At 34.8% G+C, this 72,089-nt stretch overlaps 4 protein-coding genes across 6 annotated transcripts; 2 read left to right on the forward strand and 2 right to left on the reverse strand.

The window, feature by feature from the left end:
• Nucleotides 1-5,268: 5,268 nt before the first annotated feature.
• Nucleotides 5,269-10,286, reverse strand: LOC144559971 (CCR4-associated factor 4 homolog). Its single transcript, XM_078309136.1, has 8 exons — nt 10,192-10,286; nt 9,853-10,051; nt 9,667-9,761; nt 9,253-9,358; nt 7,798-8,009; nt 6,984-7,026; nt 5,945-6,189; nt 5,269-5,659 (listed from the first exon to the last, which is right to left on the reverse strand). The coding sequence occupies exons 1-8, from the start codon at nt 10,284-10,286 to the stop codon at nt 5,293-5,295; spliced, it is 1,362 nt and encodes a 453-aa protein (XP_078165262.1). The 3' UTR covers nt 5,269-5,292.
• A 15,116-nt stretch (nt 10,287-25,402) lies between these two features.
• On the forward strand, nt 25,403-33,186 carry LOC144559567 (glutamine--tRNA ligase-like). 2 transcript variants are annotated; one of them, XM_078308628.1, is made up of 23 exons: nt 25,403-25,657; nt 26,059-26,106; nt 26,654-26,725; nt 26,824-26,923; nt 27,037-27,132; nt 27,235-27,296; nt 27,380-27,478; nt 27,566-27,658; nt 28,073-28,225; nt 28,314-28,369; nt 28,570-28,660; nt 28,760-28,846; nt 29,227-29,424; nt 29,531-29,629; nt 29,946-30,077; nt 30,655-30,791; nt 31,334-31,433; nt 31,517-31,612; nt 31,692-31,792; nt 31,889-31,994; nt 32,093-32,182; nt 32,701-32,830; nt 32,983-33,186. In XM_078308628.1, the coding sequence occupies exons 1-23, from the start codon at nt 25,508-25,510 to the stop codon at nt 33,090-33,092; spliced, it is 2,406 nt and encodes an 801-aa protein (XP_078164754.1). In that variant the 5' UTR covers nt 25,403-25,507; the 3' UTR covers nt 33,093-33,186. The 2 variants fall into 2 exon arrangements, with proteins under 2 accessions (XP_078164754.1, XP_078164755.1); XM_078308629.1 differs by having other exon boundaries at nt 25,540-25,657; nt 26,048-26,106.
• Nucleotides 33,187-37,522: 4,336 nt separating this feature from the next.
• Nucleotides 37,523-44,512, forward strand: LOC144559087 (uncharacterized). Of its 2 annotated transcripts, none has more exons than XM_078308023.1 (14): nt 37,523-37,727; nt 37,936-38,422; nt 38,665-38,742; nt 39,125-39,282; nt 39,446-39,509; nt 39,589-39,656; nt 40,032-40,266; nt 40,811-40,957; nt 41,843-41,946; nt 42,116-42,169; nt 42,284-42,367; nt 42,651-42,814; nt 43,830-44,003; nt 44,193-44,512. In XM_078308023.1, the coding sequence occupies exons 2-13, from the start codon at nt 38,101-38,103 to the stop codon at nt 43,969-43,971; spliced, it is 1,620 nt and encodes a 539-aa protein (XP_078164149.1). In that variant the 5' UTR covers nt 37,523-37,727; nt 37,936-38,100; the 3' UTR covers nt 43,972-44,003; nt 44,193-44,512. The 2 variants fall into 2 exon arrangements, with proteins under 2 accessions (XP_078164149.1, XP_078164150.1); XM_078308024.1 differs by having other exon boundaries at nt 37,534-37,790.
• A 726-nt stretch (nt 44,513-45,238) lies between these two features.
• On the reverse strand, nt 45,239-50,346 carry LOC144558990 (GRIP/coiled-coil protein, putative (DUF1664)). Its single transcript, XM_078307876.1, has 13 exons — nt 50,130-50,346; nt 49,963-50,024; nt 49,785-49,865; nt 48,714-48,795; nt 48,457-48,524; nt 47,770-47,871; nt 47,599-47,688; nt 47,429-47,503; nt 47,297-47,329; nt 47,085-47,162; nt 46,767-46,826; nt 45,839-45,909; nt 45,239-45,677 (listed from the first exon to the last, which is right to left on the reverse strand). Exons 1-13 carry the CDS (start codon nt 50,182-50,184, stop codon nt 45,650-45,652), a joined length of 885 nt encoding a protein of 294 aa, XP_078164002.1. The 5' UTR covers nt 50,185-50,346; the 3' UTR covers nt 45,239-45,649.
• Between the last annotated feature and the right edge of the window lie 21,743 nt (nt 50,347-72,089).

Raw genomic sequence — 72,089 nt, forward strand, 5'->3', positions numbered from 1 at the left:
ATTCATTTGATAATTTGATTTATTATAAAAGTTCATGTACATACTGAAAACATTTGGTTAGATTCTTGGAGATGACTAACTGGAGACACCAATTAAGTCCCATCTATTTATTAGATGCCGACAAAGATATATATGTGCATGCTAGATATATAGCAAAGTTTAAGAAGACACATAGATACATCAAATGGTAATGGATATATATCACATGTCTTAATTTATTGTTTTAATAGCTAGCTCTTCCGCCAATATGTAGGCTCAGATATCAAACCAATTGTGTGCGTACTTGTCTCTACGCACACAATTGGTTGTGGATAAGATTAAGTAAGCATGATGTATATATATATATATAGAGTAGGATTAGGTAAGCATGATGTATTTCTTTGGAAAGCAAGGTTTATTTAGGATCGTTTAATTATATAATTATGCTTTAAATATTATTTGGGGTTCATATATACTCTTACGTTTACGGTACATTGATGCATGTGTTGATACGGTCAAAAAGGATAGTTAAATTAAGCTTGAAGATTAATGACATGTTTATTTCTAAATAATTAAATAATATGTTTAACAATTAGGTGACAAGTGCAACGTCTAATATTCATCATTTCAAACATATATGCTATATATGTGTTAGATCTATATATGGAAAGGGATACATACAAATGAGATATTTTTAAAAGTGATAAAAAAAATTGACAGAATGAGAAGCGGGAAAAGGTGCATTCGTTGTGAGTGCTATTGGTAAACTAGAATGAATATCATGATACGCTAAAACGAAATTAGTGCATCTTCAAATAAATTAAATTAAGGGTAATTTCATGTATATCCCTCAAAAACATTGAAATTACGCATTTCTCCCTCTAAATTCATAATATCATATATATCCTTTTAAATTTTACAAACTCACAAATTTACCCACTTTGATGCCTTTTTAATTAAAACTCATTTTTGAGTTATAAAATACTCATTTCACTCTTTATTAAAAAAAATATATATGTAATATGCTTAAGAGAAATGTTCAGTCTTCTAATTAACTGATTGTGAGGATAAATAATTCGGTTTTTTACTTATGAGGCACATACAAATGTATGCCTACATGTCACTGTATATGTATCACAAGTTAAGAAACAAACTATTTACCCTCGTAAACCGACCAATTAAAAATTAAATATTTTGCTCATACATACTACATATTTTAATATTTTAATAAAGAATAAAAATGATATTTTATAAATTTAAAATGAGTTTTAAAAGAAAAAAAAAACAATAAATTGGATAAATTTGTGAGTTACTTAAAAATAGAAGGGTAAATATAAATTTAGGGGGGGTTGTGTAATTTTGAGATTTTTGAGAAATATACATAAAATTTTCTCAGAGATGACAATTAGCATACATCATATTTACAAAAGCAAAAATTGTAGCTTCATAGTGCGTATATTTAATTATTTTCCAAATAAGTCAAGCACTTTGGAATTGAATCAAAAAAGCAGATATCATGGTCCGGAGGCATGTGGAAACAATGGATCAATTCTCCATTTTTTTTTGTTGAAAAATCGGTTATGAAGTACAAAATTTATAGTAAAATATTAAAGATATTTCAAAATTGACCTCCATATTTTATAAAAATTTTATATGAATGACCCCCTATAATTTTTGGATCAATTGATTGAGGACTTCTAGCATTTTAAAACTTTTTTTTAATCAAAATAATTGCTTACATATAATATTATGTTTCTCTCTCGGTCTCTTCTAAATCCCACAGAGAATATCAAAGACAGCTCACATGTGACATTCAAACTTTTTTTTGAATATGTAGTTAACATTTTGACCCCCATTAATGGTATACTACCAGTGTTGAAATTGGAAGATTATAGCAAATGAAATATTTTGTTTTGTATGTTAAACCAACAAATATTGTTAATCCAGGAAAAACAGAGTTTCATCAGTATCTCTATAAATTAAATATCGAGATATAATAAAGCCTACAAAATATCAATTATTACATCTATGGTCTTCTTAATCATCTTCTTAATCGATCCTTCCAATCGTGGAAGGTTTATGAAGAAGAGGAGAAAGCGTAATGGAAATTTTAGGTTTTTTCAAGGATATATATCCATAAAATTCTGTAAAAAGAAAGAAAAGGTTATCTTATCTATTGTACTTTCGGTAGGCAACTCTCTTTCTACAAAGTCCTCCATTCATCTTTGAAGTAGTACTTTATTTTTTTCCATGCATGCAGTTGACAATTTCTTACCTCTTAAAGAATTAATTAATGTTCCACTAGCTTGAGATTATACCTAAACCATTATAAAAACATGCCACCCTTTATTGTGGATAGATATTGTAGAGTTGGAACATATATTAAGTGGATGATATTAGAGCAATATGGAATTGGTGACATGAAAAATATTAGAGCAGTTAAAAGTGCAATTGTCACATCAGCATTTACAAAAATTACTTTGTAACTGTAAACTTTACAAATTGTGTATTATTTACTTGAGTGATTCAAAGTAATGACAATAATACACTATATATAGTGTATATATCTAGAGAGAGAATAGAACTAGGTGTTATTAAGTTCACCAAATTTCTCGGTGAACTCAAGTCTAAAATCTATCATATCGGCTTCAAATTACAAATTTGAACCGTTGAGACCCATCTATCTTACGAGTGATACGTCTACATGTGAAAATTTTAAACATTCGAATTAATTTAGTATAAAGTCAAGTGGTCAAAATTAGAAGCTTAATAAATTAATTTTGATGCATTCATTTTTGGAAGCTGATAACAGTACCCGCGCTACAGTACCCGCAGAGGGGACCACTGAAAATTAAATGTGAAAAATAACTTTTTGTGGAGATCACAAAAATTCCACAATTCTATTTTTTTTTCCTAAAGTATTAATATATATGCATGGAATTATTTATACCTATGTACGGAAGTATTTATAGCTATGAGGTGAACAATTATTTATTGTGCGGGTACTGTAGCGCGAAGATAATAGTACCCGCAGCACTGTACCCGCACTGTACCCTCGGGGGACCATCAAAAATTAAATACAAAAAGATAACTTCCTACAAGAACTGCAAAATCTCCACAATTTTAATTTTTTTTTCATATTATTAATGGAAGCTGATATGAGTACCCGCGCTACAGTACCCGCACCTAAACTGCCATAATTGCTTATGGAAACCGCAACCGTTCCAGATCTATAACTTTTTTTTTATTTTTTAATATTAATAGTCAAATCTCGAAATATATATTTCAAAGAACACAAGTATTTATATCTATATAGTAAACAATGTTATATTTTTTACATAACTGCTTGTGGGGACCTAAACTGTCATAATGTTGTAATTGGATCCCTCCTCTTTTTACATATGACACTGAAAGTATTAATATCTAAGTATTGAAAGTATTTATATCTATGCACTGAAATATTTATTTTTATGAGGTCAACTATTTTTGTTAGAGAAATGTTGACGCGAAATTAGTGTCGAGGCTTTGAAAGGGTGTTGCTAAAATTTTAGGATAATAATTAGTTGAGACTATATAATATCTTTTTAGAATAATAATTAGTTGACACAATATAATTAGTGAGGACCATAATACATTATTCCTCTAAATGCAGTTAGTGTAGCGCAGGTACAGAAATGATTATTCATTATTAATACCTACACAATTTTTTTTCTTTTAAATGAGATCCATGATGATGTACTTTCAGACTCGTCGTTGCGCAAGTATTTATACCTCGCCGTACAAGTATTTGTTGGCTTTTGGGAGCCCTCGACTTATCTATTTGACTAGATTTGCAAAACATACATAATTGCATTTTACAGTTTTCATTCTTGAGTATTTGTGCAGGTTCATGACAAGTGAAGAATTAGTAATTACACATCAAGGATGAATTAATAAATTGCAATACAACATCATGGATGTAGTCATGAAGCACAAGACACTGGATAGCAAAAGCATTAACTCGAGATTAAGGATAATGTATATATAAGATTGGCAAAATAAGTTTAAAATTGACCTAAGTGAGGCCTACCGTTGTCACGGTCCAGTGACCATGATAACGGAATAAATAAATCCTGTACAAATCTCGTAACGCATAAAATAGGATTTAACGTCACCACATCGTTAATGCTTCCAGAGGATTACCGTGATGGGGACCGTTGTCACGGTCATCTACCGTGATCAACAGTGACCACCGCTACACTCCAAACCACTCCGATTGACCTACCATTGTGACGGTCCCCTGTACCGTTACAATGGTCAGCACCACTTACTTTCTTTTTATCAGCTCTCTATAAATAGAAGCTATACCAAGGTTTGGAGTATCACTCTAGCTGCCTCCAACTTCAATATTTCGTATTTACAGATCTAGAGAAATACATTGTTGCTTCTACACTCCAACTTCAATATACACAATCTATCTCAAGCTTATTCAATCAATCAACCAACTCCTAAAGTGATCCTGCATGATCGAATCATTTACTACTTTGAGCTTTGTGCTTACCTTGCAATCCTTGAAGTCCTTGCGACTTGGATTGTGTTGTTAGGGCAGTGTAACTTCCCAAAAAAATTGTAAAAGCTCACCAGTTCCACCTTGTACTCCTTTCTCATTGGGTAAAGAAAGGCGCGTCATCTAAAAGGTCACAAGCCCCGAAGACGTAGACATTAGTGCCGAACTCCATAAACAACTCTCGTGTCAAGTGTCTCTAAACTCTATTATTTACTTTGCTTACTTTACAATTAGTTTAGGACAAAGTTATTCTAATTTCTGTCAAAAATAACTTATAGATATGTTTGAATATTATTACTTAGACCAAAAATATAAAAAGACTTATTCACCCCCTCCCTCTAGGTGCCTTTGGGACCAACAGTATTTATACCTATACTTGCAAATATTTTTTACATATGACACTGAAAGTATTAATATCTAAGTATTGAAAACATTTATATTTATATACTGAAGTATTTAAACGTATGAGATTAACTATTTTTGTTAGAGGGAAGCTGACGCGGAGATGATTGAGAAACTCGAAAAGAGATAATCATAACAAGTCACGCATCAAAGTATTAATATATTATCTTCTAAGTATATATAACTACGAATGTATACATATCTAAATATTTTTTTAAATATGACACCAAAAATATTAATATATAAGTAATAAAAATATTTATATCTATGCATTGAAGTATTTATTTCTATGAAGTTAATTATTTTTGTTAGATAAAGGTTGACGCGAGAACAAGTACGGAGATTGTAAAATGAAAACTATATAATTAGTGGCTCCAAAACTTTGGACCAATTTCACCGTCCTCAAGAGAAACCGGCTTTGTACAGTTTGAAAAGTCTCTAAAGCACAATACACCCATCTCAGAGCAGTAGGCTGCGGTGACAATTCTACAACCATCTACTGACATGGCTGAAACACCATTGACTAATACATCTTCACCAGGCATAGAGCAATCAAGTGAATTGACGAGATTGCCACTGCTAGCATCCCAGATGTTAACATGGTGGTTAGATGAGCCAGCAGTGACCACTTTATATGGATCCATGTGTAACAATGTTACTTGCCCATCCGAATCCAAATTGGCCACTGGGGTGGACTCTTGGGACGATTTACGGATATCCCATAGCAAAGCCCTGAACCATCAACAGTTAAATTAGTGACCAATAATTTCAATGTGTCTTTGTGGAACAAAATGATATGCATTTTAACCCAAAATCATTGCAAACTGCTTAACATAGGAAAACTTGGTGCTTTTATAAGCCTCAATTGGCTCAGAGCTTAGTTGTAGCTGTTTAAAACAGACTTGAGCACCATAGGGCAACACCACTCAAAACAAACAAACAAAACATTAACTAAATAGAGTAATAAAAAATTAATATCAGGATACAAGTGCTTCCATCAGAGGTCAATGATCTAACCTGTCATGCATACCAGTACACATCATCCATTTTGCTGGAAGAATCTCAAAGGAGAACACTTCGGTACCATTAATTGGCAAGGTAAAAGCCTTTTGCATAGTACGCAAGTCCAGAGCAGTCACAGAGGATCTGGTCGCAACATAACAGATTGTATTATGGCATTTTACTGCGACAGGTGTCCCAGAAAGAGAAGCCATCCCCACACATGGTGATGAGCCAGAGGCTGTTGCATCCCAAGCTCTTAGCTAAACAAAGAGAAAGCAAATTATCACGAATAAAACTTGGTGAAATTCTCGCTTAAAATCCTACACTTCAGATATCAGATGCATCCACAAAAAACAAATAAAGATCTTACACAACAGTATCATGCCACTCTGCTAAAATTCCAAAAACGGATGGATCGGGTACAAAATTATATATATATATATATATATATATATATATATATATATATATTTGTACAATGATAAGTCTGATACTTTAATTTAAGCAATATTTTGGAATTTTGGGTAGCCCAGTAATGATCATATAAGAGTCACCAGCAAATTGGTTCGGCACATGTTTACTGGTAGGTTGGCCTTTACATTGGTTAATACAGTCTAAATTATCAAATTGCCTTAATTTCACTATAGATTCTGACAATAGGTCTGGGTTACACTTAATACAGCAGCACAATCTCTATGCTAAGTTCCACAATAAAAATTAGCAAAAGAGGGGAGGGGATGGAAGGGGTCACAAAATTCATTCACCTTCCATGTCATAAAAATATGGAGCAACTTTTAAAATGTCTCTTTCCCTCCCCTCATCTCCCCTTTACGTCACCCCCTTCTAGAGCATGACCTTAGGCTAATTTTGTGCCCAAAAAAAAAATACAATCCCAGTTAATACTTCATGATCTTAAATTATCGGGAGTAGCCATGAAACCGTCGTGACATTGATGCATCACAAGCACTTCAATTATGAAAAACTACAAACAACTATTAAGCCAAGCATATGCAAAATGATTCCTTTATAAAAGGAAAAAGGGAATTGCTTTTACCTTGGAGTCTTTAGAGATGCTTATTAGGAGTGATGGTTTGTGCCTGAAATACCATAAAAGAACTGTTAGATTCAGCACAGTAATCCAATAAGAAACAAGCTGAGTCAACCCACACCTTCCCTCCCTCTTGGGCATGCAAGCAATGAAGCAAGGATAGCAATCTTGACCCGCGAATAATGGTACTGGTCACGACTAAAGACAGGAGCTCCTATCTCACAATCTACCCACAACCCAGACTCAAATCAGCCTAAGCAAGTTTAAACAACTTAACCCACAGTCACGCAGAAAACTCAACCTCATTCTAACTTTGGCTTAATCATTCACATTCCGCATGCTCCAATCTATAGTATTATAGAATAATCTTGAAAAAAAGATGCAATTTTAGACAACCACGTCACTCTTTAATAGAAACCGGCGGAAAAAAACTCCTTGTTGGCTAAGATTGGATGCAAGCAGTCTCGTTCACCAACACAAACAATTAAAAAAAAAATGCATTATGCGAAGAACCAAAAGGACACCTCCCTTTCTTATTCTCCGGACTCAAAACCCTCGTTTTACTCAATTTGGCAATTGATATATTCAGCAGAATACAAGCAATAAAAAAAATAAAAAAATAAAAGACAGGAGAAAAAATAATGGAAATTAAACTGTAAATCAACCCCATAAGAGCACATCATGTATCAGTATCATGAACAGATAGCCAACAGATAGTAGAGTACAAACTCTTTAAGTTGACAGAAAGAATTTTAAGTAGCACCAAAAGATCAATATGAGGAATAACACTTTATTGCAAAAGATTAGCAGAACAACCTACCAAGAAACTGCCAGAAATGACAAAGGCTTCTCATGTCCATGATAAGTTGCTATCGCGTGATTCTTATGACTGCAGCCAACCGACCACACCTTAACCATACAATCTTCCCCTCCACTTGCAAGCAATTTTGTGTCACCAAACCCACCAACCAATTTATCAACAAGTGCAGTTACAGGGCCAGTGTGGCCTTTGAAGCAACATTGTGACTTGCCCTGTATCAAGCACGGTTCATTAGTAAGGACACGATAAGCGCATCAAATATGATCTTAGCAAACTCATTTTGAGACAGATTCATGGACATTTTAAGAAATTTGCAAATGTGTAGAAGAAGATAGATACCAAATGGTAATAATTTTAACTCTATTTCTTGTATGAAAAGTTCCCTTTAGTACAGAAGAGCTTAACATCAAGCAAAAGAATTTTGTTTTATGTAACAAGGGTATCTGCTGGTCAGAAAGCAACTCTCAAGTCAAGATAAGAAACTTTTCAACTTCTATTAAACTACTTTTTCTGACAAATATGCTATATGGTCAATATCTACAAAAAAATGTATTGGATAAATTATGATAAGGACCAAGTACAATACTGCCAATTGTAAAAATCAGAAAATGTTTGGTTATTGTATGCAGAATCAAAAGAAAATGTTTGGTACCCCATTTTATTGCAAGATAAACTAAATAAGATATACCAGAAGAAAAGTACCAAACCCTAAGCAAAAATTGGAACTCAGTGAAACATGAATAAAAAAGATACAGAAGTTCTTTTTTTTTTTTTTTTGAGTTTATACATCGAAGATCATATTCTTATTCTTCAGCAAAATACCTTATCTTTCCAACAAACAAACAAACAAAAGTGATCTTTAGTTAAAAAGTTAACCTCAGACAATCTACCAAATACTTAATGCTCAATCTGGTCTTTCATTAAGTTAATGGAGCCTATATGATATACTCATCTGGTTCATGTTTAATAGTGTGCAATTGCTCTACCATTGGGCATCGTACCTAGTAATGTAATAGAGGCAAATACCATGTGCTACAATTTCAATATGATGTAATACGTAACATGAACCAAACTTATTGTGCTACAATTTCTACACTTACTGCCCCATGTATGCTAAAGTACAAAGCATATTGGATATAACAACAACCAAACTTATTTTTCAACTGTAGCAACCAACATCAAATTTGCCAGAGTCGAAAAATAAAATTATATACGTGTTCTTTTATCATTTGTGCAACTTGCAAATCATTTTGTCAATGAGCAATGTTATAAAACAAAACTATTATTTTTTTTTTCAAATCGCTTGACAGATAATAAATATATATTTGAATTGTATGAATTGATACCCCGCTAATCTAAATTATGGAGTCGGTCATCACTGAAGTCAGATAATTTGGCCTTAAAGTAAGAAATTAGTACAAATAAGGTTTTTTGCAAAATTTAGAACAATATTACCTTCCACCAGAGCCGAATGGTTCTATCTGCACTTGAAGTGACCAAAATATTATCTGTGTTACTTGTCTCACCTCGAGACAACCATGTATCAGCTATTGGAATCAACCTGTGAGAGATTGAAAATTGTAACTATCACTATGAAAAAAAACATTACAGCGAAATAATATAAAATATAAACAATTGCAGTGAGGATGAATGAATGATATATGTTATAAACAACAACATCGCATTTAAATTTCAAAATTCTACTTCCAATTGAAATCTGAAACATCTAAAAAGCATTTCCCAATCAAACTTCAAGAGAAGTTCATAATAAAATGTCTTTTTAAAGTAGATATTTTGAGGTTTCTGGTTCTCAAAACAGAAGAAAAGATGCTAAATGGTTTTTTTTCTGGTAAAGGACACAGAACACACCGTATGTTTGTGATCCTTGATCCATGAGATTTCAATGTCTTATAACCATGCACCGATCCAAAGGTATTCAATCTGTACAGTTCTGCATCTGATCCCTGAACATAATCACTATTAATTAGCAGCGCATGAACAAATTTTACAATACACAGGCTGGTGAACAAGCAGATACTGAAATCTATGACTAACCTTAGAAGCCCAAAGGTTGGACTTGTCAAGAATTAGATGATTGACAGTCTGGGCTGGGAATGCGCTTAGATATCCCAATGAGGGATCAGAAAATTTCATCTGATGTATTGCAGTTAGGCGATTGAGGTATTGTCCTCTGATATCTGAGGTCCCACCAGTCAGTGGAAGATTGGGCCACCTATCTCTGAAATTAGTTGTTTGTCAGTATTAGATAACCCTGATACCCCTTGAGAAGTTGGCCTCTTTATGCCGATGGAACTTCACTTGACTATAAGAAATGGTTTGACCGCAACTACATATCCGGGGCTAAAATCTATGCTTCTCACCTTCCATCTCTACATCGATTGCTCTTTCTCTTCATCAACAACATCCTTATGCCCAAAGCCACAATCAAAACCAATCTTGAGTGGGGACCCATGTACTTTCTTCGTCATCTCATTCAAATGGATGAAAAGAGGATTAATATACCCTACTTCTTTCTTCGTCACATTAATGGTGCATTTACAACCTCGGTCCACTCTCTGCCTTATGCCCACCTCATTCACAAAATCATCCGTCTCAACGGTATCCAACTACCTGAAGATGCAGAAGTATCCTTCCCGACAAATTTGGTTGACCACCTGACAAGAATCGGGTGGGTCTATGGTCATTCAGAATCGGGTCTGAGGCGCTATGAACCCGATGCAAGAGCCATCAACCAATGGATAAACCATCAAGAGACACTACCCAATCAATACTGGGATCCGGAAGAACAAGTTGCACCGGCTCAACCTCCACCTCAACCACAATTTGTGCCACAAGCTGGTGCGTTTGTCCCTCCAGAAGGTCAAGAAGCACAAATGATGTGGCTTTGTCAACAAATGCACAACCAACGTCTTGAGATTCAACAGAATCATCAAGCCATGAATAGGAGGTTCGACAAGCTTGAAAAGGGGCAAATGAAGATAAGACAACAACTGCGAGCACATGCTCGAGCTCTCAATACGCTTGATGAAGCACAATCAAGCCTCTCCAATCGCTTTATCAAGCAATATGGTCCCTCTGGAAGCCCGGCACGAGCACGTGAGCGTCTGGTTGAGGAATAAGACCTGGATGATGAAGAAGAAGACATCCCAGTTGAAAGTCAAGAAGAAATGGCCGAAGAACCAAACGACCCCATGAATGACGAATATATCGTATTTTTTTAAAAAAAAAAAAAAAAAAACTAAAAACTTGATAACTTAAATTGTGTGTTATTTGCATGAATTGTTTGTTGATTGCATGTTTAATTTGAATTGTTTGAATTGCTTTGATTTAGGTTATGTTAGTTGAATTGTTGTTTTGTTATGTTAGTTCAATTGTTGTTTTGAAATGTTTTGAATTGTTAAATTGGTGAATTTCAACTAGTTTAAATTGATTGAATTGCATGATTTGATTGAATTGTGGTATTTGAAATTTGGTGTAGATATGTATGAGATATTGATATCTTAAAAATGGTGTATGAATTGCTAACTTGTAAGGGGCTACTTTGCAAAATTGCAAAAATTGGATATCTTGGCGCCTTGACAAGTTTGATTGAATTACTTGGATTGCATGAGTTGAAATGTTGTATATGCATGAGCTATGCACATGGATATATACAACTTGATATGGTGAATTGAAATTGAATTGTTTTGCATGTAAAAGTTATGCCCTCAACTTTATTTTTGTTTGTAAATTATTGTTGCTATATTACTAAATTGAGGGGGAGTGCATAATTTGAGGGGGAGCACTTTAAATTAGTGCTAATTTTCCACCCTTTCGTCGATTTCCAAAAGGGGGAGAAATTGGTACAAATGGATTGAAATGCAAAATCAAAACTGGATTAACTAATTTCTGAAAATTTTCGATTTATGCACTTACTCACATTGTATGTTTTTGCAAATCACCAAAAGGGGGAGATTGTTGTTCGTACAATAATCTTTTACGTCTATTTGACTAATTTGCAAAAACATACAATTATTGAATTTTACGATTTCTTCTATTTTAAGAACATATAGGTCCAAGAAGAGAAAGAACTGCGATGAAATATGCTTGGACTGAAGAAATCACGAAGACTTTTATCAAGAATATAAAATGTAAATTCAAAAGATTGATAAAGTATGTGTGAGGTTGATCAAAGTGGGATAAAACGTTATGAACGTTTACAAAACGTTGGTAACGTTTTATAATGATCAGAAGCTTCAAAAATATCAAAAGAAAACCAAGTTATAACGTTAGAACGTTTTATAAAACGTTGTAACGTTTTACAAACGTTATAACGGTTATGAAACGTTGTAACGTTTAACAGGCTCAGAACAACTGAAGAACAGGTGTTCAGTATAAACTAGAAACGTTGGAACGTTTAGAAAACGTTATAACGTTTATAAAACGTTGTAACGTTTTATAAAACGTTGAGCAACGTTTTACTAAGCTGTCAGAGAATTAAAACCCTAAATCGCATTTGAATAAAACGTTGGTAACGTTTTATATCAAACAGCTCATTTTTGAGCTGCCACTATAAATAGATTGAGGGGATCACTTTCAAAAGCACCTTAGCCGACCCTAATTATTTCAAAAGTGATTTTCTGAGAGCTTAGAATCCACCATTGTTGTGAGAGCCTATAACTTCAAAATCCCTCAAGCAACCTCAACCTACTTCACCAATCTAGCTATAGATTAGGTTAGAGTAAGCTATTGAGTGTTTCTCTTGTGTTCCTAGATAATCGAGACCTTGTTCTCACCTCTTTGAGTTGGCCGTTTGACTTCCCGCTTGGTGTGTAAGGGCTCAACGGTTCACAAGTTGTAATCCTTTCGTATTGGGTAATAGGAAGGCGCACCTCACAAGGTTGCGAAGCCCCGGAGACGTAGGCCTTTGTTTTGCCGAACTTCGTTATCACCCCGCGTGTCAAATTTCTCTAAACTCATCTCTTTACTTTCAATTGCAATTTAATTTCAGTTTTTGAGCAATTAGAGGTGCCCCTTAGTGTAACAAAGTGGTATCAGAGCAAGTTACTCGAATTAAGACACACTTAATTGGAGATTAGATCAACTTGACAAATGGCACCTTATAGATCCGTGAAAGAACCCCTAATTTTTGGTACTACTACCAAAAATTTCATGCATTGGAAGAAAATCATGATCAATTACTTGAATATCCTTGAGGTATGGTATGTGGTTGAACAAGGGTATACACCAACATACACAAGTGTAGCTACCGAGGGTTCAACCGATGCCAAAATTGAGACCATCGTTTCCAAACAAACCAAGAAAGACAATGATCTAGCAACCAATGCCATATTCAATTTGGTTAGTGAATCGGTAGCCTCACTCTTTGGTAGTGCATCAAGTGCGAAAGAAATGTGGGATGCTCTTGTAAACCGGTATGAAGGGAATACCCAAATCAAACGAACCAAAATAACCGGTTTAGAAGCAAAATTTGAAACCTTTAAGGTTGAAGATGGTGAAAGCATTGAGGATATGTATAATAGACTTATGCATATCCAAAATGAGTTTACCGAATTGGGAGAACCACTTTCTAACAATAAACTTGTAGGAAAGCTATTGAGGGTGATGCTCATGAGGGATAAATGGTCCGGGTTGGTGAGTGCTCTAGAGGCAATCCAAGGCACGCACGACACATTCACATCGGATGACCTCTATGCTCATTTTAGGAGTTTTGAAGAAAAACTTCGACAATCCGGTGATTTGAAGCAAAGCTCAAAGTCCAAAACCGTAGCTTTTCCAGCACAAAACCGAAACTTTCCAAGCTCCTCAAACACCCGTCTCTCAAATGATCAATTTATCAACAAAATTGATCATGAAACATCCAAGGATGCTCTTCTCTTATCCAAGATGTTTCAAGGAATGCTTGATTTTGAAAGAAAATACAACAAGGAACGAGAAGAGAAGAACAAAAGGGTAATGTGTTTCGCATGTCATAGAGAAGGGCATTCCATTCAAACATGTTTCAAGCTATTTCCACAATTGAAGAACACGGATGGCGAAACACAACAAGATAGAAAACCAAGACAAAAGTATGACGGGTATAAGAAGAAGAAGGCCAAAGCTTTGCAAGCCTTATTCTCGGATAGTGAGACGGAACAATCCGACACGGAATCGGATAATGAAGAGGAGATCAACCTTGCATTGATGGCAAGTGTAGATGAAGATTCCTCAAAGATTGACATAGACTCAATTATAGCTAGCAAGAACATCACCGATGAAACAACCATCAACTTTCTCATGGAGCTTGTTAAATCAAGGAATGCCAAGAAGGGAGATGAAGGAGTCAACACCTCAACAAACTTTGCTAGTGAGGTACATTCAACTCTTAGTCTTGATGGTTATGAGACCGAACTTGAATTTGTAAATGAAGGTGGTGAAGAATATAGTGGTGAAATTGATATTGAAAATTGTATCATCACAAATGAGACCAATAATGACTTGAATATGAATCGGTTAGATACCAATGATGCAAGCACTTTCAATAGTGAAATTCTAATGCACTATGATAATGAATCTAGGTTGAAATCACTCCTTGATGAGTCAAATAGAACCTTGGTTGAGAAGGAAGGTATTATCCAAAAATTAATTGCAAAAAATGACATGCTAGAACTTGAAAATAAAAAATTAAAAGTATCTCACTTAGGTGAAATAGGCATTTTAAAAGTTAAAGTTCAAACTTTGGAAACCGAAATTCGGGCATTGAGATCTCCTAGTGAATTATCAAAAGTCACTAGTCTAGATCCCTACTATGTGAGCAAATTGATAAATGATCAATCCTATTATAAAAATGATAGAGTTGGTCTTGGATTTGAGAAGGGTAAATCCTCACTTAAATCTAATCACATGCTAAGCCCTAAAGAAAAAGGGGAACATTCTCAAACTTCAAGTATTCCAAATGAAAAACTAAAGTTTAATTGTGAACAATATTCAAATTATCAATTCTTTACCAAAAATGGTTTGACTCCCTTGAACAAGGAGTCATCCAAATTGAAGTCCTCTCATGCCTCAAATGCTAATCAAGATAAAAAGTCACCTAATTATGCATTTAGATATAAGTATAATAAAAGAAATTTCAAGAACAAAAATACTTTTCAAAATAGTGATAAGAACATGTTTAATCCAAAGGGGTCAAACAAAACTTATTTCAAAGGACCCGATGGATGGTTTTATGAACTTAAAAATAAAAATGCTTTACAAAATCAAACTCAAAGAAATGGTGTAGCTAGAGATGTTCCCCAACATCACAATAGATTTAATTCTAACAAAATCAAAAGTGTTGCATTCAAAGTTGCAAATAGGTCACATGATAGTAATAAGAGTAGTGTATGTGAAGTGAAGTACCAATCCATTCTCAAACAAGGTTCTACTACACTTAAGCAATCGACTACAATATGCAACTATTGTTGTAAATTTGGCCACACTTCCTTAGAATGTGAATTTAGGAATGTAAACAACAAACATAATGTTGTTTGGGTTCCTAAATCTATTCTATCTTAGGTTCACACTTAATCTCCCCTAAAAGTTTTAAAATTGCCAAATACAAAGGGGGAGATTAAAAGCAAGGTATATGTTAGTTACTAACTCAATAATAACTAATATATACTTTGTAGGTGTGTTTGATTTCATCTCAAAAGGAAAGTGCTTGGATCATTGATAGTGGATGCTCACACCATATGACCGGTGACAAATCAAACTTTAAATTCTTAGAACCATATGATGGAGGTACGGTTACCTTTGGAAACAATCAAAGGAAGAGCTCTATTATTGGTATAGGCTCAATTGGTAACCAACACTTGACCATATCCAATGTATATCTAGTTGATGGATTAGACTATAACTTACTTAGTGTAAGTAAGTTATGTGATTCGGGATACTATGCCAAATTTGATGCTAATGCTTGTCACTTAGTTAGATCTTCGGATGATGCTCTAATCTATTCGGGTAAACGAAAGAAAAATGTGTATTACTTGTATTTTACTCATTTTGATTCCGGTGAAACTTGTCTAAGTGCCGTATCTAGTGGATCATGGTTATGGCATCGTAGGTTAGGTCATGTTTCAATAGATACCATTAAGAAATTGATCAAACTAGACCTTGTGCGTGGTTTACCAACACATAAATTAGAACTTGAAGGATTATGTGATGCATGTGTTCAAGGTAAACAAACCAAGAGTAGTTTTAAATCCAAAGACATGGTTTCAACCGATCAACCTTTGCAATTGTTACATATGGATTTATTCGGACCAATTAGTGTACCAAGTTTGGCCAAAAAGAAATATGCATATGTAATTGTAGATGACTATAGTCGCTTTACTTGGGTTTTATTCCTACAACACAAGGATGATGCAATTAGCAACTTCATTGAATTTTGCAAACGTGTTGAAAATGAAAAGGGGTCAAAAATCATTAGGATTAGAAGCGACCATGGGGGGGAATTTGAAAATGCAAAATTTGATCAACTTTGCTCTAAAAGGGGATACAAACATGAGTATTCGGCTCCTCGCACACCTCAACAAAATGGGGTAGTTGAGAGGAAGAACCGAACCTTAGTTGAGCTTGCCCGAACCATGCTAAATGAATACTCCTTACCCAAACACTTGTGGGCCGAAGCGGTAAATACGGCATGCTACGTGGTAAATCGCGTAAGCATAAGGACCATATTGAATAAAACACCTTATGAGCTATGGAAAGGGTACAAGCCTAAGATATCTCATTTTAGAGTATTTGGTTCAAAATGCTTTGTTCTTGATGAATCTCCCAAAGTAACTAAATTTGATTCTAAATCTATTGAGGGAATGTTTGTAGGATATTCAAATTCAAGTAAAGCCTATAGAATTTACATTCCATCTCAAAGAATTGTAATTGAATCCGTGCATGTTAAATTTGATGAAAATGCTAATCAAAAGGTCGAGAAAGGTATTGAGATTGTAGGTGTTGAAGTGCCAATTCTTGATCAAGATGAAATTGAGACAAGAACCGATACAATTGAGGATCAACCCGAGCAAACTCAACCCGAAATGGATGCAACCAACATTATCGAAACGGATCAAATAAATGAAGAAGCAACCAATAATGAGATGGATCCAATAGTTGAAGGAATGCAAACCGAAGAGATGCAACCTTCACGAATTGAGTATCAAATTCCTCAAGACCTAAGGGAAGTATCTTCTCATCCTCTTTCTAATGTAATTGGTGATCCTAGGGAAAGAGTTAAAACAAGATCCGAATTAAATCAAATGATTGGTCATTGTGCATTTGTATATCATATAGAACCTAAAAATTTTAAAGATGCAAATATAGACCCAAATTGGATTTGTGCCATGCAAGATGAACTTGCTCAATTTGAAAGGAACAAAGTTTGGGAACTTGTACCTAAGCCAAATGATAGAATGATTATTGGAACCAAATGGGTCTTTAGAAATAAAAAGGATGAAGATGGAAATGTAATTCGCAACAAAGCTAGGTTGGTAGCTCAAGGGTACAAACAACAAGAGGGTATTGACTTTGAAGAAACCTTTGCACCTGTAGCTCGTCTTGAATCCATTAGAATGCTTTTAGCATATGCCTCAAACAAAAATTTCAAACTATTTCAAATGGATGTTAAAAGTGCATTTTTGAATGGATTCATAGATGAGGAGGTGTATGTTAATCAACCTCAAGGCTTTGTTGATCCAACATTTCCTAATCATGTATATAGACTCACCAAAGCTCTCTATGGACTCAAACAAGCCCCTAGGGCATGGTATGGTAGATTAAGTTCCTTTCTAATTGACAATGAATTTATTAGAGGCAATAATGATACAACTCTTTTCACTAAGAAAAGAGATGGATCACTTTTGGTGGTGCAAATCTATGTAGATGACATAATTTTTGGTTCACCTAATGCGGCACTTGCCGAGGAATTTTCTTCTCTTATGAGTAGTGAATTTGAGATGAGCATGATGGGTGAATTGAACTTCTTCTTGGGGCTTCAAATCAAGCAACTCATGGATGGCACATTTGTGAGCCAAACCAAGTATGCGAAGGAATTGATCAAGAAATTTGGGATGACCGAAAGCAATACAAGCAAAACTCCAATGGCTACGAATGCAAATCTTGACTCGGATCCAAATGACACATCGGTGGACATCACTCAATACCGAGCTATGATAGGTAGCCTACTCTATTTAACTGCTAGTAGACCCGATATAATGTTTGCGGTATGTCTATGTGCTAGGTATCAAGCAAATCCCAAAGAATTGCACTTGAAAGCCGTTAAAAGAATTCTTAAATATGTCAAGGGTAGTTTAAATTTGGGATTATGGTATGGCAAACAATCGGATTTAGACTTGATAGGATATGCCGATGCCGATTTTGCCGGAGACCGTATGGATAGAAAAAGCACAAGTGGTACATGCCAATTTCTTGGTGGTTCACTTGTATCTTGGTCAAGTCGCAAACAAACCTCGGTTGCCCTTTCCACAACGGAAGCCGAGTATGTAGCGGCCGGTAGTTGTTGCACACAAATTCTTTGGATGATTCAATCCCTAAATGATTATGAAATTCGCTTCCGCAACGTACCAATTATGTGTGACAATACTAGTGCCATTATGATATCCAAAAATCCGGTCCTTCATTCTAGAACCAAGCACATAGAGATAAGGCATCATTTTATTAGGGATCATATAGAAAAAGGTGAAATTGAACTCATACATATCGACACCAAAGAACAAATTGCCGATATATTCACAAAACCCCTAAATACACAACAACACAATGAATTGAGATTTAAATTAGGCATGCTTGAACTTAGAGAATAGTCATATTCATAACTTATTTCAAAATTATTATTTGCAATCAAAATAGGTCATTTAAGGAGTGTTTTAAAGAAACAAAACGTTATAACGTTTCTGAAAACGTTCCTAACGTTTTGTGAAACTTCAAAAAGTCCGAAAGCATTATAAAAACGTTACATAACGTTTTATAAACGTTATAAACGTTTTCACTTCCAATACTTAGCCAAAATATTGACAAATTACAATATAAACGTTGTAAACGTTTTGAAAACGTTGGTAACGTTTAATTAGACTTCAAAAAGTCCGAAAGCTTCACAAAAACGTTGGACAAACGTTACACAAACGTTCCAACGCTTTCAAAACGTCACAACGTTTATACAAACGTTGCAACGTTTGTCTGACAAGGGACCAAAAGTGCAAAAATTACAAGTGAAAACGTTGTAACGTTTTCCAAACGTTGGTAACGTTTTATGAGACTTCAAAAAGTCCGAAAGCTTCACAAAAACGTTGGACAAACGTTACACAAACGTTATAACGTTTTAGGTAAAAACAATGTATTTTAAACAAACGTTGGTAACGTTTTATAAACGTTGGTAACGTTTTATAGCGAAAAATGGTTTTAAAGCCTCCAAACCCGTCCCTTCCTCTCTATTCTTTCTTTCTTCCTTCAAACCTCTCCTTCTTCCTCTACTCCGACTCTCTCTCTCTCTCTCTACCCATTCTAGCCATCTACTTCACCAAATCAAGAAATTCTTCTTGATTTCTCTTCTCCTCTCTTCTCACTACTCAATTCTCTTCTCCAAATCTCCTTTCCCTCTCTCAATCTTTCTCTCTCCAAAACCCTAGCCAAAACCCTAGGAGCAAATCCGGCAATCCGACCGTTGGATTGACGATCCGGCTTCACCACTGCACTTCTAGGGCTCTCCTCTTCTCGGTTTAGCACTTCACCTCTCAATCGGTAAACTTTCTCTTTAACCCTAATCTAATGGCTCCAAAGAAAGATGCAGTGCCTAAGGGTAGTAAGAAAAGACGTGTGGACTCGGAGGTTGGTCAAGGAAGTGGGAGGAATTTGGAACCAAATTGGAACATTCACCGGTCAAATAGATACCTATTCCGGGATATTGTGGCCTATGAGAATTATGTGGGTTCTTTTATGAATAGGAAAATAACCGATTGCTACTGGTTTAACAAAGCCGCGGTTACCTTCTCCCAACCCGAGGATGACAAGATAATTGCTTATGTGAATCATTGGGGATGGGAACCTATTGTCACTTGTTATGAACCCTACAATGACCTTCTTACCCGCACGTTCTATGCAAACATCCAAACTAGTGATGAACCCTTCAGGATCATCTCTTGGGTAGGCGGGAAAGAAATTGTCCTATCTCTGGATACTGTGGCACAATGACTTGGGGTTGAGAATGACGGGGAGGAAACCTACCCCTTGAGAAGTTGGCCTCTTTATGCCGATGGAACTTCACTTGACTATAAGAAATGGTTTGACCGCAACTACATATCTGGGGCTAAAATCTATGCTTCTCACCTTCCATCTCTACATCGATTGCTCTTTCTCTTCATCAACAACATCCTTATGCCCAAAGCCACAATCAAAACCAATCTTGAGTGGGGACCCATGTACTTTCTTCGTCATCTCATTCAAATGGATGAAAAGAGGATTAATATACCCTACTTCTTTCTTCGTCACATTAATGGTGCATTTACAACCTCGGTCCACTCTCTGCCTTATGCCCACCTCATTCACAAAATCATCCGTCTCAACGGTATCCAACTACCTGAAGATGCAGAAGTATCCTTCCCGACAAATTTGGTTGACCACCTGACAAGAATCGGGTGGGTCTATGGTCATTCAGAATCGGGTCTGAGGCGCTATGAACCCGATGCAAGAGCCATCAACCAATGGATAAACCATCAAGAGACACTACCCAATCAATACTGGGATCCGGAAGAACAAGTTGCACCGGCTCAACCTCCACCTCAACCACAATTTGTGCCACAAGCTGGTGCGTTTGTCCCTCCAGAAGGTCAAGAAGCACAAATGATGTGGCTTTGTCAACAAATGCACAACCAACGTCTTGAGATTCAACAGAATCATCAAGCCATGAATAGGAGGTTCGACAAGCTTGAAAAGGGGCAAATGAAGATAAGGCAACAACTGCGAGCACATGCTCGAGCTCTCAATACGCTTGATGAAGCACAATCAAGCCTCTCCAATCGCTTTATCAAGCAATATGGTCCCTCTGGAAGCCCGGCACGAGCACGTGAGCGTCTGGTTGAGGAATAAGACCTGGATGATGAAGAAGAAGACATCCCAGTTGAAAGTCAAGAAGAAATGGCCGAAGAACCAAACGACCCCATGAATGACGAATATATCGTATTTTTTTAAAAAAAAAAAAAAAAAAAACTAAAAACTTGATAACTTAAATTGTGTGTTATTTGCATGAATTGTTTGTTGATTGCATGTTTAATTTGAATTGTTTGAATTGCTTTGATTTAGGTTATGTTAGTTGAATTGTTGTTTTGTTATGTTAGTTCAATTGTTGTTTTGAAATGTTTTGAATTGTTAAATTGGTGAATTTCAACTAGTTTAAATTGATTGAATTGCATGATTTGATTGAATTGTGGTATTTGAAATTTGGTGTAGATATGTATGAGATATTGATATCTTAAAAATGGTGTATGAATTGCTAACTTGTAAGGGGCTACTTTGCAAAATTGCAAAAATTGGATATCTTGGCGCCTTGACAAGTTTGATTGAATTACTTGGATTGCATGAGTTGAAATGTTGTATATGCATGAGCTATGCACATGGATATATACAACTTGATATGGTGAATTGAAATTGAATTGTTTTGCATGTAAAAGTTATGCCCTCAACTTTATTTTTGTTTGTAAATTATTGTTGCTATATTACTAAATTGAGGGGGAGTGCATAATTTGAGGGGGAGCACTTTAAATTAGTGCTAATTTTCCACCCTTTCGTCGATTTCCAAAAGGGGGAGAAATTGGTACAAATGGATTGAAATGCAAAATCAAAACTGGATTAACTAATTTCTGAAAATTTTCGATTTATGCACTTACTCACATTGTATGTTTTTGCAAATCGCCAAAAGGGGGAGATTGTTGTTCGTACAATAATCTTTTACGTCTATTTGACTAATTTGCAAAAACATACAATTATTGAATTTTACGATTTCTTCTATTTTAAGAACATATAGGTCCAAGAAGAGAAAGAACTGCGATGAAATATGCTTGGACTGAAGAAATCACGAAGACTTTTATCAAGAATATAAAATGTAAATTCAAAAGATTGATAAAGTATGTGTGAGGTTGATCAAAGTGGGATAAAACGTTATGAACGTTTACAAAACGTTGGTAACGTTTTATAATGATCAGAAGCTTCAAAAATATCAAAAGAAAACCAAGTTATAACGTTAGAACGTTTTATAAAACGTTGTAACGTTTTACAAACGTTATAACGGTTATGAAACGTTGTAACGTTTAACAGGCTCAGAACAACTGAAGAACAGGTGTTCAGTATAAACTAGAAACGTTGGAACGTTTAGAAAACGTTATAACGTTTATAAAACGTTGTAACGTTTTATAAAACGTTGAGCAACGTTTTACTAAGCTGTCAGAGAATTAAAACCCTAAATCGCATTTGAATAAAACGTTGGTAACGTTTTATATCAAACAGCTCATTTTTGAGCTGCCACTATAAATAGATTGAGGGGATCACTTTCAAAAGCACCTTAGCCGACCCTAATTATTTCAAAAGTGATTTTCTGAGAGCTTAGAATCCACCATTGTTGTGAGAGCCTATAACTTCAAAATCCCTCAAGCAACCTCAACCTACTTCACCAATCTAGCTATAGATTAGGTTAGAGTAAGCTATTGAGTGTTTCTCTTGTGTTCCTAGATAATCGAGACCTTGTTCTCACCTCTTTGAGTTGGCCGTTTGACTTCCCGCTTGGTGTGTAAGGGCTCAACGGTTCACAAGTTGTAATCCTTTCGTATTGGGTAATAGGAAGGCGCACCTCACAAGGTTGCGAAGCCCCGGAGACGTAGGCCTTTGTTTTGCCGAACTCCGTTATCACCCCGCGTGTCAAATTTCTCTAAACTCATCTCTTTACTTTCAATTGCAATTTAATTTCAGTTTTTGAGCAATTAGAGGTGCCCCTTAGTGTAACAAAGCTCACCAGAGTGTTTGGTGAGCTTAACTCCAAAACTTATTAAATCGGTTTCAAATGACGAATTCAAACCATTAGAACCTGCCTATCTTGCGAGTGATGCGTCTACATGTGAAAATTTTAAACAGTTGAATTAATTTAGTATAAAGTCAATCGGTCAAAATTACAAGGTTAATAAATTAATTTTAGTGCATTTATTTTTTGAACGCTTTTTTACCGCTTGACTTTATACTAAATTAATTCGAACGTTTAAAACTAGGGTGTTCTTAAGCTCACCGAAGTGTTTGGTGAGCTTAACTTCAAAATCGATCAAATCGGTTTCAAATGATGAATTCGAACCGTTGAAATCCGCCTATCTTACGAGTGATGCATCTACATGTGAAAATTTTAAACGTTCGAATTAATTTAGTATAAAGTCAAGCGGTAAAAAAGCGTTCAAAAAATAAATGCACTAAAATTAATTTATTAACCTTGTAATTTTGACCGATTGACTTTATACTAAATTAATTCAACTGTTTAAAATTTTCACATGTAGACGCATCACTCGTAAGATAGGCAGGTTCTAATGGTTTGAATTCGTCATTTGAAACCGATTTAATAAGTTTTGGAGTTAAGCTCACCAAACACTCTGGTGAACTTAAGCACAACTAAACTAGTTCTATTCATAACATAATATATATATATAAGTATATTAATAATAATATAATATAAAAAACAAAAAATATAATATAATATAATATAAAAAACAAAAAAATAATATAATAATATAATATAATAATATAATATAATATAATATAATAATATAATATTTAAAATTTCAAATCCTGGACGGGGTTCAATAACCCGTCCGGATTTCTTTTCTTTTCTTTTTTTCTTTGATCTGGGACGGGTTGAAGCATACCATCCGGATTTTTTTTTTTTTTTTTTTTTCTCCGCTGAGTTTAACGCTAACTATTAATTAACCGGACGGGATAATTAGACCCGTCCGGTGAGACGGGTTTACACAACCCGTTCTACTCAGTTTTCGACAAAATTCAAAAGTTATGTTGTATTTCAATATTTTATTTATTTATTTTCTATTAATAAAAAAATCGGAGCTAGCAAGACCGTCAAATCTCGTGCGCTATTCTCAAGTCTCAACTCTCAAGCTGACGTCATGACAAAGATTCTCGAATAAAAGAGAATCTACTTCTTTACTCCAGTCTCCAGGTCGTGCGGAGTGCGGTCGTGCCTTGGCTGCTTGGCGCTCAAGTTCCTGACTCGGTCATATTCGGTCCAGTCCGCTCATCATCATCAAACTTTTCAAGTCAGGGATGATTTATTCCGATCAAGATATATTAAAAGGTGATTAATTATACTATCAGACTGAGAAGTGTGATCAAATTAAAAGGAAAAAAAATATGGCGTCAACATCCGTTGGACTTTGAGCACGTACTCAATTGGTTGGACGTGGCTTACATTTAATGAATGGATTATCACAGTGAAAAGTTCTGAATTTTTGTTTTGTTTTATGAGAAACTTGAAAGTTTAACCTACCAATTTTTATTTAATATTTTTAAAGAATCATTCATTTTGATTTTGAATCCACAACTATTCCACACAGAAAATGTTATTTAAATGATGTATGTCTGATCCAAAGGCGGAGCTAATATGGATCAGAAATAGGCAACTGCCTACCTCTGAATTTTGAAAATTACTTATACATTCATATAAAATTAGATCATTATCTAACCCTACTGCGATTCTCTTTTAGTTGTGGCTTGATTCGATCTTTTTTGTGTCAATTTTGAATTTAACAAAACTAAGTTTTGTTGATTTGAATAGAAAGTGAACCGAGACTCTTTGGAGATAAAAGATAATTATATACTTATTTCTAAATAGACTTAGTGTATTGATTCGTTACGTATAAAAATAGAAAAAATTATTAGTTCACAGAGAATCAAGAGCATCTTGAAATTATTTGAGCCTTGACATTCAATTTCAAAGTTTCAGACTATTGTGTCTTTCTATTTATTTTTAAACTATTACAAAAATTATATTAATCACAAACTTTAGTGAAAAACAAAATTAACCTGATTTTTTTTTATCAAACTGTTTAGAAAAGAGTACATTGACCATTTTAATTTTTTATTTAAAATTAAAAATAATAACTAGTTTTTAATAATTCATTTCTACGCCTCTGGTCTGGTCGTCCCGAATTCGTATCCTCTGAGATATCTCAAACTTTGCTTGACTTTACGGAATATTTTAACCGTTTAAATAAGTTCTGCACAAATCTCGAAGCACAAATAATACAGGCTCCTGCGCTTTCACCGAATAGGCACCGGACACGTCGGTCACGCAAAAGTTGAGATATCTCAGAGGAAACGCACTCGGTCGTCCCTTCCCTTTATTCGAGTACAAACTAAAAGGACCAGGTTCAATCAGCTTTTTATTGGAGTAAAAAACTTGAGCCCCACTCATAGTCGAATTCATGGGGTCCACATGACGTTCGTCCGGTCGTCCCTCCCTCCAAGTTTCAATTTAATATAAATAAATCCCGTTGGATCAAAACTTTTACCAAAAAGGAAGGAAATACTCTCTTTAGTCTTTTACCAAAACCAATTCTAAAACCCCTCCCAAATCCCAAGCACATTTACAACTCTCTTCCTAAAGCGATCGACTGAGATGTCTGAAATGATGGTGGTGGAAGACGGACATTCTCCGGCTGCTGCGAAGCTGGAGCTGTTCCTATCAATCGGACTTGATAAAAGAACAGCGGAGAACGCACTGGTAAACCACAAAGTTACTTCTAACCTCGTCGCTGTTATCAAAGAGGTATATTTAGTGCCTCTTATCAATTTCAGTTCAATTGCATTTCAATTGTATTTATGCATCAGCAATTTCAATACCATTGTGCTTCCTTTCAGTGCTCCAAATATGTTCTGATTGGATGTTGCTGAATTTGGCAATTAGGAACACAGTTTTAGTATGGGTAGAAGTCAGTTTTGTTCCAGCTAAGCATGCAATTACAATGAAATTGATTTGTGTTTCTAAGCTTTACACACTTTTCTCTCTAAATATTTGAAACTAGGAATACATCTCTCTAATTGCTCCTTTTTTCCTCACTCTAAAGGAATTGGAAGACAAGAATGATAAATCTTTCATAGTCATTTTTAATTGTCTTTTTGTATGTCTCTATTGAACCATTGCAACTTACAATTCTAGTTTTTTATCAGGCTGGTGTAAATAGAGCCAACAGAGCAATTGGTAACCTTCTTTATATGGTAAGCTTTGCTTCCCTGCTACTAAATTCTTCCTAGAATAAGGATTATGATATACTGCATATGTATTCACTGGTATGCCTCCCATACTGGTTTGACTAATTGGTTTGGTGCTTCAATACGTAAATTAGGGTAAGACCGAGGCTGTTGTACTACGCATAGACCAAACAGTCGTCTGAACCATTCAACATGATCTCCAGATGAAAATATACTCATGGGTCAACTTGTACAATTTTTTTGCTAATTTTTTAGATAGGTAGAAAATCACTTGATCCAAAAATTCAAGATCATTCAAAAGTAGTGATTTTCTACCTATCTAAAAAAATAGAAAAAAAATTAGTCTGCAAATACATGTTCATATGGAGATCATGTTGAACGGTTCAAATCAACTTTTGAATTTTGAAAATGAAGATATTAATCCATAGTACGGACCAATCCGCGCTATGCATAGTACCATAGCGTCACTCTTCGGGTAAAGCTGTTGTTAATCTTACATTTAGTTATTGATGATTTAAATTTGTTCTTCAATTCTCCATCATGTACGAGCCAGGTTGCTACCAAGTACCCAGCAAATGCCCTCTCGCACCGACCTGTTCTAATCAAATATATTATCTCATCAAAGGTACAACTTTCTATTGGAAGCAAAGAATTTGTTTCATATTTGGTAAGTGGAGCTTTCATCTAATTCTGTAGTTTGTTATTATTTCCTTGATTATTCAGATTAAGAATTCTGCTCAGTTAGATGCTGCCCTGTCTTTCCTTTCCTCAGTTGGTCCTGAATCTTTTGACTTCAAAAAATTTGAAGAGGCCTGTGGAGTAGGTATGTAGGAGAAACAATCTTATCTTGTATCAAAGTTTTACTAGAGCTAATAAACAAGTACAGTAAGAGACAGTAGATATTATTAGTTATTATCTGATCTTTTCTTTATAAAGGAGTGGAAGTTTCAACTGAAGAAATAGAATCAACAGTTGATGCTGTGCTTGAAGAGAATACAAAATTCATATTGGAGCTTCGTTATCACATAAATGGTCCTTTTCTAAGAACGTTATATATTGTTTTCATAATAAATTCTCATAATATTCTTGAAAATGCATGCAAATAGAAATAATAATATTCTCTTCCTCTTTCAGTTGGTAAATTATGTGGACAGGTCAGAAAGCGTCACCTTTGGGCTGATGCAAAAATCATAAAGGTTTGGAGCTTTTCGTGTCACAATATACTAGAACACCAAACACTGAGTCAAATATTCCTAATAAATCTTTGTTCTCTTTTTAGGAACTCATTGAAAATAAGTTGTCCGAGATCCTAGGTGAAAAGACTGAAGCAGACAAAGAACCTGTGAAAAAGATGAAAGGAAAGCCTGTGAGAGTTGAGGTAATTTGTATGCTGGCAGGACTAGCATGTTTATTCAATAAAGAAAATTTGAAAGCAAGATAAATCGTATTTTCTGCATTAATTTAGGATAAATCTGAAGTCATTGTTGCCTCTTCTGTGCTGTATGAGGAAGAAGCAAATCCATTTTCCATATTCCCTGATCCCAGTGAAAACATTAAGGTAACTTAAAAAAATATATATTTAAGCAACTTACAACAGTTAAGGTAATTTTTGTTCAATCATTTCACTATCTTGGTTGGGAAAAGTGCAAGAGAAACAACAGAAATAAATCAAGTAACGATATTAAAATTATTGAAATAAATGCTCCTGGATAAAAATAACCTATCTGTTTCAAATGGTACCAAGTACTATCAGGTGTAATAAAAGTACTGATTGTGACCTGTGTGGTACTGATATTTCACAAAAGAAACTATATTATGCTTCTTAAATTCTCATATGAATATAAGTTAATGTTGTATTTCAGTTTCAAGACTTTGTTATGCGATAGAAAAAAGAATGAACTTATCTGTAGCATTGTTCTGACACATCAGATTCTGATGTCTCTATTCCTATGCTTCTCTTTGTTTCCATCAGGTTCACACGGAAATATTTTTCAGTGATGGAAACATATGGAGAGCTTACAACACCAAGGAGATGCTAGACAAGCATCTCAAAGCGACTGGAGGAAAGGTTTTCACTAGGTTTCCTCCTGAGCCTAATGGTTATCTTCATATTGGTCATGCTAAGGTCATTATCTGATTTATAATAGTAAGGTTTTCATTTGTACAGTGTTCTTATAATCACATTTAGTTATTCTTTGTCATTATAATGGCAGGCCATGTTTATAGATTTTGGTCTAGCCAAGGAGAGAGATGGCTACTGTTATCTAAGGTATTCTCTACAAAAAAAGTTATTAATATTTCTAGGCTTTGGAGTTAGTGTGTTAATGATTTTATTCTTGTTTGGACGTCTTGTAAGGATAAGAAAGTGATGCCTGTACTTCTTTCACAAAACCATCAATTTAAACCTTAGTCCAATAAAAGCCTTAGCTGACTACAGTGATCTACCAATATTAACAAACTTTCTTTTAGGTTTGATGATACCAATCCTGCAGCCGAGAAGAGAGAATACATAGAGCACATCAAGGAAGTTATAGAGTGGATCGGTTGGAAACCTTTCAAGGTTCAAATCAAGCACTACATGTCCACATAACTCTCAAATTAGGGTTCATCCCTGTTGGATCAAGTACATTATATTGTCTAATTATCCTTTCTTTCATAGGTTACATATACTAGCGACTACTTTGACATTCTGCATGAGCTAGCAATTGAGCTGATAAAAAAGGGTCTAGCTTATGTTGACCACCAGGTTTGTAATTTTGAAAGTTTTGATTTAGTATATTATTGCTACAAATAATTATTAGCTAATAGCAGCACACTATATTGTAAGATTCCCGACTTAGTACTTTAGCTCAAAATGTGCTTGTTCAATATAAATATACCTACAATACTGTTGCTTTCCAGCCAGCAGCTATGTAAATGGGCACCTCTTGAAATTGCACTTGTAGATATGAAACAAACAAAAAAAACAAAAAAAAAGGCTTAAATAAAATCAAATTACCAAATGACTAGGAATTAGGAACATACAGTTGTAGGAAACAGAACTGAATGAGCACCTTGAAAGCTACTATGGTTAAACTTTGTTGGAATGGGATTCAATAAACCCTTCTCTTGAATTTTTTTAATCAGACTCCAGACGAGATAAAGGAGTACAGAGAAAAATTGATGAATAGCCCGTGGAGAGACAGGCCCATAGAAGAGTCACTAAAAATATTTGATGAAATGAAGAGGGGCATGATTGAAGAAGGGAAAGCCACTCTCAGGCTGAAACAGGACATGCAGAGCAATAATAAAAACATGTGTGACTTGATAGCATATCGTATAAAAGTAAGTAAATATATATAATGAGTTGCTTTCTTCTTGTACAATTTTATCAGCTGTACAGAGAAATTTTAACATTCCTCTTCAATTTATTATACTTCTTATTTTTCAGTTCAGTACCCACCCAAAAGCTGGTGACAAGTGGTGCATATACCCAAGCTATGACTATTCACACTGCATTGTGGATTCTCTTGAGAATATTACACATTCGGTTGGTACTTTTCTTCTTCTTATTTTTTAATAAATGTTTGTAGCAAAGATAAAAACATAAAAATGATGAAGGATACCAAGACTATTACAGAAAAAAAAAAAAACCATTCATATGCCCAGTGGTATAAAAAGGTTGAGATGGAAAGTAAAGATAGTAATGGGAGAGGCAAAAATCAAGTAAAATTTGACCGGTACCATCATTACAACACTAGCTACTTTCTGCATTTATTATAAATACATCCTTGGTATATACTTTTGTAATTATAATATATATTTTTATTTTAAATTGTGTTGTCCATTTTTTTTGTAAATTGCAGCTTTGCTCCCTTGAATTTGAGATAAGACGCCCTTCCTACTACTGGTTGCTTCTTGCATTGGGGCTATACCAGCCCCATGTTTGGGAGTATTCACGCCTGAATGTATCTAATACTGTTATGTCCAAGCGCAAGGTAGTTGTACAGCTTTACTTGAGAACCAAAAAAAAAAAAAAAAATCAAACTATGTATCTTGTAGAAATACCAAAATATGTTTTGTGAAAAAAATATTGTGTGCCTCTGGAAAATATCAAAAAGGGTTTATGTAACTATTCAAGAAGTCAAATTTCGTGTATATCTTCCAAATTAAAAAAAAAATCAGCCTTTTCTTGGTCTTTTATCTGGTTGGGATAATGGAAGGGTAGTGTGGGAGCACTTTCTTGAGGAACCAGAGACAAAGGTACAGTTGTTATTTGTTATCTCTTAGAAAGGATATACATAATATACTCCTTTTTCGCAGTTTTCATTGGTATTTTAACGCTTTTAAGGCCAAATCTGAAACTTGTACCCAACAAAAATATGCTTGAATGGTCGTTGCAAAGTTGTTTTATCCTGTCCCTGTTTTTCCAGTACAGACAAAATGATAATTAGATATGGTGCCATGCTCTTAGATATGGTATGTACCATGCTCTTAGATATGGTATGTATAGATGTTTATCTTTCTTCCTGACCTTGTTCCCTTTTGCTTTTTTATTTTCTTTTATTTTTTTAGTTGAACCGTTTAGTAACAGAGAACTGGGTCGACGGCTGGGATGACCCTCATCTAATGACACTGGCTGGATTGCGCCGAAAAGGTGTTTCTTCAACTTCAATCAATGCTTTCATTCGAGGAGTTGGAATTACTAGAAGGTTATATATTTCTTACCTTTATGGTTCAAGAGTTTTTTCATGCCATTTATGGGTTCTAGAAAATACTAGAATTTACCAAAATCTATCCATGGGACCATATCATATCTTTAGATATCTATCCTTACGAACACCTTTAAATATTACTTTTGTGCTCGTATATATTGAATAGCACTGTATATTATAAAGTTTCTTTTGGTTATAATTTAATATTTTATTTCCTTTTGTCTGGTTTAGTTTGTATAAATTGATACTTAGTAGTTGAAGTTTGTTTTTTCTCCTTTTTTCCATGGGTTTTACACTTTTACTTCATCTATGCTACCAGATGTTGTTTGAACTGTTTCTTTACTCAGGAGCTAGTTAGATTAATTAATAAAGTGGCAAAACTAAAATGGAAGAGAACCAATTTTATGATTTCTCAACTTGTATTATAGTTGTAATAAAGTTTTTAAATTTGGTTTAGAAGTTAACTAAACTAGGCATGTAAAATTTATTATAGTTTTTATTAGTTGGTTACTCATAGAGCATGTAAAACTCAATTACAGTGACAATAGTATGATACACACAGACCGACTTGCGTATCATATTAGAGAAGAGCTAAACATAACTGCACCTCGTACAATGGTTGTATTGCATCCTTTAAAGGTCTGTCAAGTCTTATTAAAACTATCTATTATGAACTTGTTGAATGTACTTCCAAACAATTTACCTATCACTATATAATTCAGGTTGTCATAACTAATTTGGACAAAGAGTCAATAACAGACCTTGATGCAAGGATGTGGCCACATGCTTCTCCTGATGATGCTTCCTCATACTATAAGGTACCCGTTCTGACATTAATTTTGTATTTAATTTTCTTTGGAGCTAAGTTTTACTGTAGATAAAACATTTTCTTTGTAGGTACCTTTTACAAGAGTAGTCTATATTGAAAGTTCCGATTTTCGCCTAAAAGACTCAAAAGATTACTACGGCCTAGCACCCGGCAAATCCATTATGCTAAGGTATATTCACACTAAAACCCATGTTCAGCATATCAATCTCATAATGTTTACACCTTTAAACTTTTATTATTTCTTCTCTTAATTATGGAAATTCAGGTATGCCTTTCCAATAAGGTGCACAGAAGTAATACATGGTGAAAATTCAGACACCATTGTTGAATTACATGCAGAGTATGATCCTTTAAAGGAAACAAAACCCAAGGTATTAATATAATTCATTATTACTCCAATATTTTCCATGAAAATGAAGCAACAAACATGACCAATTTTTATAATTAACACCTAATAATTTTAATGTAGGGGGTTCTTCATTGGGTTGCTGAGCCCTCACCTGGAGTTGAGCCTCTCAAGGTGGAGGTTAGACTATTTGAGAATCTATTCCTTTCTGAGGTATGTTTTTGTTTGTTTTATTTTATGCTACATTTTTACTAGAAGAAAATTGTAAATTTGTCGGTACTGGATTTCTGCACAAGTTTTATTTTCATTTTTGGAATATGAATTGTCGCACCGTCTCCCTTAAGCTTTGATTGAATCGCTTACTCAAAAATAGTGGCTAATTAAAAAAAATTGACTCCACAGGTGATTTTTAAATCAATTATTTGAATTTTAACTAGCACTATAGCAGTCATGTCAATATAACTAGTTATTAAGAAAATTAACTTTATACTTGGCAGCCACTACTAAGAGCTTCAAAAAAAAAAAATTAAGAAAATTAACTGCACTGAAAAACTTAGTTGGGCTTCTTATTTCTAAGGTTAGCAATTTCAGTGGGCATGATAAAATGAGCTGATGGTTGAGTAAAAAGTGATACATTTTTGAAATTGGAGGACTTTCTTGTAACCTTTATATGTTATACTCAGAAATTGGTCATTCTATGCATATATTAATCGCATTATTGCATGAATCAGAATCCATCTGAGCTGGAGGATTGGCTTGGAGACTTGAATCCAAACTCGAAGGTGGTAATACCTAATGCCTATGCAGTGCCATCGCTTGCCAGTTCAACTTTAGGGGATAAGTTTCAGTTTGAGAGACTTGGTAAGTTTCCTTCTATTTTTTCTTTTGACATTTGTGCTCTTGTTTTGCTTGTTGTAAGTATTGGCATGCGGAATGTCACAGAACTAATTTCATACTGAAGAAGTACCAAGACTAGTTTCGTTGATCTAACTTCTCTCCTGATATGATTTCAGGGTACTTTTCTGTTGACCTGGACTCAACTAACAAAAAACTCGTATTCAACCGAACTGTAACGCTTCGTGATTCTTTTTCTAAAGGTGGAAGCAGCAATCCAAGAAAATAGATCACTATGGTTGTATAAAGTATAGCTTGTACAGCAACCTATTTATGTAATATTTATCTAATAATCTTATTCTGGTGGATGTGTATATATGTAAGTGTAATCTCTTACCTTCAATTCTTGCTTTGACCTCCGCGCATGATTGGCCAATTCATGTGGTTTATGCAACACCTCCCTTGTTCTCATGCAAAATGTACAGATATATTTTACCAGTATAGGATCCAGAAGCAATATCAATTAGATTTTATTTTAATAATGATTCTTATTATGTGTTAATATATGCACAGCCCATGTTGTCAAAAAACAAGAAGAGGTTAGAAAATAGCAAATGTCCCTTTATTAAAAAGTGTAGCAGAGATGCGTATGTTGCTCTTATGAACCAGGTATCAACTCCCAAATTTCCTTTTGGAATGACATTTGGTTTCAGCAGTGTGCCCTATCCTCTAAATTCTCATCTCTTTACAATATTTGTAGCAATCCAGATATTTTATTTCAGTCGGTTGTTAATTCACAAGGAAGTGCTTTAAAATTTAGGAGACAACTTCATAGAGTGTTATATGTTGAATGGATAGAACTACTTGATCTTATCAGTCATATCTCTTATACACATTCCATAGACAAATTGAGTTGGAGATGGGAGGCTTCCGGAAAATTTACAGTCAAGTCCCTATATAAACTACTAAACTTTCGAGGGCTCAAACCACAAAATGCAATGTTGTGGTGGACCATCCCTGTCCCTCTTAAAATCCGAGTCTTCATGTGGCTCATGGCCAAGAACAGAATTTTAACTAAAAAAAACCTCAGAAAGAGAGGTTGGAAAGGTAATTCAAAATGTCAGTTTTGTCATTTACCTGAAACAGTCAATCATTTGTTTGTTTAATGTCGCTTTACTAAGGTAATATGGTTCTGGATGGGTTCCTGTCAAGACATTAGTCAAACTTGGAACTTTTTTTCTTATATTCTTCATTTTGCTAACCAACTACCTTCTTCTCACAGGACCTCTATGCTTTTAGTGTGTAGCGCTCTCTGCTGGACTATATGGAAATATAGAAATGAATTGTGTTCCAACACAGGTAAAGCTAAAAATCCTAAGCAAATTATCTTACTAATAATATCCCTTGTTCAATATTGGATAGGTACAGTGACAGAACAGGTGAAGATTTGTACGGCTCTCTGGCTGCCATCAGTGCTTGGTGAAATACCTTTGGCTAGTTGGCATCCAGATGATGAAGATGCACATATGGAGATAGAGGCTTATGCAGGGGGAATGCACCACGAACCATGAAGATTGCTATTCAAAGACCTAAGCAATGGATGGACGCATTTTCTAACAACCTTATTAAACTCAGCCCCTATGAGTGTGGCTTAGATTATCTTATGTGCTTTTCTTTCTTAAATACTTGGCTGTTTATGTGATTTTGTTTTTGTTGTTGGGATTCTATTTGGTTTATCTTTACGTGGTTGTGGTCTGTGATTGTTGACGTTTTCGCTCAAACTGGGTGTAATTTACCTCTGTTTCAATGAAACGGGTTTTGGCCTTTTTAATCAAAAAAAGATGCGTATGTTGCGTTGGAGTTGTGGGCATACAAGACGGGACCGCATCAGAAATGATGATATACGTGTTGGGTTTTGTGGAACGGTTCAAACCCATTTAATTAGCTTAAGCTGCGGAAAGAGTAAAACAAAAATTTTTACATCTAACTTAAGCTACGGATTAAATGAATCAAGGAGATTCGTTTAATCCTATTTACAGATCTACTCCATAATTGATTTCCTAAAGCATTAAATCTATTTACAAATTAAATAGATTAATATAACAATTTATACCTTGATTCCAAATCTCAGTTGGAATGCAGACCGAGCGAGTAGAGCCTCACCAGGGATGGAATCGACTCGCAGTATCACACGTGTGATACCTCTATTGGTTATCCACCAGGACTAACCGGAGAGCGATTTATTTCTTCTGCCAGAAATACCATAAACCGCGGAATTCTGCAGAAACACTATTCACCGAGAAAATGATGAAATAAATATATTTGTGTCCCGAAGTAACTCGGTTTTGCTTAAAAGCTAAACCGTAGGATTACACAAAATATATTATTTCCTAATCTTGAAATAACCGAAATCAAGGAAGAGAGAAAAACCGATTAACGAAGTAATCAGATTAACACGTGAATTAGTGAGTCTTTCTCTCTACCCCTACCCCTCTATTTATAGAGTTTTGAGGAGGTTCGCAAAAGACCGAAATACCCCTCAAAACAAATCTATTTACCAAAAGCCCTTGACACCTCATCCTTTTATCATGTGAAATGACCAAAATACCCTTGCCACCTCACATGACACATGTCAACACATGGGAAGTCGGCACCAAGGTAAAAATACCATTTTACCCTTGGTCCATTAAGGCATGAATAGTGTTGGGCTTTGATTTTGGGCTTTGACTTTTGGGCTTTTAATTTTAATTAAGGCTTTGATTATTTTGGGCTTTTAAATCCATAATTCAAACCCATAATTAACAAATTAAAATCCAAATCAAATATATATAATTGTCATATACAATTATATTTCTTTTCGGCTGTTGTTCGGTAACTTTTATACAACGTAACGTGTACGTTTATAAATTAACCGTTGTTTCTGCTTGTCATTCTAAATGACATTTATAATTTAATTATATCATGTATAATTAATTATAACTATCTTAATATTAATTATAATCAATTTATAATTAATCAGTAAGATTCTCCGAGTAGCTCCTATATGGTGTGACCCAATAGGATCTGTGTTATGTTGGTAAACAGAGTTAAAACTGTTTTAACTTCTATAATCATGGGTGGCGTCTGGCAACACATCATGACCATCCAATTACACAGATGATGCTGTACTGTACAATATCACGATCCAGTAAACAATTTACTTGTGTCAGTTCTTCTGTCTCATAGCTATCAGATCAGTTTCAAGGTAGATGTGTGTCATCCTTGGTAACTGTATCTTTTATTGATCTTGAGTAGATTATCAAATATAATTACTCTTGTAATTATACCGCATGCAGATAATCTAACTCTACCAAGGGGCCCAGTGATGCTATAGCTCGTATAGAGATACGAGGGACAAGTAGTATTCTTGGCAGACTATCACTTCCTCAGCTAAGTTATACATATGGAAATGCCACCGTTATGGCTGCTTTTTACGGACAGCGTTAGATAACACTTACTCATATATATTTCTTAGTGAGAACGATAAATACCTTATACTGTAGAACTTTGACACTGAATGAAAACATTAATGACACGAACACAATTCTATTTAATGTTTCATTCGGGGTCTGTCAAATACCATGTTCCTAGAACATGCATCTATGTGATTAAAATGACATCTCGTGTCAAGTGGTTTGTAAAACTTAACCATCTTTTAATCCACATACTAATCTTATAGCGGTAATTAGTGTTCCTGCTAATTACCTTGGTCAGTGACCTTTTAAGAGTATATATCATCTATATTATGGAGTTTCACAATTTCAGTCATGAACTCGAAATGATCCATAAATGCAATAATACTCACGGCAACAAAATGATATATAAATAAACATTCAATTCATGAACAAAGCTTTATGATTAATTTATCGTATTATTGACTTCTAGATTATTACAAACTAACAATACGTGACAGACTTGGGGTAGCACCGATTGAAGAGAAGATCATCCAAAATCGTTTGAGATGGTTTGGACATCTCCAAAGGAGGCCTCCTGAAGCACCGGTGTGTACTGGAATCATAAGGCGTATCAAAAACACAAGGAGAGGCAGAGGTCGGCCACGATTGACATGGGACGAAGCAGTAAAAAGAGACTTGAAGGAGTTGAATATAGCTAAGGAGTCGGCTTCGGACAGGAGCGCGTGAAAGCTAGCGATCCACGTACCAAAACCATGACCTAGTGCTGGTTAGGGATTATTTAGAGATATTATTATAGGTCTTAGATCATAGGAGTATGAAGTTGGAGTCTAGGATGTAAGCTTAGGACTTTGACCTCTACAATTAGATAGAATATAGTTAATATTTGTATTAGTATTATTACTATCACTTTCACTTTCACTTTTATTTTTATTACTTTTACTTTATGACTACTTTATTATTACTTATCTTTATTGTTTGATTGTGATTGTGTTTCATTTTTAGCCTACCCAACTCGTTTGAGACTAAAGGCTTGATTGTTGTTGTTGGTTTTTATGCTGATATCATATAATGAATCGGGATGACCCGCAACATCATCTGAGATAACTCAAAATTTGAGTTTGTATCTGAACCGTCCGATCAGAATCTGAGACAATCCGGCCTGAAGTGGATTGCACGGAACCTTTAATAGTCGTGTCAATGTAGATCGGACGGTCATGATCTAAACTAAAAAATTTGATTTACCATGGCGATATAAATTCCATTATTTGCTCTCCTCTCTTCTCTACTGTGTTCGCTTTCATCCAGATTTCCTCCATTGTTGCCTCTTCATCAAAACCCTTTCTCCTTTCTCCGATTTGAAGAGGGGGAAATCGCGCTGCCAAATCCTGCTAATATAGTTGCTATTTCACGAGAATCGTACGGAACCGACTGGCGATCCTTCCTTTTTACGCTGAGAGTAGATTTTGGGGGTAATGCGAGAATTTTTTTTTATCTCTTCTCCGACAAATTCACAGTATTGTTGTTCTTCGTCTGTAAATTCCTATTCTCTCTATTATTTGTTAATTTTGCTTTTTTAGCATAAACTGAAACCTAGATCAGTGGTAAGACTGTAAATTGAATGAAAATTTAGAATTTTATTGAAATCAACTCTAATTGAATTGTATTGAAATTTTGTAGAAGCTCATTCTGATCAGAGCAACCCCAACCCACCAAAGTTCTCCCTTCTATCAGAGAGACTTCTATGTTTGATCCCCACCTGTCCTTATTGATTGCATAGCAACACAGTAGTTTGTCTTTCCAGATGGCCTCCTTTTGAATGGGAATATTTTGTTTCCTATAGAGATGTCATTGTCTTCTCTAAGGCTCTCGTCTCTCATCAAAAGTGTAGTATGGGGTGAAGAAACCAACACAAATTCATCAAAAAAGAGAGATGTTTCTCCCTTTATTAAGCTTTTTACTGACAAAGAGGCGTATCGTCCGGGAGAGGCTGTTACAGTCAGTATAGAGATCTTTAACCCTAGAGAGCAGAGAGACGGGCAGGAGGAGGAAGATAGTCTCTCTCTCTTTGTTGAGGGGCTTTCTTTTGAGGTTAAAGGTTTGGAGAAGGTTGATAGCCAGTGGTATGCAACTCAGAGGTCCATGCCCGGTTCTAAGGAAAAGAGAGGTAATTCTGCATTTTTAAATTCTTCTTCTTTCTATATTGCAGGCATTATTTTCTGAATTCTGAACAAATACCTCAAACTAAGACCAGAAAGTCAAAAGTGTACTTTTAGTGATTGTAAATGCAAGGAATAGGATGTAAATAGAAACATAAATTGCTGGATGCGATATTATTGAATGATTGAGTTGCTTTGGTAATTTTTTATAATCTGGTGCTTATTACAATATTTAATTTAATTTACATAGGTGAGAATGTGTTTTTGGATTCATTGGCACCATCTGTAATTTCTAAAGTGGTTATTTCATCTGGAAGTACAAAAACTTGTAAGTACCCTCTCTTGCATTTCTTTATTCATCAGATAGAACAAAAAGTATGCTTATTCTACCGTCATTCAGGTCAATTTGAATATTGTTCTTTTCATTTTTACTTACTGAAGGCCGTGCTTCCTATTACTGTTACATCATGTACCATATTGCTGATTGTCCATATTCTACTTTGTTTTTATTTGCACTTAATTCTATTTGTAGCTGAAGTATGTAATTAAAGCCTCAGTACAATCAACAAAACCAAAGAATTACAAAAAAAGAAAAAGAAAAAGAAAAAAAAAACTGTCAAATGAAGCAAAAAATTGGAATGTCTTTAGTAGGAGATGGTTACCCATAGCAATTGCTAATAAGCAACCAACTAAATTATATTTCCTTTTAGATATTTTACGAGTGGACCTGCCGAAGTTATTGCCACCTTCATATAGAGGTACCAGCATTCGATACGTTTACTATGTTAGAGCCACATTGTATGCTAGGTGGCTTCATTTAGATGCAGAGCACCAGAACAACGGGCCCACGGGTAACTTCTTCAAGTTGGTATGTTCTTGTTCTACTCCTTATTATTCAAATTATTAATTATTTACTGTGCTATTGTAACTAAGAAGTTTTTGTTGCAGTAAATGCAAATATAGTCTACTTTTTTTGTATTAGTGCTTAATAATTCATTCTTGTTTTCTATGTTGGACTTGAAAATTTAAAGGAAGCCCGAGCTCCGTTACAGATATGGGTTTCTCAAAAAAGCGTCAATTTACTGAGTGAAGAAGGTAAAATTTTGTCTGTTATAATTCTAGCACATATAGCTGCACGAGGTAAATGATTTGTCTTCATTTCCTCTTAATTTAGGAGATTTACCAGTGATTACAGATCAGTTGTCTATGTACTGGAAAGAGAAAGACGAAGATTCTGAATGGGTTAGTTGTGTAACTTTGTTATTTTTTTTCCGTGTCACCAATTTTGTTATACCAGTAATGGTTCACTTGGTGGTTTCTTTTTTTGATGTTCAACAAAAGAAAATTGAGTCTAAATAGCAGCTGGAGGAAAATAAAAAAAAGACAAATTAACGTTACTTACATTATTGTTTTTTTATTTTGTATTTTTTAGTTATGTTATTTATATTGTTTGCATTTAATCATTTAAATTTACCATAGAACAGAACTAGTAACAGATTAAGAGGCAAGTTGTCAATGTCAAACTAGAGTCACTAGACTAATAGGATACCAAAATGGTATACTCCAATAATTCTTTGTTATTACTTTTACTATTGCTTAATCTTTTGACTTGTTCAGACAAGGGTTAATGAAAATGGAGAGGAAACGGAGGAAGGATATGATAGCTCGAGGGATGAGGTGTCATCAATTTCGTCTTATAATCCTGCAAATAATCTCGAAGTATCTTCCCTCAGAAATTCCCTTTCAAATCAGTCATTTAGTAGTTCAAGGCTTCCTGCAGGCCCTGTTTTTCCCCCATACAAACAACTGTCTCAACTCTCTGTTTCAGAGATTTTGGAAGAACCTGGTCCAGGTAAAGAACCATCACCTAATTGAGAATTATTATTAGCTTGAATTTAAGTGTGTAATGAGGTGTCATCGCTTACTCTGTTTACAGTATGTTGGAACTTAATAACAACTGGCATTGATTCCATGATCTAGCACTAGGGATTATCACCTTTTATGATTTCTTAATTTTTCTGATAAATGCTTTGCTACAAATCTTTTTTCACCGTAATGTTTTATTCCTACCAGTTGTAGAGTATTGTTATGGTTTGTACCATATTTAGTTTAAAGGAAACATCTGGGAGATTAAATAAATAATATTTATTAAATAATAAAACTTAACGGATCATACTTGTGTAAAATTGAACGATTTTTTCTAGTACGCTACCCTTGTGGTATATTCAAGCACTAGTCTCTAACCATTGCTATCGTTTTGATTTAGCATAAGGGAATTATAAAAGGGATACCTTGAAAGGCCTTGTCTTTGTTTCTGTTCATGTATAGTACTATACAGTGTGACTAAGAACCATTAAATTATCTTAATATATTAGATATTTTAATATGACCTACAGGTATAGTCTCACCTCAAAGAAAGCTGAGCATTTCTCTGTCTAACATATCCTCAAATGAAGAAAGGAACCCTTTGGATTTACAAAGTAATTTCTTGAAAGAAGATCCAGGACCCCCTTTTACACCTAGGTACTTGGATCCAGCTTCATGTAAGTTGAGTTGTTAACAATTTATTTCCTCTCTTATTTTTTTTGCTAAAATTCAAATAATAAAGTTTTGGTTATGCTTTGTGGTTAGCTTCGAACTGATGGATAGTGTATAGAATTTGGTGGAATTGCAGGGCTAATGTAAAACCTTAACTAATGTTTTAGTTATACCTTTTCTTTGTTTAGTTTTTTATTTTGGGTGGACCCTACATTACAACTAGGTAAGGTTGATAACCATTTATTTGTGCTTGTTATTTTTAAAAGTGTCTAAGTTATTACTTGTTAACATCAATGCGCTGAATTTTGTTGCATTTGTGATTACCTCCACAATGTCTCGCCTTTTTTGGAATCTTTACATGTTGAAATTTATTCTTTTGAATGGACTCTTATTTTTCTGTTTTTGTCTTATAGAAAGTCAATCTTTCTGATAAATGAAAAGTTCCTATTTTGGATTATTGCTTCTAAAATATTGAAATTAAAAGTTAAAAAGCCTTCAATAACTGTGAGAGTAATGGGGAGTTCCGAAGCTCACTAAGGAGGTCCTTGAGGTTGATTGTCAAGTCTTTGAGTGGGCTTCAAACGATTAATCAAAAAACCATTGTTGAAGATCTATCTGTGTATGCCCCAAAATTTGTTAATATTTAGTTCATATTATACATGCTTAAGATAATCAGATATGAAAACTTTAGAAGTTTGTTTAGCACATCAACTTTCAAAGAGTCAGAACTCTTAATATTGTACAAACAAGCAAACAGACCTGCAAATTTACGGTGTATGTGCCTCAATGTCGAAGTAGATCTTGATCAATGGTTAGGGTTTGTTAAGCACAGCTGGCAATTTAAAAAGTTAGCAGCCAGAAAAATATTCATATTACATTTTACTGTGCAGCAGAAGGGTTCAGAGGAAGATCATACAATATAAAAATTGATGATAATGTTCTTCTACGCTTCTCGCCTAAGAACTCTGACTCCACCTATTACTTTGGTGATATGGTAATTTCTCCAACTCCAATATCTGCATCTTCCTTCTCTGCTGATTAGATTTTATTGCTCACCATTGATTGTTTTGCTATTATAGTTCTGGTACAATCTTATGAAAAAAATGAAAGTTTTGCATGAACAATATGCTTTATTTAAATTGTGAAAATTTTCTCCCAAGCAGATTGGGGGCACACTTAAATTTTTTCATGAAGATCAAACGCGGAGATGCCTTGAGGTAATGAAAGTAAATGAAGAAAACATGTATCTTTGGTTTATCTTATTCTCTCTGTTTAGTTTCTCATCCGTATCAAACTTATGTTTCAAAAATTCCTGCCTTCAACTTGTGAAGGTTTCTGTTACATTGGAGATATCAGAGTCAATAAATCAGCAGTACATACATCCTTCTAGAAGAGGTTCTCCTACAATAACAAAGGTACACTTTGGCTTAAGTAGTACTCTGTATTTTTGTGGTTTGTTCAGGTTCCAGGTGACAATACTGCATTGATCCTAGTACAAGCCAAAGCCACAATACAAAATAATTGTTACTATCGTGGTCAATAAGTATTAGCATTGACTGTCATGGTTTAAGAGCAATATACCAGCATAGTACAAACTATTGGAGCTGTGCGTCTACAAAATCAAGATGTACTGGTTCGTTACCAACTTCTGGCATGGTCAATCTCTCTCTCTTTCTGATATTGTAGTATATGGTTTAGGTACATAGTGAGCATCATATGGTGGTGGCTGATATCCGTCAGACAAGTTTTCTGTTTTCAGTACCAATTGATGGGCCCATGACCTTCGCTACCCCTAAAGTCTCTGTACAATGGTCTCTTAAATTCGAGTTTTTCACAACCCCTGAGGGTTTGGATATCTCTAGGTAACACCTTTGTTTTCTATTTCTTTTTATAATTTTTTACATTTTGCTTTATGTGATGGAGCATTTTCATATGTGCCCTACGCAACTTTCATTTTGTCTTAGCAATTCATAGAAACAGAAAGGTTGTATATGCCCCAGTTCTCCCTCAATTTTTTTTTCTATATATATAAATGGCCCAAACCACCTTTTCCACCTCAATTTTTATCTACTTCGAAGAAATTTGAAAATGAAGGAGAAGGTTCATGTTTTCTTTCCTTCCTAGGTGTAAACTTTTAGATACTTAACCATTTCCAAAATTTTCTGTTGGGGCACATATGAAAAAGTTGCTTCATTTTAGACATGATTTAATTTTTTTATTTATTGATGCAAAAATGGAAAGTGTGGAATATAACTTTTGGAAAGCACCCTCCTTCATTTTCTAATCTATAGATGCCCAAGGTCTCAAGTACCTTAATAAATGCAAGAGAAACCCAGCCCTATGTTACCCCGATACTTCATATATGGTCCCATAACCATATCCGATATGTATCGTATTGCCGTATCAACCCGTATCGTATCGCCCGATACCCGTATCGTGTTGAAAATTGCTGTATCGCCGTATCCCATAGCGTATCCGATACAATACCCGTACCTGTATCCATGCAACACAGATTACCCAGTGATTGTTTGGTTATCTTTTCTTTTTTTTTTCTTTTTTTTCAAGTACCAAAGAGATGATGGAAATGGTGATGTTTACCTTCAGCAGTGGAGGGAGAAAATACTCTTAGTGGTGTCAATAATAACAAATTTAAAAACATTGGTGAAAAATTAATTAAGCTTCTATATATTGCAAGGTAATTTTGCAAATACCAGTTGGGTCATTTGATCCTGCTCCACCATGTGGCTTCACTGCAGTTGACATTGTTTTTGTTGGTGGTATTGGGGTTGTTTCTTGTACTGCAAGGTGTATAACATGAAATGTTCTATCATTTATTAGTTAACTAATACTTTTTGATTTTTTTTTATGAGTTGGCAGGTATGAGCATCCTCTACTTGTAGAGACACGAGAGAAGGGGGAGTGGGTCCTGCCAATTACTGTTTATGCCCCTCCTTTGAGGAGGCAAGCAGGACAGTCAAGAAGCGACAAATCCTCGTCTCTTGGAAATCTCTTTATTTAATGATTCAAAGGTTGACACTGATAAATGTAAAGGTATGTCCAGATACAACTTCTACCCTTGGCAGAAGCCAGAGTTGTATATTTTATTTTTACATATTTCACAGCAAAAAAAAAAAAAGGTAAAAATGGGTGGTATTAATATTTTGCTCATCTAATCATTCAGAGGGGTGTAGCTGAAACTAATAGGTTGATGCTGAAAACAAATTTTCCATTTATATTCAGATGTTTCTTCCTGCATGATGAGAAAAATTAGTTGAGAATGCCAACTGGCCTACACGCTTTTGCATTATGCACCTTGTTTTATGCAGTTATTTGAGATTTTTTGGATTCATGCAAAATACGTGCATTGTACAATTGCTACTATAAACTTTAAATGACCTCATGGTTATAGTTTGATACAGTACCATTGTTTAATTTGTTGGGTTTTCTTTTTCTTTTTCTTTTTCTTTTTCTTTTAGCATGAAGTTGTATTTAATCTTGTGTTCTTGAACTTGTAATTTTTTGGAGATGAGAAACAGTAGCAAATAGCAATTTATGCTTTATTGAGCCTTGGCTTTCTTGTGTTGTTTGTTATCATTATGAAAATATCAATTCGTAATTTGCTAGGTGGAGTCGTAATTAAAGAAATAAATATATGTAACAAATTAACAATGGGAAATGGACAGTTTAAACTTACAGTGCAAATGAATAGCATATATCGATGTATCAAATAAATAAAGGAATGAAGACAGAAATCATGGATTTTCACGTTTTGTAAAAGAAGAAACTAAGAATATTACTATCTGTAAAAGAGAAGAATAAATATTGACTGTGGCAAACTCTTATGTGGAACACACAAACATGCTTTGCATGGGCTCCACTTTCAGAGATGGTTCTCTCTTGTTCAGATTTAAACAGATTCGAGACTGATAATAGTGCTCTCTAATGATTTGTCTAATATTTCCCTTTCCTGGATGAAATTGAGAAATGGAAAATATACAAAGCACGGTGAGACGATATTGTTGTATACATGATACAATATTCAGATATCCATATCTAATATTCAGATATGGATGCAGATACACTGATAATATCCAATCCGTTTGCACCCCCAGTGTAATTATCACCAGAAAATCTAAATATGGTGGAGAAGGATTCTATCAAAACCATAGTATTTCAAAGTTGCACATTAACACTTAAAATTATTAACTTATTGACGGACCTTCTTACAGAGGGCTCCACTTGAGCACATGAAATGAAGGTAAAACTCTCTTTAAAATTACACAATAGTCAACCAAACAAAATTTCGCTTCCACCACCAATAACATTGTTTAATTTTTCTTTATTGATTAACTGACAGCAGCAGCTCATTAGCAATTTGTAGCTTCAAAATAGAACACGACAAGAATCTAAAAGCAATCCAACAACAGAAAGAAAACCAAATGCAATAGCAACCCATTGTGTGTTTCATCTTGCATACTGCAGAGGGCCCCCACATCAGGGTTTCTCTTTTTTTTTCTTTTTTCTTTTTACTATTCACATATCACAAAAGGAAAACTTTTTATCGCTTCACAACTATCACAAGGATCCAAGATCAGGATCACAACCTAAATAAAGCGTTAATACAAATACCAAACAAACTTTACTACATAGGTCACTGATGATGGAAGCTTAGATCCTCATATTGCAATTAAGGAAATTTACAATAGCATTTTTACCGTGGCAGTCCTGCACCAAGAAAAGAATTGTAAATAAAGAGAACTTTCTGATGTAAACATTTGGTAAAGAATCATGATGGCAGATAACAAAAGTATATTATTCAATTTTTATAGAGCTCACTGGAACCAGACAACAAAAAATTGAAATATTCCATTATCAAATTGACATACCTAGGGACTTTGTCGTCAGCACCATTGCTGATAGCTCCTGATTCAAAAGCTTCTATCAAGTGCTGCAGCCCCTGTAAATAAACAAAGAGAGAAGAACAACAACTATCATAAGGATATATCCAATAAAGGAGAAAAGGACTTAGTTTGACTTTCTTAGATAATTTCGAGTACCAAAAAAGTTGCTAAAAGGGTTCTTAACCATGAAATAGCAGGTGACCTTGAAAATATAACACGTATAATAAACTACCTGCGCACGTGTGCACACACATGCTCACAAACACAGAAATACAGAAAACCTTATTTTATATATTAAAAGAAATGATGTAAAGAACAAACAACCTAAATTGGACAAATCCTCACTGAACAGCAATATCAAACTGGTGACGCTATAACTGGAATGGATCCCATATAGCTAACTTTTTTATTTTGTTAACTTGTTTACTCAACTATCCATTGTGTGCCATAATATCAAGGATAGGCTATTAAACTTATTTGACAACGAAAAACAAACACAATGTTTATCAAAATAAATCATAGGTCAGTATGAAATCTGGTGTAATTTCGAAAACAATTAAATTTAATAGTTCAGTTCTACCAGACTTCTGAACAGCAACCAAACAATTTTCAAATTGCAACAAATTTTGATTTTACACAGCCCATCAAATAATATAGAACACATACAATTTCACTATTCTACTTTGACAAATTTTGACGTTGGTTGTCACGGTTCTCAAAGTAAATGATTGTCAATATATCCTTCCATTTGTTAACAGACATAATAAACACCAATTTATTCAAAGAGCTTACGAAACTACAACCAAAAAAAGGCAATTATTCTGTCTAATTAGTGAGATTGACCAGTGGATGATCCTGAAACTATCGTACAGTACATTAAAGGTGAAAATTTAAAATTCTAAATGAAGAGTACCTTTACACTATCCTTCTCTCCACATCCAATAAAACGCTTTCCTGCCAGTTTGGAGGTATCCTGAAATAACATAATGCAGCACGAATTCTAAGTAAAAATAATTTCGAAAAGAAAAAAAATATAGGTATGTCCATTCCTAACAAACAAACTGAATAGTTCAAACTATTTTACATTAAAAAGCCTCCATTCTCATGCAGGCTTACATATCAATCCCATACATCAATAATAAAAACAAACTTATATGATTCCATGTAAGCTAAAGTTGGTGCAAATAAACACTATATTAGTTACTTCTAGTTTTTAATCTAAAATAGATACCTGGAGGAACTCCGGCATTTTTCCACCTTTACCCTCGATAAATTGGCAGAGGTACATCACTCCAGCACATGAGAAGTTCTGCCATAGAGAAAAAAAAACCATTAAAACTGAACTTAATTTGAAGGATTTAAACATTAAACTGATATACAAATTTATTCTCACCAATGTAGAACTAGATCACTCATACACTTGACTAATAAGAACCAAATTACCTGTTTGTCTTCCATTGAATTCATCTTCTCATCCTGATAATATTAAAAGATAAACAAACAGCCACATCATTTTCAACTTCTTTTGTCAGAATGTTATGTAAAATCAACCAATCAAAAAGATAACTTTCATACCAGGCCCCAGACCAGCTGCTTGATGCTGTTTATTTCTGTCCCAATGTTCACAATTTTCAGGTGAGCATCAGTAACCTACAAAGTACCAAAAAGAAGAATTGAGGTCAAAATTAACCACCAAATGTAAAAAAAAAAATTTAAGAACTAAGACATGAAATAGTCGAGCATACCTCCTTTTTGATGATACCAGAGATTTCTTTCTGCTCATCCAGTTTATCATCCAATCTCTCAATGCGCTGTGTCAGATGCCGCTTGGCTGACTAAAAATGAAAAATATAAAGATTTAGAAATGACATGGTAATGGTGTGTGTAAAACATTGATAAGAAGTGAAAATACTCACCGCAAGGGCAGCAGAGACTTGCTCAAGGTGCTTGGTCATGCCAGAAACAGCATTGGCCATGTTGTGCTTGGTCACATACATCAGATCTGAGAACTTAAGCCCCTAAAGAATAGATTAAGAAAACAGAAACAGGCGAAAAAATGAGTTGGTATATCTATGATGCCTCTATAAGGAAATAAGAGCAATTCATGCACACGCCTATAAGGACCAAAACATCACACCTCTCTACACCCATGGATGCAAAAGAGTAAACATTACTCTTTGAGAAAAAAGATAGATGTCCAGAATATACCGATTAACCAATTATCATGTCTCGAAAGGAAACACCCTATAGCATAAAAAATGCCTCTATATACCCTTTCGGCCCCAATTCTTTTCACAAGAAATTAGACAAGGACAGTAGATATCATATTTCACATTTTTCAGACTGCACCATATTCTGCTTTGTCAGGGGAAATGTCTGATTTTTTCAGTTCAGCAGGGATATAAATCTAAACTTTCCAAGAAAAAAAAATGATGCATTTAGATTAGTACCAGACCAAGTACTAGAAAGTTCTGGTTCCTTCACTCAGTATGCTGAAGCACCTTAACTCTTATGATTACTTGAGCGTTTGCTTGTATGCAATATAAGACATCTACAAGATTTGTCTTTTAAAGAAAATAATATAAAAGAAAAGGACAACATACTTTCCACCACATGTATCCATAACCAAGAGCACCCACAGTAGCAGCTGGTACTATAAGCCCTGAAATTCCTGCAGCAAATAACACAGAAAGCTAATAAATATTTTTCTATTCACCACATTAACAGACAAAGGCTACATATTTGCTGTCTCAAATAGGAAAACATACTCGACCAATGACAATGCTTCTATGAATGACAGACTAGAATCACAAATAGAATCATAGAAACAATTAACAAGTTAGGATGCGATAAAAGGTACCCGATTGACCAGAGCCTCCATTTAGAACAGTAATAGGGCGTGAAGAAGCCAGTTGGCGTACCTCCATAGCCAAACGACGAACCTAGATAAAACAAAGAATATGCTTTTAGCATGAAAATAAACTTAAAAAATTGAAAGAATACTAACCCTAGTCAAAGCAATTTATGTACAGTAGTCTACTTGTAACATTTTTGGAATTGGTTTTAACACTAATTTGATTTGTGCTCCCCCAAAGAAGGATTTGACTCTACCATTGAGGCTTACTTCCCAAGTATCAGACCCCTCAGTAATATTATGTACTTGTGTTTTTCGCAGAAAAGTTCAATATTTACTTCTTTTTTTTGTCAGTATTCAAATATCACATTTTTGTTTAGTTTGTAAAATGGTTGGTAAAAGATTTAGTTTACATAACGGCCTTCAGAGAAAAGAATAACTTCATATGCACTACCAGGAAAATGGTATTAGGATTGGAGTTCATTTTGCAGATTAATATCAATTATGCTTTACAATTTTTTTTTTTCTGGTTTCTGAAGGGCATCTCTGACAGTCCTTTTGGGGCTGCTTACTTTGGAGCAGCCTTTTTTTCTTGTTTTTTTCCCTTTCTCCTTTTGTTTGTATATTTTGCATTTTTTGTATAGTGTGTATAATCATTGGTAAAATAGTTTAATTTACCTAGCAACCTTCAAAGAAGAATAACTTCATATGCAATACCAAGGAAATGGGTTTGGGAGGATTGATTTGCCGATTAGCATCAAGTATACTAACAGGTATTGTTTTTTCAAATTCTGGTTTCTAGAGGGCATCTCTAACAGTCACTTAAGGTGCTGTTTATTGGACCTGATTTTTGTAACTTGTGTGAAATAACTTGGCTAGATCCTAGTTCCAATCTACAATGTTGGTAATGATCTACACCCATACAATCAACTCATAGGCACAAACTGAGGAAAAGAGTAGAATTCTTTGATTTGTTTTTTTTTAGTTTTGCATATTTGTGTGAACCTTAGGAATAAGAAAACAATAAAATAGAACTATAACAAGACCACTATCTCAAAAAATATATATATATATTACCTGAGAAGCAAGAACTTCATTTAATTCTGAATCACCATCCGTCCCACCCTTTTCTTTGGTCTCCAATCCCCTCACCAAATCCTATACAGGAAACAATTTTAGTTACAAACAATCTATCAATTGCAAGAACCATAATCATACAAATTAAACACACACAAAAAAAAAAAAACATTAGAACCTGTAGTTCACCAAGGAGATCAGATAGTTTATTGTTCTTCAACACAATTGTACCAGCGGCTCCTACAAGTTCAAACCAAATCCAAACAAAAAAATATAGTAAATTACAAAGGAATAAACAATGATGAAATCACAAAACAAAATCAAGGAAATATCGAACTCGATTACCAGCTGAGATGAACAAAATAATTCTCCCGAGCCCAAAGCCCGCTTGCATCGCCATAATGTATCGGCCTCTCCAAGAAACCCTAGATCCTTTCTAGAGAAAGAGAAGCGACGGAGCAGGGAAACCTAGAACCAGAAGCGGGGGGAGGCGACAAGAGGTCAAAGAGGAGGCGAAATAATTTTTTATTATTGATTTCTGTCTCTAAACATATGATTTTTACTTTTTACTTTTTAATGTTATTTTTTTTTACTGTTTTCTGTTGAACTCGAAGTCGAAGCCTCCAAGCGAAGGCCAGTCTAAATTGTTCCAAAAAATAGAAGTAGTTAAAATTGCTATTTCTTTATAGTCATCCGTGTATCGATTCTGTATTTAGCTGTATTGGTGGCCTTATATGAAGACCCGCTACACTCGAAGCAACTTTCCTCGGAAACTATTTCAAAATCTAATATGCTTTTTGCAGATGGCAAAACCGCCGAAATTTTTATTAATAGGAAATATATTAAATAAATATCGAGATTAGAGAACGCTTTTGTATTTTATCGAAATATAGGGAAACTGTTATGGTTTATCACGGCCTCTGGCCGTTATGGCTTATCACGGCCAGCATTAACACTTAATTAATCATTATCCATTCTAACTGAACCGCACAAGAAAAAAACCGGAAAAAAAACCCTGGCCGTTACTATCTATCACGGCCAGAGACAGAAAGAAAAAAAAAAAAAAAAAGAAGGGCTGGCCATGATAACCCATCACGGCCATAGGTTAAAACATTTTTTTTTTTTCGAACCTGGCCGTTACTGTTCATCACGGACAGGGATTTTTTTTTTTTCTCTGGCCGTTCCAATCTATCACGGACAGGGTTTTTTTTTTCCGTTTTTTTCATGGTTCAGTTAGAATGGTTAAGCTTGTTAATTAGGTGCTAACTCTGGCCGTGATAAACCATAACGGTTTTCCTATATCTGAATAAAACGCAAAAGCGTTCTCTAATCTCGATATTTATTTAATATATTTCCTATTAATAAAAATTTCGGGGAAAAACCGACCTTTTATTACCGTCTAGACTTGGTGTTGAATTGTTTTGTACGCCATTGATAATTGTTCTATAAATCTCTCCCACGTTTGTATTTGATTGTTTTCTAATCTTCTTTCTATTTTTAGTTAGGAAGATATGGCTGATTTTTGAGATTTATGATTTTGTTTCAATTTACGTAATTGTTTTGTAAGTATTTGTTTTAGGGTTTAGGTTTAGATGTTAGTAACATATCTTACGCTTACTGCCACATTTGATTTTTCGTTCTCGAAAAGCAAAGATGTTGTGTCAGCAACATTTATTTACTGAATAATGAAAAAAAAAAAATTCAAATATATTTGTTAGGCCTAATTCTTTACAGCATTCTCTTAAATTTATATATTGTACCTCATGGATAAACAAATTTATATAATATATAATGCACCTAGCTGAAAAAAATATGAATTGTTGCATTAGTAAACGGTCCTCTGATTTTCCTTTTATATGAATTCATAACAAAATCAACATCTACTCTTAACTATCACTACGTTGACTTACTCTACTATGTATATACAGTTACATCCATAACATGATGTCATTTTTTCTTCCATTTGTTTCAGCAGTTTATTTGCTTCAATATAGAGACACTTCTATCGTTCTGTGCAAACCTTTCAGGTATTTTTTTGTTTTTTGTTTTTTGTTTTTATTAACTTGGCATTTAGGCATCACGTCTAAGTAGAAAAAAAATGTTTGTTGCTTTAATGAATAAGCAACTTTGACAACTTTTGCCAAAGGAATAAGCATAGGGAGTACTTCATATTTTTTTCGCTTCTTTCTGTCATGAATTTCTTCTCTGGATCAGATCTCATAGATTGCTTCTCTGAATAGAACAATACTATGACTATTATGTAATGTTTCAATAATTTGTCAGCTTATAGAAGAAATATATATCTTTCTAATTTAAAGATATAGTGGACGGAGAAGGGACACAAGTGCATGAGGGCAACTTGGTTCAGTTTAACTATGTGTGTCACGGTTTGAATGGTTATATATATTGTGCATAGGTAAATGCTAATAGCATATGCAAAACCAGCACCCAAAATCAATTTGAGCTCTTATTATTTGTGTCTGTTAACGTTGCTTTAATTTCTTTCAGTACGATGGGCCAATTTAGTAGTAGCCATGTGATACTCTCTCTTAGGGTGATAGAGAGGTTGGTCTCTCCTCTCTCCCTACCCTGCCCCCACCCTTCCAAGGTATTATTCAATAATTTTCGGAAATTTGGAAGTATATTTGATTAGAATTACCATCTTTCCAATTGTGCCACAAATTATATGAGTTTTGAGTTACATTTACCATGACACTGATTTCATTTACATTCTACTTTTGCATGCTACTTGAATTCTTTTTCTTTAGCTATACATCTTTTGAAATATGGCTAAGATATTAGGTTTGTTAATGCTTCCTTGACCTGTGCATTTTCAATTATAGGTGCCCTGAAAGATGTGTTGGTAAATTGCTTTAGTAAATTTGAGACTGAACATTTTTTAACTTATCTTTTTATGATCATTTCACAACTTAGTGATAAAACTTCTTTTTTTCTTCATCATTTTTTAATTTTTTTTTCTTGCTGTTGATTTTTTATTATATGCAGGAAAAAGGAGACCACTGATTCCTCTTGAAGTAGGGTATGCTAATGACTTCTTAAAACCTATATTGGATAAGGTAACTCTTGAAATTTACGGCTTTTATATTTTTATTTTGAAAATCCAAACGACCGATCCGTACCGTTAGATGTGATCTTCATATTGAAATGTGCTTGGAGACCAAATTTTACATTTTTTGGAATTTTTGTATTATTTATTAAGCATTTTTTAAAATTGCTGATCCGATGGTCCAGAAAATTTTATTGTTTTACTGTTTACAGAAATTTTGAAAAATGCTTAATAAATAGTAAACAAATTCCAAAAAATGTAAAATTTGGTCTCCAATCACATTTCAATATGGAGATCACATCTAACGGTTCGGATCGGTCGTTTGAATTTTCAAAATAAAAATACGGCGTGAAGTACAAATGCATTTTACTCCATGGAGTAGTGTAGCCCATCTCACTATGTATATCTATTATCCATTTATCCTACAAAGTGTCTTTGTTTCTATTCTTTTTTATTTATTTTGATGAAATTTAATTTATTTATTTTCATATTCTGGCAGTGGCAGGTAAAATTGCTTAAAAAATAAAAAATTGAAAAAATTTCCATTTTTATTATTTTCTCTTGCTCAACTTGGGCATGATTTAGTTTTGAAAATTAATTACAACTATATGGTACATCTTTAATTCTTTTATTTTTATGATTACTAGACCACGTGCATCCCTAGAATTGTGAAAAATATGACATTTTCTACTATATTAACAAAAAAATATGCTTCAGATATTATCTATTTATTTCACTTAATATTGAATCTTTTCTTTTCAAATAGTATATATATTAAAATAGGGAAAATTTCTGGTGTACCCATCAAAAATTTCAAAATAGCCAATTTCTCCATCAAAACATCTTAATATCCAATATACCCATATAAATTAAACATTATTTCTTCTATACCCATTTATTCATTAAATCTATTATTTAGTTATTTTAAAAGTTAAATAGACAAATATAACCCGATCTGAATAGTTTTTAGGATCGGTTTTTTTAAGAAAACCGATCCAGATACCTTTTAGGATCGGTTGGCTCATATAACCGATCCAGATAGATCAATCCTGATTCCAGTTTTTACACTAGTGTAGTCTTTTTAAAGAAAAATGTCAAAATGGTATCAATATAGTATACTAATTAATAAATTGAGTCATGTTCTGGCTTTAAGTGGAGCATTTTCGGTCCTAAATAAGCATGCTGAGGTATCATTTTTGTTTTAGTTTCAATTGATGTAGTTGACCTCTCAAAATAGCTCAGGTAACCATTGGTACTGTCTAGTACCAGTATCACATATCTGGTATAAATCTGTTGTCCCAAAAATAGCTAAACTGGCTGTTCAATAAACATATTTATATTACGGTGAAAATTTAGTGATTGCAAGTATATATTTTAAGAGCACAATTGTCATTTTTATTCCGTTCAAATTATTTTTTTCTATTATGTATGCTTTCTAATCAATAATTAGAAAAAAATCAATTCTTTTATAATTTGACGCCGATCAACAAACTTCAATAAAAAATCGTCTCTATTGAACTCTATTAAATTAAAATCAATTCAACTCCAAAAAAAATATAGGCTCAGATCACACCCTTATTGGGCTCTTGGCCCGTGTTCCACCCATTTAAAAGAGGTTTTTTTATTAATAGAAAAAATAATAATAAAATATAAAAATAGGAGTGGGATTTGGTAAAATTTCAAAATATTAGAACGGGATGATTTGTTCCGTCCGGCGAACGAGATAACCCTTGATATCCAACTAATTTTATCTTTGATCCGTAAACTCGCTAACTTAAAAAAAAATCAATCTTCCCGACCAAAACATATTCCAAAAACAGTTTCTTAAACCATCTCGCTGTTCCTCCAGGGGGCAGCCATGGCAAACTCCCCAACAGAGTCTGACCCTATTGATCGCCTCTCCAATCTCACTGAAGCGTTGCTTATCACAATCATCTCGTTCCTCCCGACTCACATTGCTGCTCGTACCTCCGTCCTCTGTCGTCGCTTCCGCCACCTCTGGGAGGCCTCTCCTTCCCTTGCGCTTATGGGCGAAGACCTTCCTCATCCCCAATCTGAAAATTTTGTTGCCATGGCCAAACATGCACTCCTTGGCCGCAATCCTTCCCACTCCGTCCTCAGCTTGCACCTTGAGGTCTTTAGCTTTCACCACAATGACCCATTTCTTTCTTCCTTGTTTTCCAAGGCTTGCTTAAGTTTAACCTACCTGAAAAGCCTTTCCCTTAGACTTTTTTTTTTCGTTGACATGACCAAACTCAACTCATTTCTCTCTAAATTGTGTTCCTTGGAAGTTTTACAGCTTGAGCTAATGGCCACGCCTGGGCTTAACCTTTCGTCCCAAACAATCAGAAAACTCAAACTGATTATTGAAAGTAAAACTTCAACACTAGATATTGTGTTATCTCTTCCTTCATTGGATTCACTTCATTTGGTAATTCATTATGGCCTTCAAAGTCTGTCTCACATTCATGGAGAGGTTCCTTTGTTGAGAAAAGCTGTGATTAACCTTCATGGCCTTCATGAGAGATATGTCAGTGCTGTTACTCAACTGTTGAATTGTATCTCACATGTGGAAGAACTAAGCATGCATATAAATGAGAGCAGTGTAGTAAACTTTATTCCTCTTAATTATTATTATTTTGCACATGTTAGTTATGATTTCTTTTTGCACCTCTTAATTGGTTAGTTATGTGTTTCTCAACATATCAATTAACCGTTTTTTCTCAATTTTGAAGTGGTGTTAGTGTTAGGTATGCATCTGATACTGGTATGACAACTTTATATGCTTACTTGGCAATGTACGGTACAATTGTAGATTAATGCTTTACTTGGATATGCTTGATAAGTGTGTGTTTTTACAGGATGTCAAGTATCCATTTTCTTTGTTGGGATCAGGAAAAGAGTTGCCAATTTTTTTTAATTTGAAGCACTTGGATGTGATCCTTTGCTTTCACAGGTACAATTTTGAAGCTGTTACCATAATGCTCCATAATTGTCCTGTTCTGAAATCATTGAAACTGGTTCATCAGGTGCATTACCTCTTTTATTTTTGTAACTTTTATGTTTAGAATTTCATTATGTGCTATAATGAAAATAATATTTTGTTGCTTGGTCTAACCTTAACTATTCTCTGCAAAATATATGTCTAGATTGTGATGAGCCCATATTTTGATTTTTATTTTAGAATGAACCCATTTCTTTCTTCTTCTTTTTTCCATTCACATAGCTGGAAATAAATTCAGAGTTCATTGCTATATACCATATACTGATACAAAGTCCAACCCAGTGGACGAGCTACAGAGGGGATGTGGCCAATATAAATCCTCTTTAGTTTGTAAAATTACACTGGCCTTGGTATCATTCCTATCAACTCGACTGGACAAGAATGTTGGCTTAGGTCCACTACTGGTTGAAGTTTTGAATAACTAGTTGGAGTTGCTTTTCTATGGTTGAGATTTGCAGGAGATACTATCAATTAGTTTTACTTGTGTGATGCCAAGGAGCTAGGTTTCTTGGCATTGCATATTTTTTTTATTTTATCTTCCAAATTCTCTAGTATATTGCTACTGACTATATAAATATACATTTTGTTTTCTCATTTAGATTTCCTGCTCCACTTTTTCAAGAAGAAGAGGGCAAAGGAAATATTGCAGATCAAATCTCCCGGTAAATGCTGATGGTAATTGCCACTATGCTTATTTCAAAAATCTCCATTTAGGAGAGAATAGTAAAGAATTCATGAAATTGCTGAGTTAGAACTTGGAAGTGTATCTCCAAGAGGCAAGCTCGACTTACGTTACCCAACAAAATGAAATCATTTTCTTTGGTTTGCTTGTATTGATCACGGTTATGTTGGACCTTGATAATATTTTTTTTCTTTTAGACAAAATTATAAATCAATTAAGTTATATTTCCATTGATTTAACTCAATTGCAGTTTTTCTTTCAACAATTTAAGAAGATATATCAAAATCATATAATTATAATGCTTCACATTTGAGTATTGTTTCAAACTTTCAATTATACACTGACAAAGAAATAACTAGATTTCATAACGCCCATCAATTAATCATATAATTATGGTTTTCATCTAGCGTTGTTTTACAAAGAAACACTTGACAAGCACTTACAAATTATGACTAGGTATCCCTCTTCTTGTACAGTTTTCCTTAATTAATCATAATACAGGTACATCACAAACACAATTTTTATTTCAAAAATTTTAGTGAGCTTGTTTCATAAGCAACTCTGTTGAGAATTTAAGAAAGAAAGAATCTGAGGAGAAATTTGAACTCTTTGAATGTTTTTTCATATATACTTTTTACATGATCTTGGGTATATATATCTATACAAGGTGGCTCTATTAGCTGTTATTTCTACCGTTGGTATGTTTTCTCTATTAGGTACACACAGATATGTGCCTTTTTCCTATTTCTAAAATTACAACTAAGCTGGATAGAAACTTTTGCTTGATTGATGATGATAAATAAGTGTGAGATCTTATGTTATTTAATTTTCAACTAAGGATAGAAACTCATCGTTGTTACACTAAAAACGATGAAAAGCTTTCTTCAAACCAAATGCCATTACCTGGTAACAAGAAGTATCCCAATATGTTATAACTGTTATCTTAGTCAAATTGGATGAATATATTGGCATTTGTTGTGCGCAGCAATTGACAAGTGGTTCTTGAATCCAAATCCTCCATTATAATTCCTGTCTCAAGTCCACATATTATATATTAGTGATAGGGCCATGTATCAAATGCCCCATAAGCTCTTTACAGATCGAACATCGGGCTCGACGCCAAGAGCTTTCTGAGCCCGCGCGTCTACCTGATTGGTTTCGGGAGATCTCGCAGCGACCCAGTAAATCCTACTCAGTGAGCCTTCTAGAACGAGTCCCATGCAAGCTCGAGATGGTTCTCTCTTCTATGTGGACAATACCGCGTCTATATGGCTGCTATGTGACAACTTGTCAGGTCATGTAGACGCAGTCTTGTCACCACCCTCATGTTACTAGCTGTTATCGGATAACATATATATATATATAAGGCTTCAAACTAAACTGAGGAAGGGAACAAAAGTTTTCCTAAGCGAGGTATCATCATAGGAAAGAGTCTATATGCCTCAATCATATCCCATTTCGGGAACCGATAACCCAGATAGATCTCTCCCACACGGCCTGGATTTCCGAGACACGACGTGTCAACAACCCAAATCTCACATATATATGATGTATCAATTAGGCATAAATAATGTAATGCAGGTTCTTTCAATACACAATTAAATAAGAGGAAGGATCCTTGATGCAAGCACTATGCTTTCCTCATCTCACCTTTCTTTCGACCTTGGACACCTCTATCTCGGGTGTAGATTTTTTTTTTGAGATAGAAACGAGGGTCTAGCCCTCCTTTGATTAAAGGAGCAAGATTACAAGAGTTTTGTTACTTGTTCAGATTAAGTAGAAAAAGTTGGCTCAGGTACTTGAACCCTAAATACGAAAGAAACAAAGATGCAAAAATCAAACTAGTAAACTAGAGAATAAAGAAAACAGTGGTGTAGAGCTTTCTTCCTCTCTCTCTTTGTTGTTTTTTATGTGCGCTCCCTCTGTTTGATCCTCCTCGTTGTTGATTGTGTTGGGTCTTATTGAACGGTTCAAACCCATTAGTTTAGCTTAACAGCGGAAGTGTGTAAAACAAAAATTTACGGTTAAGTTAAGCTAAAAATTAAACGAGGTATGTTAGGAAACCTTCCAAGGCGGTCCACCTTCAGTATTCCTTCGGCATCAAAACCTCATTTAATTCATTTACAGATCTACTCCATAATTGATTTTCTAAAGCATTAAATCTATTTACAAATTAAATAGATTAATATAACAATTTATACCTTGATTCCAAATCTAAGTTGGAATGCAGACCGAGCGAGTAGAGCCTCACCAGGGATGGAATCGACTCGCAGTATCACACGTGTGATACCTCTATTGGTTATCCACCAGGACTAACCGGAGAGCGATTTATTTCTTCTGCCAGAAATACCGTAAATCGCGGAATTCTGCAGAAACACTATTCACCGAAACCGTAACCGAGAAAGAGAGAAAATAGAAACTCGAATCGATCAGACAGATCAGATACGATACATGTGAATTAGTGATTTTCTCTCTACCCCTACCCTTCTATTTATAGGCATCAATATGCATGAAGTTACCAAAATGCCCTCAACACCTTGCATGACACCTATTAGAGTCGGTTGGCAAAATTACCAAAATATCCTTTTATGGCGGTTCGGCCATTTGAGAAATCAAATTGATTTTGGCATGTTTGTTGCCGACATCCTCATTTAATATATATATATATATATATATATATATATATATATATATATATATATATATATATATATATATATATTGAATATATATATATAAATGTATTTTGATGGCCGACATGCATATTGATTTGTTTTATATTTTTGAATTTTTGGATTTCAATTTTTAATTAAAGTTTTAATTTGCTAGGTTAGCCTAAAATTAAAACCATAATTAATATTTAAAATCTAAATCAAAATTATATATATAATTGTTCTAAACAATTATATTTCTCACGGTTCGGTTTCGGTTGTCGTTCGGTAACTTTTATACAACGTAACGTGTACGTTTATAAATTAACCGTTGTTTCTGCTTGTCATTCTAAATGGCATTTATAATTTAATTATATCACGTATAATTAATTATAACCATCTTAATATTAATTATAATCAATTTATAATTAATCAGTAAGATTCTCCGAGTAGCTCCTATATGGTGTGACCCAATAGGATCTGTGTTATGTTGGTAAACAGAGTTAAAACTGTTTTAACTTCTGTTAGTCATGGGTGGCATCTGGCAACACATCATGACCATCCAATTACACAGATGATGCTGTACTGTACAATATCACGATCCAGTAAACAATTTACTTGTGTCAGTTCTTCTGTCTCATAGCTATCAGACCAGTTTTAAGGTAGATATGTGTCATCCTTGTTAACTGTATCTTTTCTTGATCTTGAGTAGATTATCAAATATAATTACTCTTGTAATTATACCGCATGCAGATAATCTAACTCTATCAAGGGGCCCAGTGATGCTATAGCTCGTATAGAGATACGAGGGACAAGTAGTATTCTTGGTAGACTATCACTTTCTCAGCTAAGTTATACATATGGAAATGCTACCGTTATGGCTGCTTTTTACGGACAGCGTTAGATAACACTCACTCATATATATTTCTTAGTGGGAACGATAAATACCTCATACTGTAGAACTTTGACACTGAATGAAAACATTAATGACACGAACACAATTCTATTTAATGTTTAATCGGGGTCTGTCAAATACCATGTTCCTAGAACATGTATCTATGTGATTAAAATGACATCTCGTGTCAAGTGGTTTGTAAAACTTAACCATCTTTTAATCCACATACTAACCTTATAGCGGTAATTAGTGTTCCTGCTAATTACCTTGGTCAGTGACCTTTTAAGAGTATATATCATCTATATTATGGAGTTTCACAATTTCAGTCATGAACTCGAAATGATCCATAAATGCAATAATACTCACGGCAACAAAATGATATAAATAAACATTCAATTCATGAACAAAGCTTTATGATTAACTTATCGTATTATTGACTTCTAGATTATTACAAACTAACAATCTCCCACTTAAGCTAGGAGCCAATCATCGTAGGCTCTACTTATACAAATCTCTAGTATTTCTAAAAATCTCGTAGATCTAAAGAAAAAACTCATAGCCAGTCTCCTATGTGTCTCAGACCCATAGAGGCAATATGCATCTGGTGCTTGGCTTGAGGAAGAGGTTTTGTGAGTGGATCAGCTGTGTTGCTGACTGTGTCAACTCTACATATCTTTACATCACCTCTATTTACGATCTCTCGTATCAGGTGAAAACGCCGTAGAACATGCTTGGATTTCGAGTGCGATCTCGGTTCTTTGGCCTGAGCTATAGCTCCATTGTTATCACAGTAGAGGTCCACAGGGCCTTGAACACTGGGAACCACTCCAAGTTCGCTAAGGAACTTCTTGATCCAGAAACCCTCTTTAGCTGCCTCGGATGCAGCTATGTACTCTGCTTCGGTGGTTGAGTCTGCTGTAGTCTCTTGCTTTGAACTCTTCCAGCTCACAGCACCACCGTTGAGTATGAACACATACCCAAACTGTGATCTCGAGTCATCATGGTCAGTTTGGAAACTGGCGTCAGTGTAACCATTAATCACAAGCTCGGAATCACCACCGTAGACGAGAAACATATCCTTAGTTCTTCTCAAGTACTTAAGGATATTCTTTGCAGCAATCCAGTGCTTTTTGCCTGGATTAGCCTGATATCTACTCGTCACACTCAAAGCGTACGAGACATCAGGGCGAGTGCACAACATGGCGTACATGATAGAGCCAATAGCCGAAGCGTATGGTACTCTACTCATAATGCTTCGCTCATCAGTTGTCGAAGGACACTGAGTCTTGCTTAGCTGAACACTATGAGACATTGGCAGGAATCCTCTCTTAGAATCCTGCATGCTGAACCGATTCAGCACTTTGTCAATATACGTGCTTTGACTTAAACCTATAAGTCTATTTGATCTATCTCGATAGATCTTTATGCCTAGTATATAGACAGCCTCGCCCAAGTCCTTCATTGAAAAGACTTTCTTCAACGAAGACTTGGCTTGTTGCAAAAGAGGAATATCATTTCCCATTAGTAGTATATCATCTACATATAGGATAAGAAAAGCGATGGCACTCCCACTAGTCTTTCTGTATACACATGGTTCTTCTTCGCATCTGACAAAGTCAAGCTTTTTGACTTCTTCGTCAAATCGAAGATTCCAACTCCGTGATGCTTGCTTCAGTCCATAAATGGATTTAAGAAGCTTGCACACCTTCCCAGCATTCTTTGAATCCTCAAAACCCTCAGGCTGTGTCATGTACACATCATCTTCTAAATTTCCATTTAAGAAGGCGGTTTTGACATCCATTTGCCATCTTTCATAATCATGAAATGCGGCAATTGCTAGGAGTATCCGAATTGACTTAAACATAGCTACGGGCGAAAAGGTTTCATCATAATCTACACCGAGAATCTGTTTAAAACCTTTCGCTACTAGCCGTGCTTTGTATATAGTCATCTTACCATCCATGTCTGTTTTCATTTTGAAAACCCACTTGTTAGCTATGGGTTTTACCCCATCAGGTGGTACAACTAGGTTCCAGACCGTGTTGTCATACATGGACTGTATTTCGGATCTCATGGCCTCCAGCCATTTATCAGAGTCGGGCCTATCCATTGCTTCCGCATAGGTCAAAGGATCTTCAGTGTCATAGGCTGAGATCTCGTGCAGTCCCAAGTACCTTTCAGGTGCATGGACTACTCTTGTTGACCTACGTAGCACTTGTTCTTCAGGCTGTTGAACTTGATCCACAACTGTCTGCGAATCTAGTTCTACTTCAACTTGCGTCGAAGTTCTTGAGCTCGGGACTAGAACCTCATCCACAACTACTTGTGGATTTGGTACTTCCAGATGCTCATCAGCCGAAAAATCAAGAGGTGGGTTAATCTGATCTGGTTCAGATATTGTATTGTGTGATGTATCTTGAATTTCTTCAAGTATTACATTACTCCCACTACTTCTTTTTGCAAGAAACTCGTTCTCCAAAAATCTACCATCACGAGCGACAACTATTTTGTTCTCGGATTGGTGATAGAAGTAATATCCTTTCGTTTCCTTAGGATACCCTACGAAGAAGCACTTGTCAGCCTTGGGATCAAGTTTGCCAGACGTCGGACGTTTGAAAAATACTTCGCAACCCCATATTTTAAGATAAGACATATTTGGGAGTTTCCCAAACCATAACTCGTATGGAGTCTTTTCTACTGACTTGGATGGAACCATATTTATTGTTCGTGCAGCAGTTTCTAGTGCGTGCCCCCAGAAGGATTTCGGCAGAGTGGCTTCACTCATCATGGATCGAACCATATCCAGTAGAGTTCGATTCTGTCTCTCAGAAACACCGTTCCACTGCGGTGTCCCCGGAGGTGTGAGCTGTGAGACTATCCCACATTCCTTTAAGTACTCTTTAAACTCAAAACTCAAGTATTCGCCTCCACGGTCAGATCGTAGAGCCTTAATACTTTTGTTCAATTTATTTTCTACTTCAGTCTTGAATTCTTTGAACTTGTCAAATGATTCAGACTTATGTCTCATCAAGTAGACATAACCGTATCTACTGTAATCATCAGTAAATGTGATAAAGTAAGAAAAACCATTTCTTGTACAAGTACTCATAGGTCCACATACATCCGTGTGTATTAGACCTAATAAGTCACTTGCCCTTTCGCCCTTTTTGGAGAAAGGCGCTTTGGTCATTTTACCTCGTATACAAGATTCGCATGTGTCAATTGATTCCAAATCAAATTTACCAAGAAGTCCATTTTTATGTAACTTCTTGATGCGTTTCTCATTTATATGACCAAGGCGACAATGCCACATGTAAGTCGTGCTTTCATGTGATGTTTTGAGTCGTTTGTTATTGATGTTAAACATGGGTTTGTCCATTTCCAGTATATAAAGACCATTCATCATATATGAAGATCCATAATATAATTCATCTTTGTATATAGAACATCTATTGTCCTTTATTACAAAAGAGAAACCATTCATCTCTAAACATGAGATTGAAATGATGTTTCTGGAAATACTAGGAACAAAATATACATTTTCTAGTTCCATTACAAGCCCGCTGGATAGACACAACTCTATATTACCAGCTATTACGGCTGCAACTCGTGCTCCGTTTCCAACTTGGAGTTGTATCTCCTTGTTATGTAGCTTCCTCCTATTTTTCAGTGCTTGCATATTTGAACAAATATGAGCACATGATCCGGTATCCAGTACCCAATCATTAATAGAGGTTGCAACGTTAACTTCAATAACATTGATACTTGAGACTGAGACTTTTGAGACATTCTCAAATTTCATATCTTCAAGATACTTCGGGCAGTTTCTCTTCCAGTGACCTTTGCTATTGCTGAAATAGCAGTCAAAGTTAGCAGAAACTTTTATCTTGGGAGAGTTCGTTCCTAGAACCAACTTCCTTTTGCCTTTGTACTTCGGAGCCACCTTCTTTGGGACTTTCTCTATTTTCCTCCCACCTTCTTGGATCATGAGGACATGAGAACTATTCTCAATGTCTTTATCAGTGATCCTCAGCATCCCTTGGGGCTCTTGCAAGATTTTATCCAACTCTTGCTTATGGGAGTTCACAATGAACTCCGAATAGCTAGGAGGAAATGAGTTCAGGATAACTTCCGTGGCCAACTCGTGGCTCCACGGACAGTTAAGCTTCTCCAGTTTCTCATCATCGCTTGTCATACGAAGCGTGTGAGTACTGACAGAGCTGCTCTCTACTATTTCAGCAGGGACCGGTGTATTTCGGATATATTCCCTTTTCTCACGTGTTTGTTTTTCGAGCAAGGAGCATAGAGAGAAGGACGTTTCTTTAGCCATATTACTACAATGTTAAATGTAAAGATTTTAGCTTTGTTCATGTAATGTTTTATTCTAATAATAAAACTCCCACTGCAAATTTGTTTCATTCCCGTTTTGCAGTAGGACCAAGATCCATGTTTTCACCAATAACCAAGGCAGTGTATGCATATCATGGCTATCAGTTATCTTAGGTAAGCAAACTTTGCTAATCACATCTCTTTGCGATTCTTGGTTTCGTTAAAACATCACGTGTTTTTAACGAAGACTTTGCCCCGAGCCTAAAACTCTTTTAGAAATCATCGGTAAGTAACCTCACTCTATTTTGTTTTGTTATGTCTCACATAACCCTCGACCACCAAAGGTAAAAGGCGATGCCTACTGAGTAGGTTTCAATCATCAACCAATGAACAATGATGTGAGGAGGATAGAGTAGGAAGGGCATAATACTTAATTAATGGGTTGGTGTTTATGCTTAACAGTGCCAGCAATCTCCAAAGGGTATGTGAAAAAGAACGACTAATGTGATTCTATTCGTATCTTTATAGCGACTTCTTTCATATGCTTCATTAAGCAATTATAGAAAGGAAGTCTTGAATACCGAATGTAATCTCCATTTCTTTTCTTAGCTTATGTCAGAAAGAACGACTAATGTGATTCTATTCATATTTTTATAGCGACCTCTTTCATATGCTTCATTAAGCAGTCGTGGAAAGGAAGTCTAAAATATCGAATGTGATCCCCATTACTTTCTTTTCTCAGCATATGTAAGAATAACTAAATGTGATTTTATTCGTATCTTTATAACGACCTCTTTCATATGCTTCATTAAGCAGTCGTGGAAAGGAAGTCTTGAATACGAAATGTGATCTCCATTAGGTTCTGTTCTTATCAGTACCTCTTTGATACGCTTAGCTTTGTTTAAGCAGTCAGTTCTTGCAACTGACTTTAGACATTCTAGCGGACACGTGAAAGTCGTCTGCCAGAAAGACAACGGTGAGTTCCTTCACAAATCTTTCTTTGACATCACGTTCTTTCACGGTTCCATGAAAGTGATAAATCTAATTTATTCAGTTCATATCAAAGCAGTAAATCTAATTTACTTATATACGGGACCAAGTCAGGTATATTTATTTATCAGTTCCTAATTCTTTATTTTGCAGCTATGCTCAGTTCTTTATTCTATACCGTTTAAAGCATATAAACAGTTTACATGTTTTAAAATAGATATTCTTTTCGGTCCATAAAGCAATTTGGTAACGTGACAAAGTTCCTTTTCGGCCAGCCATTAGGACATGTAAAAGGGGCTCCCAGGAAAGATTGGGGTCACGAGGACCGCTTAGACTCAATCTTTCCTAGACAGAACCATCTCTTTTACGGTGTGGAAATGACAGTTCTTACTAAGTTACTTTATTGCTTCATCACATTCTTCGATGAACTTTATTTTCCGAAGGTTTTTGAAAAGGCGAAAGATTTACACTAAATTTTGCCATTTCAAAAGCGTTAAAGCAATTTGGTAACGTGACAAAGTTCCTTTTCGGCCAGCCATTAGGACGTGTAAAAGGGGCTCCCAGGAAAGATCGGGGTCACAAGGACCGCTTAGACTCAATCTTTCCTAGACAGAACCATCTCTTTTACGGTGTGGAAATGACAGCTCTTACTAAGGTACTTTATTGCTTCATCACATTCTTCGATGAACTTTAACGCGATCAAAAGTTTTTGAAAACAAAAATATAAAGAAAGCATAAAGAAAGCGTAAATCTAATTTAACTTTCTTAGTCGGAAAAACCGAACCAAGAAAATCTCATTTCTAATCGGTTTTGGACTTGTGCTGCAAATGTAAGAATTTAAACCGATACGCGGTACATGCACCTTATTTGCATAAGTTATAACTTTAGAAAATCAATCAGCGGGAGAGCCTTGTGCTCTGATACCACTGTTGGGTCTTATTGAACGGTTCAAACCCATTAGTTTAGCTTAACAGCGGAAGTGTGTAAAACAAAAATTTACGGTTAAGTTAAGCTAAAAATTAAACGAGGTATGTCAGGAAACCTTCTAAGGCGGTCCACCTTCAGTATTCCTTCGGCATCAAAACCTCATTTAATTCATTTACAGATCTACTCCATAATTGATTTTCTAAAGCATTAAATTTATTTACAAATTAAATAGATTAATATAACAATTTATACCTTGATTCCAAATCTCAGTTGGAATGCAGACCGAGCGAGTAGAGCCTCACCAGGGATGGAATCGACTCGCAGTATCACACGTGTGATACCTCTATTGGTTATCCACCAGGACTAACCGGAGAGCGATTTATTTCTTCTGCCAGAAATACCGTAAATCGCGGAATTCTGCAGAAACACTATTCACCGAAACCGTAACCGAGAAAGAGAGAAAATAGAAACTCGAATAGATCAGACAGATCAGATACGATACATGTGAATTAGTGATTTTCTCTCTACCCCTACCCTTCTATTTATAGGCATCAATATGCATGAAATTACCAAAATGCCCTCAACACCTTGCATGACACCTATTAGAGTCGGTTGGCAAAATTACCAAAATATCCTTTTATGGCGGTTCGGCCATTTGAGAAATCAAATTGATTTTGGCATGTTTGTTGCCGACATCCTCATTTAATATATATATATATATATGAGGAGGGATCAAGTTACAACACTTGAAAGTTACAACAAAGTTACAACATCATTTTTTTTCATTTTCAAAGTCCAAATCGTCGATCCAAACCGTTAGATATTCAATCTATATTAAAATGTGCTTACAGACCAAATTTTACATTTTTTAAAATTTTTTTGCTATTTATTAAGATGGGTACAAAATCGCTGTTTTTATTAAAATTCTGCACCATTAAAAAACAGCAATTTTGTACCCATCTTAATAAATAGAAAAAAAATTTCAAAAAATGTAAAATTTGGTCTGTAAGCACATTTTAATATAGATTGAATATCTAACGATTTGGACTTTGAAAATGAAAAAAAATGATGTTGTAACTTTGTTGTAACTTTCAAGTGTTGTAACTTGATCCCTCCTCTATATATATATATATATATATATTGAATATATATATATAAATGTATTTTGATGGCCGACATGCATATTGATTTGTTTTATATTTTTGAATTTTTGGATTTCAATTTTTAATTAAAGTTTTAATTTGCTAGGTTAGCCTAAAATTAAAACCATAATTAATATTTAAAATCTAAATCAAAATTATATATATAATTGTTCTAAACAATTATATTTCTCACGGTTCGGTTTCGGTTGTCGTTCGGTAACTTTTATACAACGTAACGTGTACGTTTATAAATTAACCGTTGTTTCTGCTTGTCATTCTAAATGGCATTTATAATTTAATTATATCACGTATAATTAATTATAACCATCTTAATATTAATTATAATCAATTTATAATTAATCAGTAAGATTCTCCGAGTAGCTCCTATATGGTGTGACCCAATAGGATCTGTGTTATGTTGGTAAACAGAGTTAAAACTGTTTTAACTTCTGTTAGTCATGGGTGGCATCTGGCAACACATCATGACCATCCAATTACACAGATGATGCTGTACTGTACAATATCACGATCCAGTAAACAATTTACTTGTGTCAGTTCTTCTGTCTCATAGCTATCAGACCAGTTTTAAGGTAGATATGTGTCATCCTTGTTAACTGTATCTTTTCTTGATCTTGAGTAGATTATCAAATATAATTACTCTTGTAATTATACCGCATGCAGATAATCTAACTCTATCAAGGGGCCCAGTGATGCTATAGCTCGTATAGAGATACGAGGGACAAGTAGTATTCTTGGTAGACTATCACTTTCTCAGCTAAGTTATACATATGGAAATGCTACCGTTATGGCTGCTTTTTACGGACAGCGTTAGATAACACTCACTCATATATATTTCTTAGTGGGAACGATAAATACCTCATACTGTAGAACTTTGACACTGAATGAAAACATTAATGACACGAACACAATTCTATTTAATGTTTAATCGGGGTCTGTCAAATACCATGTTCCTAGAACATGTATCTATGTGATTAAAATGACATCTCGTGTCAAGTGGTTTGTAAAACTTAACCATCTTTTAATCCACATACTAACCTTATAGCGGTAATTAGTGTTCCTGCTAATTACCTTGGTCAGTGACCTTTTAAGAGTATATATCATCTATATTATGGAGTTTCACAATTTCAGTCATGAACTCGAAATGATCCATAAATGCAATAATACTCATGGCAACAAAATGATATAAATAAACATTCAATTCATGAACAAAGCTTTATGATTAACTTATCGTATTATTGACTTCTAGATTATTACAAACTAACAGATTGTGCCTCTTTGTATTCTTCCTTTATTTCTTCTGCTAATTCCTGCGGTTGTTTTTCAGTTCCTCTGAATATTCGGCTGCACCTCTCTCGCCATATCAAAAATCTCGCTATGATCATTATCTCCTTTGTCTTTGTGGTATGTTTGTGACTTGTGAGTGCCTCTTTCTGTACCGGTATTCCTCGCACCAATCCCATCACAGTGGCCACCTGTTGGTATATTGCTATAGTGACCTGGCATGTACTGAACAAGTGTTTAGATGTTTCGGCATTTTGCTTACACATCTCACATCTGTTCACTAAGTGCCAGCCTCTCCTTGTGAGTCTGTCTATGGTTAGTAGTCTATTGAGGGACATTAACCACGCAAATATAATCATTCTAGGTGGCACTTTAAGTTTCCACAGTCGCTGCAGAGTCGATTTAATGACCGGCCCGTTTTTGATATTCCAGTAAGCTGATTTTACTGAGAAAATACCATTTTTGTCCCACTTCCAATGAACTTTTGTGTGTTCTGTTGTGACTGTTATCGGGTTTGTCTGGAGATCCGTTTGCAGTGCCTGTAGTTGAAGTTGCGCATCCTGGGATAGTGTTGGTTTGAATAACAGGTGAATTTGCGTTGTTTGTGAAACTTTAGCTAGGGTAGCTTCTTCATTTTCTGTGAACGTGTAGAGTGTTTCGAACCGATATTTCATGATGCCTCTTCCCCAATCCTGATGCCAAAATGCAATTCGGTTTCCATTACCCGGTTCATAAGAAACCGATATTTGGAAGAATTTTATTGCCTCTGTGAGTGTGTGTGTGAAGAAATAAGAATCCGGTATGAGATGGTCTGCATTGCTTGTAACGCCGAATATTGATTTCCAGAGTGTTTCTGTCGGTGAGGCCCATTGCCAGCACCACTTTAGGAGCATTGCTTGGTTAAACACGTGTAGATCTTTGACACCTAGTCCACCTAGTTTTTTTTGGCATGCATACCAGTTCCCAGTTTGCTAGGCTCATTTTTTTCCCATTGTGTGTTACTCCGTGCCATAAGAAGTGTCTTCTTATCTTGTCAATTTGGTTGTTTGTTCCCTTGGGTATTTTGAGGCAAGTCATGTAGTATGTTGGTAACGCTGATAGGACTGAATTTAACAAGGTCAACTTTCCTGCAATTGAGAGGTATCTAGCTGCCCAACCCGCTAGTCTCTTGTTGAATTTCTCAATTAGTGGCAAGAATGCAGAGTTGTTTAGTCTTGTATTTGATAAAGGTAAGCCCAAGTAAGTGAATGGGAATTGTCCCATTTTACATCCCATTGTCGCAGCCAGTGTAATAAAATGCGGACCTATGCGGCGCATATGCGGCCGCATATGAGTATGCAGTTTAGAACCGCATAAAATCCGGCTATGCGGTTTCAATATGCGGATTTTATAAGTTTCAGTATTCACCAAAACCAAACCCATATAAAATCGGATCCGGGCTGCCCAGTTGATGCGGACTGCCCAGTTAAGTAATGTTGTAAGTTGTTCCCATCTATTAATAGGCTCTAGAGCGCTTTATTTTTCTTGTTTCAAAGAGTTGGGACTAAAGTATTCATTGATTATAGTGTACCGGATGTGCTTTTTTCTTTCTTTCACGTGGCTGTGCCTGTGTTGCTTTTTTGCTTAGTGACATCAGGCCCAAGAGGACACATATTAGTATTTTGGGCCAACCAATGAAATTCTATTTGATTTAATAAAGTTTTGGGCCAAACTTCAAAATACCCCACTAATAATTTTGAGTGTTTTTCACATAAAGCTAACAGAGCACTTCACTCAAATAAAATACTTCAAGAATTTTGTATAATTTTCACATTTGCAGGCTTATATATTTTTGTATTTTCTATTATATCTATAATATTATGAGATATTATGTTATATTTTATTTTATCACTCTTTTTAATCCGCATATATAAATCAGCATAAAAATCCGCATATGCGGCCGTATACCGTATATGCGGTATGCGGTGGCCTTCCGCATATCGCATAGAAACCGTATTTTATAACATTGGTCGCAGCTAGTTGTTGTCCAAGCTGTTGCGACTCTCTGGGTATGAGCAATTCTGATTTGTGGAAGTTGACAGCTAGGCCCGATATATTTTTGAAAATCTCGGGTCTGTAAAACTAATTTGGTCTAAATTATCCTTTCTCCGAAAAACAAATAATAGATGTGTTGCAAATCTTTAATATTATAAAGTTATCTTGTGTATCCAGCAATTTTTATGTTCTGGGAAAAAATTTATGTAAGTTATTTGCTTCTACGTACGGTTGAGCAACAAAAATTGAATTTTTTAAGTTTTCAAATTTGCATCAAGCTACGAAAACAGATTATTTGAAATTCTCAAGTTTCAACTCAACAACGTAATTCAAAAAGTTCTATTAGTTTTATTATTCAAATAGTTTCAAATTGTTTCCATTTTATTTTTACAAATATAGAACTACATGGTAAAAATATAATTGTAATATAAAGTTACAGCATTAGATTTTGATTCAAATAAAAAAAAAGTTAATTATTTTATAGATTTTTTGGTCTACTAAATGGATATCGACGAGTCAATAATATTTTCATTCGAACACAAGGTCAAAAAACTTGAATTACTCAATTTCAAGTAAGAAACTCGTGAACATTTACTTAAAATTATTTTTTTAGGAGTAGTGATTTTTATTTTTGGTGGTATGCTTTTTAGATTATTTATTATTTTCTACATTTTGTTTATTTTATAGTTTGAATTTGTATGGATCTTTATGAATGCCTATTTGATCACATATTATCAGTGTTATCAGACCGGACTGGATCGGACGGTTGGACCGAAAAAAATGGGAACTGGTCACCTGTCCGATTCGGTTATGTTAAATTATCACTTCAGCATTCGTATCGGTGAAAACCAAATTTATCAGCCGGTTCTTGTATTAAGTCGTTGAATAAAACCATCTAAAAGTACCGGTTCAAAGCCAATTTGATATCTGATTTCGTGCATCTTCCAAATTCGCCAAGTTTTTCATTTCCTGCCCCCTTTTCTCCACTAATTAAGATGGAAAGAAATAAGATATTGGTTCTCATTCCTCTTTCAATTTGGCTTTCTCCTTAAATCTTCTTATTTTTAGTGTGGTGTATTGCACAGTGGCTCAAGGGCATTCTGAAGACTAAACTTGAAACGAAATCAAACCTGCACCAAATACCATAAGTAATCTCTTTTAATCACTTAATTCGAATTTGTAGTGCATGCACTTGAAAAGATTGAATTTTTGAGATCATTTTATTAAATAGAATAATGCATTAAAGGTGTTTGTTGAAATGCTCAAACCAAAATAAAATTTT

Source organism: Carex rostrata, chromosome 9, assembly GCF_964058835.1.
Source record: "Carex rostrata chromosome 9, lpCarRost1.2, whole genome shotgun sequence".
Classification (NCBI taxonomy): domain Eukaryota; kingdom Viridiplantae; phylum Streptophyta; class Magnoliopsida; order Poales; family Cyperaceae; genus Carex; species Carex rostrata.

Excerpts from the sequence above, each read along its gene's own strand:
- LOC144559567 (XM_078308628.1), top strand. The coding sequence starts at position 25,508 with ATGTCTGAAATGATGGTGGTGGAAGACGGACATTCTCCGGCTGCTGCG. Across the intron at positions 27,659-28,072 it reads ATCCCAGTGAAAACATTAAG|GTTCACACGGAAATATTTTT; the intron begins GTAACTTAAAAA and ends TGTTTCCATCAG. Across the intron at positions 28,847-29,226 it reads TAGCTTATGTTGACCACCAG|ACTCCAGACGAGATAAAGGA; the intron begins GTTTGTAATTTT and ends TTTTTTAATCAG.
- LOC144558990 (XM_078307876.1), bottom strand. The coding sequence starts at position 50,184 with ATGGCGATGCAAGCGGGCTTTGGGCTCGGGAGAATTATTTTGTTCATC. Across the intron at positions 47,163-47,296 it reads ATTCAATGGAAGACAAACAG|AACTTCTCATGTGCTGGAGT; the intron begins GTAATTTGGTTC and ends TCTCTATGGCAG. Across the intron at positions 46,827-47,084 it reads AAATGCCGGAGTTCCTCCAG|GATACCTCCAAACTGGCAGG; the intron begins GTATCTATTTTA and ends ATGTTATTTCAG.
- LOC144559971 (XM_078309136.1), bottom strand. The coding sequence starts at position 10,286 with ATGACGAAGAAAGTACATGGGTCCCCACTCAAGATTGGTTTTGATTGT. Across the intron at positions 8,010-9,252 it reads CCATTCGGCTCTGGTGGAAG|GGCAAGTCACAATGTTGCTT; the intron begins GTAATATTGTTC and ends TGCTTGATACAG. Across the intron at positions 5,660-5,944 it reads TGTACTGGTATGCATGACAG|GGCTTTGCTATGGGATATCC; the intron begins GTTAGATCATTG and ends TTGATGGTTCAG.
- LOC144559087 (XM_078308023.1), top strand. The coding sequence starts at position 38,101 with ATGTCATTGTCTTCTCTAAGGCTCTCGTCTCTCATCAAAAGTGTAGTA. Across the intron at positions 39,510-39,588 it reads CAATTTACTGAGTGAAGAAG|GAGATTTACCAGTGATTACA; the intron begins GTAAAATTTTGT and ends CTCTTAATTTAG. Across the intron at positions 39,657-40,031 it reads AAGACGAAGATTCTGAATGG|ACAAGGGTTAATGAAAATGG; the intron begins GTTAGTTGTGTA and ends TGACTTGTTCAG.